A 72,089-nucleotide genomic window follows, 5' to 3' on the forward strand; every position below is an offset into this window, starting at 1 on the left:
TATTGTTACTAAAAGTCAAGCCACTTGTGTGAAGTTCGGAGGCCACTTCCTCCCAAAGGTTTGTGGACCTCATACTAGCAACCCTATTCAACATCAACATCAAAAGCCCGCTAGAGTACTGCCCTTCAATCACACTGGGCAGTTGCCTTTTAATAATGTTGGGTACCAACAGTCAATCTATCATTGTTAAGTCTACGTCATGAGGGCATTTGTCTAGGTCATGAGGGCATACAGGCCTGGTGGTTGCCACCACTAGAAACCTTATTGTATTCGGTACCACCTTCTCTAACAGGGTTCCATCCTCCTGCATTTAACCTAAGTGCATGTACATCAAGTCCATCTCCATGACAGCAACTATGGAACAAATATATGTTGAGCAATACTTGTCCTGCGTCGCAAACTGCAGTGTCGTTGTTTGGGGATCAGTGTCCTTCATGTGTATTTTACTAATTCCTTCATTCCGAGGTTGGTAGTTTACACTACCCTTACTGTGCACATTTCGGGGTAAAGGGTTGGGTTATAACAACAATTACTGTATGGACCTTGCTCCTGAAACTATGGCTTTACACAATTATGGAAACATCGACTTGGAGGGGCTGGGTCTATGGGATGTGTTCAGGTCTCCTGTTCTGATGGATAGACCAGTAGGGACACGTTGTGCCAGAGTCTCACTTATTGGTCTGGTTTTGGCTTGCTTACCCTTACTCAGTAAGTGGACGTGTGGATTTGGTTAAGTGGCGGCAAGGTCAACTTATCTCCAGTGTGAGACTGCAGTCTCTAAAACTTATGGTAGATATGGCTGTACAGCCTTTATTTAACCACAACATCCTTTGTACTTGGGTTGAGACACGAGTCCCTTCCAGATGGGTATTGGTATTTCGGAACCTGTTGCGGGACCTGTCTGGTTTAAGCAATATAGATTCTTGGGCTGGAGGCCTAGGAAAGGGACTCCGGGTCTTGGATCATTTACTTTAGATCCTCGTTTAGATATGTGTCAGCAGAGGCAAAGCCCAGTCCAGCAATAGACGCAGAAACTGTCCATCTGTTTGAAGTCTTCCCAGCTTCCTGGGTATCCCAGGTTTATCGTTGTGAAAGATGCAGAAGCTATGTCCATCCGTCCGCCAAGTTTCTCAGATTTGTATGTTTTGCTAGGTATCTTTACTGTGTTTTAGAAGTTTAGGTCAGAATGAGTATCCCATAGTACACATTAGTATGGGTATTCCAGCACGGTAATAATTTGGTACATTTCACCGTGCAACCCAAGAGTTTATGAACTAATGCAGTATGTGTAACACCTGGCATACATTAGTGTCAGTATTATGGTCCCTGCTCTGGGTATCCCAAGGCCTTAATAATTTGGTATTTTTTTCCAGGCATCCCAGAAGTTTATGACCTTGGGTCAGGGTATCCCATGACCTTAAGTTTTGTTATTATAAGATATGTATGGAATAACTGCTTCAGTATAGTAATTAACCATCCACTGGGGAATCTCGTCTGTTTTAAGAAGGAAGTACTTGTGGTCTGCTTCGCATTAGATGTATAATCGTTATTGGCAAAACCTCCATATTAATTATCCTGCAGGGTATCCCTGTTATGTCTGATTCTGCAAGGAATCCAGTTGTGGCCTCCCAAGCCCTTATGACCCACTTTATAGAACAGGACTGGGGGAGTGTAGTGAGAATGCTGTTAATGGTTACCAAGGTCACTGTCAGAGGTCACAGGAGAAACAGCAAATCAGCGAGGAGGATCGACATCACATAGCTAGGAGGATCAATCGTTTACGAAGAGTATCTCCTCTCGACCAGACTCTATTGAATGCAGTTGTATTTATCATCAACAACCGAAATCTAAGGCCATCTGCCTTTTAGCGTTAGAAACCTTTTCCGCCCCTAATAAGAGTGTCGACCCTGGTATAGTGAATACCATTTTCACTTCAAGCTCAATGTCACACTTAGTCGTCAGAGGTCATACCTTAGGACTAATATTGCTTCGCATTGCGGAGTCTATGTTATTTAATTATACTAATGATAATTATGATATGCAGTCATACTGGTACATTCAAAGAGCTATATATTCTTAATATACATTTAAATAACATTTCTAATGAATTATAAAATCTATATACATTTATTTGATAATGTTGTTCATGTCTGGTGATGTTTAGTTATAGTCCAATGTATAAATTTTTTAAAATCCTAACCATATAGGTAATACCAAAATTTTAAATATTTTTTCTTTAACACATATTTAGGAAAGGTAACGTATCATATGTGACGTACTGAATAAGTTAACTCTAGGGACAGTTTTATTATATATAAATTTAATTACTGAACTGTGTATTGACCATTATCAGTATTTTACAACTTAAAAAAAAATCATCACTGTTGATATATTTCTATGTTCTAGTAATTTCAAAAAGAGTAACGTAAGTTACGGATAATACATAACATCTGTTCACCTAAAATGATATGAGCATATGATAATTTCAATTTTAAATACATAAACATATCTAAGTGTCTTGTTTATTACGATTAATTATACAACAGGCATGTTTATAATATTAAATTAACATAAATGGTGAATTAAATGAAAATTTGCATGGTAACGTATTTTAAATCTCCGTAACTCGTTAAAGCCCCAACGGAAACTTGCAAACTTTTGTCTGTGAATGCCAACTACCATAAGGTTTAAGAAAATCACAGTGTTGAAAATTCCCCCTGGGGGGGGGGGGGGGGGAGCAGGGTCAATTGTCAGCTCAAGGTCTAAAAAGAATTTTGTAACGCACCCAGAGTAATATAATAAACTTTTTTGTATAAGAGTGTTCATTGATCATATTTATGACCGCCAACAATAAATGTGATTTTATTTTTTTTTTTGAAAATGTCCACTTGGATTTTTATCTCTTAACTGATCTCAAACTCAAACAAAATTAAAGTACAACACAAAACTGAGTTAAATATATCATTTAGTTATTTTATAAAAAAGTCAGGTTTTCCGCTTGGAAAAAAAAACAGCACGCCGAAATATGGGAAAAAAAGTCCGATTGGAGTTTTAAAAAATCCGATTTAATATCCGATTGGACACCATATATCCAATCGAATTTTGGGAGGAAAACGATATTTTTGTACATAAATAATTTTAAAACATTACAAAAAGTCTCAATCCCTGGTGCTTAAACTACCATCCACACAAAAACAGAAATTCATAAGTCACTTAGAAATGGTAGTAAAGATATCCTGGTGGCTGTTTATTACTATTTTTTGTATACTTTTAGTGTTGCATTGTTCATAGTATTTTATTAAATTACGCTAGCCTAGAAGAGTCTGTGTAATGCGTCGGGGAAGTGATTGATGTTCCATTTTGAATAACGGTAAACCAATATATCACATGTTTGAGACTTTTGCTATATTACAGTTCAATAAAGTTGAAGATTTTACTATGCAAACGGCTGTCATTCGATTAAACTTGATACAGGGACATGTTGAACGTCCAAATATTAAAAGACGCCCTGTGCAAGTTTAATGTTATTAAACTACCTCCCGACTAGGTATTTCCTATAAATTTCTACAATTAAAATTCAAGTGTGGTCTCCGAACAATTTTTATTATCCTCAATTTATTTTTTTAGACAATTATATTTTTGCAGTTTACAAGTACATGTAATATGGTATACTTTAGATACATGCCAACACAATATTTGACTTTTTCAAATCTATGCTCCCGAGTGATATATCTGAGGTGCAGTCTAGAATAAAGTAAACATAAAAACGTCGGGGACTAGTGGTTCTGAAAAGATTACCTTACTATGTATCTATTCTGAAATTTACCTACATAATTTATATAAATTTAATAAATAATTAATTAATTAAACCATTAAACCATCGGGGCCTTAATTAAACGAGGACTACTGCACATTCAATTCATGTATTGTTAAACTACACATAATACTGGAATGACGATAACATCTCCTCAATCTGGTGTACTTTAAAACTTGGATGGTGCATGGTTATAAAAGAACATTTAATACACAATCTAACCAGGAGTTAGAAAACCATGTTGTTGTTGTTCTGTGCATGATACAACCTTCAGATAATTCTGATTGGCTGCACGTTTAGTCAATCGTGAAACGTGAATTGTGAACTGGTCGAGCCATGAGCGAGCTTAAACGCGTACACGGGGGAATGAAGAAGCAGGCGCCACTGTATGATGCAAAGTGGAGGCACTTGTTTTGACATACAAAACAATTTTATAATTAAAATTGAATAAGAAATATTTGTATAGATGTTATGCATCTCAAAGAAATTATTCTTGTTTTGTTTTATTATTTGATAAATCGGTAGAATGTCACAAACTAAACGAGTATATGAGGCATGTGTGTATTTGTATATGTATGCATGCCATAAAAGAGAAAATAAAAAAACAATCAAAAGAAATAATTCATGTGCTGTTTGCATATTTAAGGAGATTTAAACATATTTTGTTACATTTGGCATTTTTGAATACTTAAAAATGCAATAAATTAATACAAACCTGATAACATTTTATTTGCTATTTTCGACACGTTGATAGACGTGTACAAAAAAGCAAAACTTATTAAAACTCTATGAAACTATTTCATTTAAACGGTACTTGTGGTGATTAGTTCGCATAATTTCATACTACTTCTAATATATATATTAATCAAATTATTAAATATATAAAATATTAAAGGCATCTTAATTCATATATATTCATATATATATATGAATATATATGAATTAAGATGCCTTTAATATTTTATATATTTAATAATTTGATTAATTTGATAATCCAAACAATTACCCAAAGAATTTAACTAGACAGTTGGCGAAAGCCCCGAGAAAAATGTCCGTAGGCATTTTTTAGTACAATATGGTATCATACATGTACATCAAAATGTTTGTTTGGGTATATGAAATTCAACTAGGTTTGATACCAGCCTCAGATATTCCCAATTTCAAATTTTCGTGAGTCCCCAAAAGGGATGCGTGTGATAAGAAATAATAATGAAAATAAAATGTTGTTTAAATTACAGGTTAAGGTAAATCTGACTTAAATATATATTAGAGTGGAAAAATTCAATTATATAATATAATTTGACGTATAAATGTAACTTTCAAGTGAAGTTAAAGACTAAGAGGCCCTAAATTGGGGTTATCCGTCAGACGGAATTTACATGATGATGTGACGTTTCCAATATGTAAAAATTTGCGGTACATTGATATTAACATGTAATTAAGAAATGTTTATCCTCTATAGTATCCAGTGCATATAAAAAAGCTAAGGCATATTACATTTTCTTTGAAATTTCATATATAATTCAAGAGGCCCCAAAAGGATTTACACTCAAAATGAACAATTTTAACCGGACATGCTGCATATCATTTTTGCCATCAACGTAACATGCAGTTGTGTGGATATAATGACGCAGTCTTAAAACATTATCTGTACTAAAACTTATCGTGTAAAGTAATTTTACTTTTTTTATTATTGCAGCATCACTTTCAATTGAGGTCTGAGAACACTAAAATCGAGACTTTCGCTAAACACTTTGATACATATAGAATGAGTAACTCTGAGAATTTCAAGAAATTGTAGAGCCAATATATTACATATACATGTTACTTCACTGCATTTCATTTCCTTATTTACATTTAATTGTTTCTACAATAAGAGTGCGTAAAATACCGGTTTATTGGTACTAACTTTTGAGGCACATATAGTCCAATTGCCCAAATATGGAATACTGAACCGATATATACACTCAAAAAAGTAAACACGCAATATCACTTTCTGGCAAATATTTCATTCTTTTCTGCAAAACATTGTGTGTAAATATTTGTACATTGACATACACATGTAAATTGCCAAACTTTTCAAAATTCTAGTGCATTTGAAAAATAGTGAGAGCTATTCTGTTCACTCAGGTGTTGGTGTCACCTTTGTTGACATCCTCACCTTAGATGAGTTTTGCATGTAAGTTCATATCTTAGCAACCAATATGTATGTTGGATTAAACCTTTACGTAAGGCTTTTGTGTCATCTAACTTTTTGAAATAAAATTTATCATGACTGAGTTTAATACAAAATATGGTTCGTTTTCAACCTATAATATATGGTAAGTTTAGCATGTCCCTAACAAACAAGGTGTATTTCAGAAACTACATGCATTTGATTAAATTTTCACATAATGCTTCCGGTCATCAAACCTCGGAAAGTAACCAATATATGGTTTCGTATGTCTAGCCCAGTCATGGACCTTGTTAAACTTAGAACTTGTTGAACAGTCGAGCGCAAGGCTTTTGGGCAGCTATTGTTATTAAAATTGTTATCGGACTTTATCCATTGCCAGAACAGGCATTTTTCAAAAATATTTTGTTGATGCAGTGGTATGCCATAAGACCAACTGACATTCAGTTGTTTTGAAATGGTGGAGTCACTAGATGTAATAATACTACTACAATATAAAAAACCTTGTGTGACATTACACGTTAATGTTTGTTATCGCGTCTACATCACAGAAGTGTTTTGCAAGGTAAATACTTCAAACTTATCCAACTTATTAAACTTAAACTCTTGTTCAATTTATTAATCATTTAAGAGTATCAAGACTTTTACGGATATTTGGTATGTAATTCCTTACTGATGATTGAAATTTTGTATATCGAAATGTAATTAATATGAGTTCTAAGGTGGTAGTGAAATTAATTACAACACAGATGCCATATGCTTATGTAACACACGTCATGCTTAGTCTGTCCTAAAGAATGGATGTTGCATTTTTACATTTTCAGAGTATTTTCAAAGCACAAGCGAGACAAAAAAAATCGCACGGACAAATATTCATTAAGAAAAACTACGTTCGAAGAAAGAACCTCCCCTTCAAACAAAAAACCCATATCAGTGATTGTATGGATGTGTACACGATTAACTTTTAACATATATGAACAAAGTAAAATATATAGAGAACGAGAAAGATACGGACACACAAAAGAACAAAGTGGAGCACAGATGTGGAACTGTCAGTTGCAAAAACACAACTCGGAAATTAAACCAGTAAAAGTGAATTAAACCTTTCTCCTAATCCTTCCAACTTTTCAGAGTTGCACAACAGTGTAAATAAAAGACGTAATGGCAAAGAATGTACAATACGAGATGTTTCTATAAATTTAGATACAAAGTAAGCCTAGCAACTATTAAGGCATGCACTCAGTTCTTTTAACGTGAACAAAATAGGCTTCTAGAGCATAATAAGCCTAGACTAGAACTGAAAAAAAAAATGACCATTAACATTTTTTTTTTGATGTTGAGCTTAAACTACATGGAGGTTGGAATCTAGACCTGACCATCACTAACGTGTGGCTTTTCATGCAGTCATTTGTATATAAAAATGCTTACCCTCGGGTACCCTTACAAGTATATCTATCGTTAGTAACGAACAACAAAATGTACATACTTAATCTATTATCAAAATTGTAAACAAACAGATTTCACAGGTCCTGGACATTCTTGTTCCTATAGCATGAATAGAGGGGAGTATATGAGGACAAGGAGAGCCGATATCTACATACTACAAGGCACAAAATTACACAAAATACTAGTGATTACATTATTTTTGAAAATATTAGAATTTTCTAGCCCCATTGTGGCTACTTCATAAACACTACCTACCAAAAACGTAGCTGGTTGGGAAAATAGGTGCTACATTTTCACATGAACATCGGTTGTCCTTTTCAGGTAATGAAATACTTACAATAATAAAATGTAGCTATCAGTTGTGCAGTTTCATTGTGACATTTACTGAAGTGGACACACATCAGTACTGGTGTCATGTTGTACACGAAATGCTGATCTCCAGATTGAGCAGCGAAAACCTAAATACTTGACAACTGCTCCGCCGATACCAAATTGGTTTAAAATGTCTTTGACTTGTCTCTCTGGCTAGCTGAATCAAGTGATCTGATTGTTGTTCGGGGTATATTCCAATGTTACAAGAGACCAGATGAATAAAGAAACATGTATAGGTGACATTGCCAATGAATATAATTGTAGGCTTGCAACTAGTATATCAAGAGGGCACACATTTAAGAATAATCTAAGAACAAATATTAAATTGCTGTGAAGAAAATATTGTGGTAAAATTTATGGTTTGCTAAACCCGTTTTTATGGGGATGTGGTTTACAAAATTCGTAAGATATTGGGTCATAGTAATTTTCCAAATGTATTTGGTAAAATTATAAAACGTTTTATTAAAAGAGGTTACGACCCAACTGTTTTGAGACATACCGCATGTTTAGTGTTCAACCCGTTTACAGTTGGACACTACGCTTCCCTCTTTGATTGTGTCTGACGGAAGAGGGGGAGGACTCTATGATAAGCAGTTTATAAATCCTACCAGGACTGAACTGTTTTGATATTTGTCTTCTGGCCTGTTTCGTCAGGCCCTTAAGGGTGTTTCTCTTGTTGCTCTGTCTTCTGAAAAGGCATTGAGTACATACGTTTTTGGTTCTTAAGGTTTGCTTTTTATATATTTATACACGAGCATTTTTGTGTTTTACATGCCATGCCTTTTTGTTTCCATTACGTGTGTAAGAGATTCACCTGGAGGGGATTACTTTTATTTACACTGTCCCGTGTCTTTGGAACATGGTGGGGGTAAGAGTGAGGTTGGGTGCGCACCATAAACCGGTTTAAGCTCCCCAGTGGTGTTTTTGCCACTGACCGTTCCAAGGCGGTGCCCCACTGTGTTCCTTTGTTTGTTCGTTTTGTCCTGATGTGTTGGCTTTGTGTGTGTGTGTGTTCCTTTGTTTGTTCGTTTTGTCCTAATGTGTTGGCTGTGTGTGTGTGTGTGTGTGTGTGTGTGTGTGTGTGTGTGTGGTGCACGCGTCTGCGTGCTGTGGGTTTCGTTTTGAGGAGGCTGCGTTTTTGGTGCGTGGCATTCCCTGTTTGATATTTGTCTTTGTTTTTTTGCAACATATGAAAGAAGAGGGCAATTTACCAATTTATTTTAACAAACTTTAAAATTTGCTTATCAATTATTCTACAATAACATAAACCCATAGTGGTGCCTTTTTTATTATTTTGTGTATTAGAATGCCTGTTGCACACCTGAACCTTAAATACTCAACCTTACTATCGTAGAGATGTCACAAATAGAGTAAAAGCAATATACTTCTAAAATTTGCGATACCTATCAAAAAATTCAAAATATATTAAAAACCCTGCAATGGACCTCAAATTCTAAAATAATTAGTGTGATGAACATATTTATTCATATTACAATGAATCTAATCTAAAACAGATACCCACTTCATCAAATAATGATAGAAATGAATATTTTCTTTAATTTCCCTTAAAATAGAGAAAAAAACTAATTGTCCCCTTTTGGGACCTCACAAAAAATAAAAATGGATTTTTGAGCCTAGTATCCACCCTGGTTGAATAGAAGAAAGAATATCGAACGTTTTAAGGTATGATACAGTATTGTACTAAAAATGCCTACGGATCTCTTAACCATGCCTCTTTTCCAAGTTAGCCAACTGTCTAAACCAACAAAGAGAAAATAAAGTATAATATTTCTAGAAACGAGAGAAAGGCTATCGAGGGATTAGCAAATGATCCTTACATTACTATTAAAGTGGCTGATAAAGGTGGATCGGTAGTTATCATGGACTCCTCATATTATAAACAGATGATTGAATCACAACTAAACGACTCTACATATTATGAATAATTGACCACAGACCCAACAAGAGTGCCAGAATGTCACAATATACGCCCGTCACAGCAAATTTCTTTACATTAGCACCTGTATTTGCAAATGGAATTTTAATTTTGTGGTTGTTTACTATGTTTTATTTAGTAATTATTGTAATTCTTTTGTTTTTCTAAGTCTTCCAAAAAATCCTTACCAGGTAATACCTTAAAATACACCTAAAATTTGAAAGTTACATCTATGTTTTACCACAGAAAAGTGCTCTTGGTTTTTCCCTACGGTCAATTATAAAAAAAATACAATGTAAGTTATTTATAGTAATATCTAAGGGAAGTTAACCTTAAAAAAAAAAGAAAAAAAAAAACAAAAACAAATGTAAGTCCCATAAAAATACTAACCAGATAATGATAGGTCAAAATACACCTCAGAATTGAATGTAACATGCATGTTGTACTACAGAAAAGTGGTCTCGATTTTTCCCTACGACTAGTAATGAAAAGGTTACAATATAAGCTATTTATAGTAACAACAAAGGGAAGTAATTCTAAAGAAGGGACCTGCGCATGACACTCCGTCTCATGATGGTGTACAATCGTGCCAAGTTACATCAAAAACCCTCCATGCATGAAGAGGAAATGCTCCGGATAAAGTCATTTTTGTATCTGACATTTGGCCTCTAAGTGTGACCTTGACCTTAGACCAAGTGACCTGGTTCTTGCGCATGACACTCCGTCTCTTGATGGTGAACACTTGTGCCAAGATATATCAAAATCCCTCCATGCATGAAGAAGATATGCTCCGGACAAAACTTTCATTCTAATATCCTTTGACCTCTAACTGTGACCTTGGCTAGAGGGCGTGGACGGTAGCATGTATTTCCACTACCGTCCATGAACAGGCTCAATCAAACCGAGCCTGCAACATTTTCGTTTTTGCTGTGGAGTTTCCACTTTTTCTATTTATCTTCGACCTAGGGACCTGATTCTTGCGCATGACACTCCGTCTCATGATGGTGAACAATTGTGCCAAGCTAAATCAAAATCCTTCCATGCATGAAGACGATATGCTCCGGACAAAACCATTCTTGAATTTGATCTTTAACCTCTAAGTATGACCTTGACCTTAGACCTAGGGACCTGGTTCCTGCGCATAACACTCAGTCTCATAATGGTGAACAATTGTGCCAAGTTTCATTAAAATCCCTCCATGCATGAAAAAGATATGCTCCGGACAATGTCTGTGGACGCCGCCCGCCCGCCCATCCGCCCGCCAGGGACGTTCCCATAATACGTCCCGTTTTTCAAACGGGAGTATAAAATGTGAAGACTGCTTAAGTTATATCAAATTAATAGATAGTTTTAAAAATTGCTAAAAGAGTACGACTACCTTAAAAGCACTGAGTGAAACAACGGAATTCCAATGTCTACCAAAAGTTTATAAAAGCCAGGAGATAAATAAATCATGATCTTTGCAAAATTCAGATGTGGTGACAATAAAGAATGTCAAAGATTTAAAAAAATACGCCCAATAATTGCTAGAACGAGTTACAAACTCACTGATTAAGAAAAATGTTAGACATTTTACTACGTTCATTGACGAAATACGTATAAAGCAATATTAGAGACAGAACGGATTTTCTTAACACACTACCACAAAAAAAAATAATAACTAATCAGCTATTTATTTTAACAACATTAGATGTTGAATCATTTTATTTAAATATTTCCCACGCCTGGGAATAAAAGTAGTAGAAAGTTGGATAAATACACATTCTGAAACAATTCCGTCAAGATTTACGAAAACATTTTTACTTTTAGCAACAAAATTTATTTTGAAAAATAACATTTTCCATTATAATGAGAAATTCTATAGGCAAATTAAAAGCATCGCCATGGGCACATTAGCTATTGGTTATTTAGAAGAACTATATAAGGAAGTAGAAGAAAAATATGGCACTGAATTTAAAGAGTAATTTATACATAACTGGAAAAGGTTTTTAGATGACATGTTTATTTTATGGCAGGAATTACACAGTTTCAATATAATACTAGATAAACTCCACGAAGACTTAAAGTTCATCATGCAAATCAGTAAAGATGAAGTGCCTTTTCTAGATATTTTGGTCAAACTGAAAGAAACAGATGTTGAAACAGATATATATTATAAACCAACAGACAGTAAACAATATTTATTGTCCAACTCGCGTCATCCTAAACATACAAAACAGAATATTCCAGTTTTTCTTGCAAGACGCTTATTTAGAATTATGTCAAAGAAAGACACTTTACATTTACGATTAATGGAACTGAACGAATTCCTGGCATTTTCAAAGATATTCTCTGAAAGTAATTGTAAATGGAATACAAAGAGCATTATTAATTGATCAAGAAGAATTGAAAGAGACCAAAGAAAAAGAAAATGAAAAAATAATACTTTATGTATCAACACACACTCCGAAAAAATAATGGATTTTTTTAACATAATAAAAGAAAATCTACCAATATTATATGCCGATGCTAAAATGAAAGAAATCATTTCACAAAATAAAACCATTAAAAGCAAGAGACAACCGGCCAACTTGAAGAAACTACTGACAAGAGCATCATTTACAAAATCAAGAAGGAATCCAGAAGTAAAGCAGTGTGGAAAAAATGTGGACTGTGTAAATATTTCTGATAGAAGGGAATAAGTACCATTTCAGAAATGGTCGACAATTCAATATTAAGTATTCCGGTTCATTTGAAATACAAAATGTCATATATGCAATGAAATGTTCCGGATGTTCAAAAGACAAATATTGGAGAAACATCTAATTTACGAAATCGAGTAACATTTCATAATCAGCAATATAAGGAATCCGGAAAACGCTCTTCTACCAGTCACACGTCACATTGCAGAATGATCAAAGATTTAGTTTTTTTTTTTTTTTAAATAATGCCAATTTATAAATTACAAGAAACAGACAGACTTAAAAGAAGGAGAAAAGAAATTTTATTAATTCATACTTTTTTTCCAGAATTAAATGCAAAAAACACAACAGTTTAATAAATACATACTGACGTCCCTTAAAAAACTTCTAACGTTCCTTATTGCAATAAAATGACGTCGTTACCAAGCGACGTTACTTACGTCAACAATACAGTATTATTACTGAAGATCCCGTAAACGGGGTGAAACCGGTTGCGTTACATTTTTATACTACTTAATTGGATTAGGATTATTAAATAGGTAACTTATAAAATGACTTCACAAGCTCGCTTAGATATTCTTGAATTTTAATAAAAAGTCACAAACTACTTTTGTCGCGAATGGCTCATAAATGTGTTTTAAATCATGAGCACACTAATGAGCCATTCGTGGTTAAACTAATTTGTGACTTTTAGGTTCTCCACTTTTTCTATTCTAATGTTGGTCTAGAGGTTTGCAAATGCCCAATTTAGGTGGAACTAAACAAAAGGCCTTGTATCTTACGGATTTATTGCTTTATGAGTCAATATATACATGAAATTGGAAACTTGAATTTTTGATAATTTAAACGTTAAAATACTTTATGTTTTCCCCAATAGATATAAATGGAAACACTTTAAGCATTTCTCTTATTCCCTGTTCAATCGATATTGTATGCTGATAACCTAATTCAAAGATCTTTCCATATGAAACCTCATAATCCCTTTTATCATTATCAGATTCTGAATAGACAGGTGTAACGAGACAGTCTGGTAATATATCCTGTATAATTTCCACAACTTGTAATTTCGTCATGTTTAGTTTCTCATCGCCGATGTTATAAGCTTGCCTAGACATAATCTTAGCATTTTCAAGTGCAAAAATAAATGCCAGAGCAGCATCTTTGACATGAAGAAATGTCCTCCTGAAGCCGCCTTCATATAATTTGATATTTTTGCAATTTAATGCTTTAAACGTCAGATCATTAATTAAAAGATCCAGTCTCATTCTTGGTGATAAGCCAAACAGTGTTGCAAATCTAAGAATGATGCCTCCTACAGAACGAACAATCTTTTCTCCTTCTACTTTACTTTTCCCATACAATGACAGTGGTTGAAGGCGTGTGTCTTCTGTGCAAATACCATCAACAGCACCGTAACAAGATCCTGTACTAGCGAATATCAGGAGTTGATTAGTTGATTTCGAATCCGCGATATTTTTTGTTCCAGATATATTTGTTGCTAATGCAGACTCTGGGTTAGAATCACAAGCAGGATACCCAACTATTGCTGCAAGATGAATTATTGCGTCCTGACCAATCATCACTTCAGCAACAAGTTTTCGATCGATCACGTCACCCTGTACTATTCTTAGGTTAGTGTCATTTGCGACGTGCATTAATGAATTGACTCCCCAACATAATGTATCCAAAACCGTTACCTCGTGCCCTTTTTCTAATAGCATAGGTACTAATGTTGAACCGATATATCCTGCGCCGCCAGTCACAAGTATTTTCATTCTATTCTTCCTTTTTTAAGCAATATCAATTAATTGATTCGTGTATTTTCAATACGAATTCATTACCAGTTAAACTCGTCATATGCTTGGAATAAACATATCTGTTTACATATATATATCGCCTTTGACTTTGTATCAAAGATAAATATTTAAAAAAAACATCTGTTATGGTTTCGCTTAATTACCAGTGTACTCAGGTGAAAAAAGTAAATGTATGGAATCCGCTTATATAAGAAGTTCTGTATCCTTTTCCTATTTAATGTAAATATATGTACATACAGGTTTCTATGTTTGATAAATTTTAACTAACAGAGTAATATGGACGCATCTAACACAAAATATACCTACGAAATATCATAGATTAAGAACCCAAAACTGAAAAATGTAATGACAACGTTTACGTCAGGCAGTTTATATACCAGTCACAAATATCGACTTCAAACCTGATAACTCATAGCAATCCTTTGTATGCCACAAATAATAATCGACTGAAACATACTCATACTTTTATGCTTATTGCACAATATTGCTGCACGGTATGACAATTTCAATGTCCATTTACCTATCTTACGACATAATTACATTTTTCATGTACGATAAATAAAGAAAAGAAAAAGAAACAGGTGATTGTAAACTTACTGGTAATGTTTACCAGTGGTTTATGCAAAGCTATTATACGGGCATCCGCGTTAACCAATATGCCTATTTTAACGAATAATTATGAGAATGATTTAGTTTTGGCATAGCAAAGAACAATCTAGTTGTCGTATTGAGCATCCGCTTTGATTTTCTTGAGTTTTATAATGGCATATGTCAGAAGATCTTTTGGAGCATAAAACGTGCCCAAGCAAAACATAATGATGACTTTGTTTGACCCAAGTCTGTTCATGAGCTGTTGTGAAAATCTCAACACCCTTAGAGTCCATTGTAACGGCTAAAGCGGAATTCTTTTATAAAGGTACATTGAATGGATTCCATGATTCAGAAGAAACAGGACGTATAACAACACTTAGTCCAGGTAAGGGGAGATTGCCGTTAGAATTCTTCTTAGGACGGTGCTAGGGACCTTGAGAGGTATTGCACATTTCATTACCTCTCATGGACTTCGAGTTCGTTATTAGTTCGCATGCATTTTGTTCTTCCAAATGATTATCTTACAGATCTAGTTAATAATTTTACTTATGCATGGTATAAATATTAATTGTGTCGGTAAAAATGGTGGGCGAGCTTTAACGGTGTTACTATTTTTAGACTTATATTAAATGTCATAATAGTTCAACTCAGCACATTTACGCCCATGAACAGGATCGACGTCATCCCCTTTAAGGGAAGCATATCATTGTATAAATCCTGAGAAGCTTTAACACCTGAAGGCTAACTGTTCTTGTTCGTAGATCGCTTGTTTGTAAAAAAGGAACAGTACTAGACCCACGATATATTAATAAAATAAAGCTCTGATATGAAACACGTCTTCCTGAAATGAAGTTGAAATTTTTTACATTGTTCACTCACGTGAGCAACAAATTATCACATTTTATCAAATATAAAAAATGGAAAATATCAACGACCCGTAAACCGACCAATGCGATCATGAACAGTATGAATTTATTTCCACTTTTGGCGATCCACTGACCAGACACTAATTTTGATAAAAAAAAGAAATGCTATTATTTTAAGATAAAAACAAGTAAATAAAATATTTATCTTTCTTTATCCGTATTCTTCTGACGACGAATACATAAGTTGATCTGTTTGTCTAAGGCAGCTACGCATGCAATGAAAGCCAGCTTATTAAAACTAGAATTTCGTCTTATGCGAATACTTGATAATTCAGATAGATATACTAGCCCTGCATTTTCAGTTATTTATACAATGAAATAAAATAACCTGTGTCATCGATACATATTTATGGGACATACTGTGTCATTATTTCTTGTCCACTTGTTACCTCAACTAGTTATACATATTGCGCATGCACACTGATTTCCTAATTCCTTGTTTTGTAAGGCAGGGCAACGTTGATTCAACGTTAAAAATTGGTTGGATTTTTATTTTGATTTTAAAAGTTGATTCAACATTGTTTCAACATGGATTTAACATTGAATCCGGGTTGAAGTCAACCGAGTATTATTTAATTTAGGTTGAAAAATTATTGGTGTTTGTTAGATCCTGTATTGTCAATGGTTGATATCTATAGACTTGAAAGTTGGTCAAGGACTTGAGTAACTACTAAACTGGGATTGGCTAGACGTTGAAATAACGTTGGTAAATTTTTGAGGACTTATTCATTTCATATTTTCAAGATTTGAAAAAAATAAACTGCATCAAGTCCAAATTTATGTCCAGTCATCCTCATTTGAGATCATAATCGTGTGCAGCATTTTTCTGAAAGTATAAAGTAATCTGGCTAATTATTGATAAATCAGTACAACTAAAATTCAAGTCTTATGAAATTTTCATTATTTGAAATGGCATTTATAGTTCACTTTGTACGTTGAATTTTCTAGTAGGTTTACTAAATACTCTTCCATAGCCATTATACATAGAAACAATAAATGAGTGTTATATTCAGAAATGCATCTCAGAATAATATCTAGTGTACTTACTAGTATAAGAAAGCACGAACAGTCTTTCATTTTCCGTCTCACCAACCATTAAATATGTGCACAGCAATACCAACAGAACTGTGCGATAATTTTCTTTGCAAAAGGAATAATAATGTATAGGATTAGGACATCAAGGGATAAATGACCAATAGGCACAAAGGGAGCAATCCCTTAAAAGGTTGCACACCAATCCTGTTTATAAAGAGCTTATAGTAGATGCATGGTCCAAAAACCACGACTTGATTTTACTAAATGAGTATAGAGACCGGTAGAAAAGAGAAATTATCTGTAATCATTTTTTCGGTGTTTGTCAATTTATTTAGAATTTTTCGCGCACCTTATCAAGTTGGATTGTGTCTAAGTTCTAATTTACCTTTTATTTACTGGTGCTATTTTGAACTTAAAAATTCAATACTATCTGAGGCTCATTTTCTTTTGAAAATAGATGAAAGTGTTATAGAGTAACTACCGTAATTAAGTCGAAATAAATGCCTGTTATTATGAATTTTATTAACAACTGTAAAAATAGCTAGAATTACACACTTAATTAAGATATGTAAACTATGTATCATGCCACATGTACAGGCGCAACAATAAATAACATGTATTCTAATGTCATACTGGCAATCTAAGTGTACGAGTTAGGCAAGTCAGTATTGATCTTGAAACAATTTTCAAAGTACATCTTTTTATCTTAACCTTGCAAGAAGGTTGTAACTTGACCAATATTCAACGTGGATTCAAAGTCAGGTAGCGACCAAACAGCAACAGAGACTCTCCTATTATTGCTGAAGGTTGAAATAAAATTGATCAACGTCACGACCAAGTTTCAACGTTGATGCAACGTTGTGTGCCTGCTGGGACAGGCGATGTTTCATCATATAACTTATATGAAGAAATGGATGTGCACTCTGAGAGGCAATCAAGGTTTCAATGTTTTAAAAGACAGAGGTGCTAAAAAATTCATTACAAACAAAATTAATGTTAATTGATAGTGTCAAAACTTTAAAAGTTCTTATACTAGAATCTGTATATCCTATTAGGAATTTTATTCACCCTTAAACCACATAAACCCCAACTTTCCCATATATTCCAATATACCTCTATGCTCTCGGGACTTTATGTAATAACCCCAAAGGTCAAATGGGCCTCCTTGTTATCTCCCTTTTGTTTACTGCAATATGTATGACATCATCATAACTAATTATGACATCATATTTCACAGAAAATGATGTCACTGGAGTATAGGCTGCATTTAGAACAGTTTCGAAGTAAAAATGTTCATTCAAAACAACAGAATAAATGAGTGCGAAACTGTTCTTTTATGAAAAGGTAAAATGTAATTAAATGATAAAGTGTAACAAGATGCAGTCTGATGCTTTTTTTTATATGAAAAATTAGATAATAATAAAGTAATGTTTTTTATTCACATAGAACTTTTTCCTTGGAATAGTTTCTTTTTTTGCTGACTTGGAAACTGTTCTATGTGCAGGCATTCACTTGGAACAGTTTCGAGGGGAAATTAGTTTGCTTTCCCAGTTAGAACAAAGGGACTCATTTTGACTAAAAAAGAAATATATACAGATATGAGTCTTATATTTTTCTAATATATGTATTGGGAGAAGTTGTACATATTTATGTAAAAAAAGTGATTTAGTGAAAAATGTCTCTTGGAACAGTTTCGCGTTGAGCCCACGAGTTGCCAAGTCAACAAACAACCAACGCAATTATCACGAGCAGAGGTGATACATGCCTCAATCTAAGAATTACTTCTTTAAAGAATTAACAAACTTTTCTATTTGTACCAGTACGTGTACCAACTTTATCCACTTGCGGAATGGAAGAGTTACTTGCTTATAATAAGCGAAATCTACTGGTTTTACTGTTTGCATTAGCGCAAGCTATCTAAATTTGCATAATATATTACTTGCTATTATGCTCTTATTTTATATCAAAGTTTTGAAGACTTGAAAACAATTACTAGTTGCAAGTGACTTCCTTAATTTACACTAACGTTTAGCCAGTATGTTTGTTTAATTATTAATCCTGTTATTAGCCAATCGCGACAAAATATTCTGAAATATCTTTATAAAACAATGCAGCATTGCGGTGTTTCTTTTTTTATAAGTTAAGATATTTTACACAATGTCACCATTTTACTGTGAAATCATTTAATTTCGTGGGCATGAACTTTCGTGATTTTGACCAAAACATCTATTTCGCGAGGATATGAATTCATGGATTTCATCTTTTGAAGATAAAATAAATGGATATTTTATTTGTTCGTTTGGACTTAATTTTGTGGATTGACGCAACCACGAAGTCCACGAAAACGTAGTCATCCACGAATAATGACTTCACAGTAAACTATTAGGACAGATCATACTTAAAGAAATATCAAATAATCATTAGACCTTCGATATATATATATGTGTCGTGGAATGTTATTTTGGGGCTTATTGACGTTGACATCGTTATCGAGAAAATGCGAGATTTATTTACGTCTGTTTTTGGCAAGCGATTCGACGTGTAAACTTAGAAAAATTTATTTGTAAACGTTCAAAGAATGATTTGTTAATACTTTGAAATAATGTGAGACGTACTACAATCTTCAACGATTCATATTTCGTGGTATGCAACCGGTGACAATTGAATTTTCACAAGATATTGATTATGCTTCTATTTATATTAGTTTTGACGATTCACTGACGGTTTCAGGTATTTAATGTTGATGGTGGATGTGTACGTAACACCTTTGAGTTGTGTAAGTATCAATTTCTTACTTATATATGAGAAAATACGCATTTTGTTCTAAAGGATTGAACCCGGAAGTAATGAGACTTTGGAACTGAGGAAGGATTTAGCAAAGGTGTGTTGATGGCAACCAAGTTATGACCGCCATATAAACCATACATTTGAATCCTTAACCTTCTAAATTGAGCCAGTTTGAACTGTCACAGTCTAGTACTATACCATATGAGTATTCTGACCAAGACCCAGATTTTATTGATGAACTTCACTTAGTTGATGTTTTATACCCAGAAAGCCCAAATGATGAAAGTGTTGATTATGAATAACCGTTGTCCTTTTTGAATTACCAAGACAGTGATAATGCTTCAGATGATGGAGATGATGATGATTTATATGATGCATATTATAATGATGTAGATAATGAAACTGAAAATGATCTTGTGCAGCAAGAAAAGAGACCTACTAGAGTATGATAGAGTTTTGAAATTTCGGAATGATTCGTGTGGTTGTATGGAATTTTATAATGGTACTGCTTGCTCCAAAGTTGTCAGTTTTGCTGAACTAATTGAATACCGTCAGAGTTGTATGGAAATGACTACAGAAGAAAAAGATCTGGTAGTGAAGTCCTTTCTATTTTCTCACCGGCATACAGGTGCAAATATAAAGAAAGAAATTAAAAGTGCGAGAAAGAACCACCCAATAATATTACTTTACGGGTTTGGGAGTGTGTCGCTCATTATTTTGTTTTGCTCACTATATTTAAAAAAACACTCTAGGAAGAATATCAAAATCTCTAGATGAAGCAGGTATTGTTCCTCGTGTACACGGGGATAAAAATAAACCTTCTCCAATTAGTTTGACGTTTGAAGAAAGAAATCAAATAAAAAAGTTCATAACGGAATATGCAACAGAAAATGCTTTACCGTTACCTGGTCGCTTGCCAAATGTGCCCCAGAAGACAGTACTTCTTTTGCCATCAGACCGAAAGGTTGTTGATATACGCAACCTTTATAATGTAAATGCGATTAAACGTAGGTGCCGTTCAGTCTGTTTAAAGACATTTGGAAATACATGGGATGATTTATGCCCACACATAACTATTTCAAAGCTTGCTGCTGATTTGTGCCATCAGGGCCAAAAATACAGTTTTACTCTCAGACTGAGGCGGAAAAACAGGATACTGTGCAAAGATATGGTGAGCACAACCAAAGGGCACAAGGTCAGAGAACCCACTACAGACAACGGACAGAAGAGAGCAAACGGTTATACGTAAATTCAAATCAAATTGAAGGTGTGATGTATTTTTGACTGAAATTTTTATTTTCAATTCTTTGAATATTAATGTAAAATATGTATTGTCTCTTCCTTTGTTAAATTTCTAAAATGGTCTGCTCCATCTTTTAATTCGGACAATACTATTTATAGTTCTTAGGGGTTTTCATGGAAACATTACTGACTGAATAGCGAACAGTGCAGATCATGATCAGACTGCACATATTTGCAGGCTGATCTTGATCTGCACTGGTCGCAAAAGCAGACACAAACACTGCTAGTATGCTAAGAGTTTAAGGCATCATTGAAGCATGAATACTGTTAGATTTTATATAAAGGAATCTTTTAATCTAGTATCTGATCCTTCTGCACATACACCAAACACATGACACTTCCTTGGGGTACGGGAAATAAATTGGTCCAACATGTTGCGAATAATGCGGATAACGCACCTGCTGTGCAAAATCCCAGGAATAATGGTTTTCAACATCCAGAGTGCATGGTGGACTGCCTGAAACATGAAAAATTTCTTTAAATTTATAAGCCGATATCATAATACTGTGTATATTCAGTGGTTAAAAACTGAATTTGGTGATGGCTTCATGTTGCTTGTAGAGTAAGATTAGACAGTTTATCTTTCAATAAGCCACTACCCACTGGGGGCATCTTGGTGTGGGTAGAGCGTCAGATTCCTACCCTCTGTGGAATTTGACCGCGACCTTAACAATCCCTTCTTTAGACACAAGTACATGCTCAGAACTCCAGGACTTAGGCATTGAGAGTAGTTAATATAAATTGTAAGAAATTTACTCTACAACCGATGTAAAATGAGTAAGTTTAAACTTAACTTTAATCCCACATGTTTGGCAAGAACGAGAACTACAATATATTTAACCTAAATGACTATGTATTTTTTTGTCAATAAACTTCCTGTTTCTTCAAAATTATGGCAATATCATTAGTATGGATGTAAAAAAAAGATCCTCTTACACTTAAAAAACAGATTTGCAGCACAGATTGGTGCACACGTTTGTAATCTTAGCTAGACCAAGAGTTAGACCACTGTGGTAAAAGTGAGCTTGAGTTTAACTGGTTTATGAGACAGGATCTGTGCAGTCTGATCATGATCTGCACTGTTCGCTATTGGGTCAGTAAATTATCAATGAATACAAAAAATGTACCTGTATGAACTATAAAGGTAATATCCAAATTGAAAGATGGAGTAGTCCATTTTAGAAACTTAGCAGGGTAAGAGTTAAGAATTCTTATTCTCATATTTTGTACTCTGACTGTTTAACCTACACCAACATACCTGAAAGTGCTGTGCTGTGAGATTTAAAGAAAACTCTTAGAAAGTTCTGTGAGATTTCTTCCAGCAAGCAGTGATGTACTTTCAATGTTGTGAAAGTATATGTCGAAATTTGCGGTCAGTGTAGATCAAGATGAGCCTGCACATCCATGCAGTCTGGTCTGCACAGTGTTTACTATTAAGTTATTAATAGTTTTATGAACTCGCCTATAAACTATAAACAACATTGTCCAAATTGAAAGACATTTTAGAAATTTGGCATTTTAATGGTGAAATACATTATGAACATGTATTACGTAAAAATTATATTTTTGCCTTTTTGTATTTCTTGCAGACAGACATTGTATTTAATTGATGAAAGTCTGTGCACTGGGAAAGGAGCTGAAAGTGTGGTGTCTATATCTCATCATTATTTGCAGTTCTATGGCTTAGGAGAGAAATATGCACAGGTTGTATAATACTATAACAATACATGTTATACCTCAATATATTTTATTTTGGGCTTGAATCTGAATATTATAAAGAAGCGACACCTGTTGGCAAAGAGCACAATATAGAGAGAACAAATGATGCAAACATCTGTAGGTTAAATATGGTTTATGGCATGGTTTCAAAATCACCAGCAGTATAATTGTAAAAATGCAAACATTAAATGTTTAAGTGCTTAATCTTTTTTTGAATAATGATAAAACACACAGATTCACTGACTCAACACTAATTATATTCTATCATAAGTACAAAAGAAAAATTAAACATACTTTTAATCCTTTGTAAAAATATATCCACTTATAAAAGTTTTATAGTAAGTAAAACATATGACACATTTAAAAAAATGAGTATCTTTACTATTGTTTTAGATTTGATTTATTTTGGTAATTGTTATTTTTTTATTTTTATTAGATACATTTCGATAATGTAGCTGGGCAGAACAAAAATAACTGTGTCATTTGGTATGCAGTATGGCGCACTTTAAATAATAGGTAAGATTTCTTAAGCTAAATTAAACAATTTTCTAGTTGTTTTTTATGTGTCCACGATTTATAACAAATAACTAAATGTATCGCATGCATGTAACATGCATTTTTAATATGTCTTCAAAAAAAAAAAAAAAAAAAAGAATAAAAGAAAGTTGTTTGCTGCATATTTTGCCAGATTTATTTTACAAGTTTCAATTTGAAGATGACTTGGTACCAGTTGATAATCATTATTTTTAGGTTCTCTGGACAGATCTATGATATAAATACTACTGTAACAGTACTTTTATGCACAGTGTGATCTCATTTTAGGCTGAAACAGTTTCTCATGTTGCATTTTAGTAAAAGATTCATCAAATTCATAGAACAATTCATAGAACATATGTATTTCAAGCTGAAAAAGTTGGATGAATACATGTAGTTCACTCATACTTACTACGTTTTGATAAGTTATATCTTTCTGTGATTAGTAAAAGCTATTATTTTAGCCACGTCATGAGAAAACCAAAATTGTGCCTACGCGACTGGTAGGAAATTGCATGATTATATCTGACAGTCATCTGAAGACAAATATTATATGAGCTGCATCATGAGGAAACCAACACTTGGATTTACGACCAGTATGGATGCAGATACATAGGCTTATCTCAGTTCATACTGGTCACAAAATCGTCTTGATGGTTTTACTTGAAAATGCTGATAAAAGTTTTGTTAGTTGAATATTATCAAGACATTTTAAATTTCAGGACTACATGAGAATGTTGCAATGAGTATGTTGTTGGCAGGACATACGAAATTCACCCCAGATTGGCACTTCAGTGTATGGAAAGTGAAGTGGAGAGATTCTGTAGCAGAAACAATGACGCAAGAGGCAGACACTGTGAGACAGTCATCAAGAGGAGGTCACAGTGTTTCACATATAGTTGACGATCCTAACAAACCGGTTGTTTTTACAGCTGGAAGCCATTTCTTGAACACTATTTTAAACCTGTTAAACAGTTGCCTAAATACCATCATTTCTTTGTCAGTCAGTTGAACCGGGTGTTGTATGTTGCAAAGAGTATTTTGATTCTGAAGAAGTTAAGGTAAATATACGGAATAAAGTGCCCGAGAAAAATGCTATGTCTGTAGTAAAAGCTTTTTCCAGTCTGAATGAGTCCCGTCAGTGGTATTTGTATTAGTCTAGTCCAGATTTCAATAAATGTGAGAGGTACAGGCATTTTGTTAGTATTTGGTCCCATATACTTTTTCAGTATAATTTGGGTATTCTGAATTCAAAAATATATGTTGGCTATCTGACAAATAATTTTGTACAGGTCAAAATGGTGAAAAAAAATGGCCGCCAAATTAAGATACCGGGGTAGTTCTAATATAAATATGTAATAGTATCGCAATTATTTAATAATATGTGGGTTTCCTTTTCAAACTAATGTTTAACATAGTAACAGATTAAATAAACAACACTTTTTTAAAGATAGATAGCTTTTAATCTAGATGTGTGCTCCGTTAAGAGAAGAAAATAAACATTAAAAAAACACTCTAACTTGACTATTTCGCCAAATAGATGATTGAAATATTTGAACCTAAAGGCGTGCTTTCAAAGTCCCATTTCATACGTTACGTTACCGCCTCGAGTTCATACAGCTGGTAATGTTTTTATCTCATTTACATATATCTGTGCATAACATCCCAGTCTTCTTACATTTACATCTGAGGGTCCTACATCCAGATGTACATTTGCAAGCAATGAACTCCATACAAGCTTGAGGAATTGGATCAGGGGTAATACGAACTGGCTAAAGTGTGGCATCTGCCACCTTCAACCCCATGTCGGTAGGTGCAGGCAGGTCTGGATTAGGAATAGTTAATTGGTTCCATACCAGAGCTTTATAATGAGCTCTTCTAATGTAAAATGAGCTGGCATCACTGGTTGGGGGCATGTGTTCAGGACTTCTAGACCTGCCAAACTTAACATTTCGAGCACTGTCAGTACTTACAGTATCTTGGCCATACATTTTGCAAATAAAATATGCACATTTTTCCATTACTTTATCAGACAGTTGTCCATATCCAAGACCTTCTATCAGTTTTGCATCGGCTGTAAAAACTTTAAATGCAGATTGTTTAGAGATGGTGTTGTGTCACAGCCAGAGAGTGCATGAAAGGCAAGTAAATTTCTACGCAACTCTTCAGTTATTGATGATTTATCTAACACTGTGTTGACTTGAGTGTATTTTTGTTGTTTTGCTGTACCAGCCATCATTCATACTGTTGCATTTATTTCCTGCACGTGGTATAGTAAGAGCAAAAAAAAATACAAAACAAAAACGTCAGAATCTCTGGCAGAACATCAACAGTGTTACAATTTGATCGTTTACTGCAGTGAACAGCATGGAGAATGATTCTTGTGTCAGCTTCCTCATGTTTAGCCTTTAATTCATCCCAATTATGTTCACTAACATTGCTTTTAACAGTTTCTTCTTCCTGAAAGCCAACGCCAAGAGCCAACGTCTTTTCTATAGGGGCTTGCATGATCAGTTTTTCTGATAAAAACCTAGCCAGGTAAATTTTATTTGCAGGAAGCGCTAAAAAGGTACACCAGGCGTTTGGTAATGGTACATCCCTACTTTCAGTTACTCTACTCACTGTTTGATATGTCACTGAGCGTTGTTTCCTGGTGTTTGATTTTAGTGAGTGATGCCTATACCAGTCAAACACTACATCCATTCTTTCTAAATCTTTGTTTAAAATTGCAGCAACAGACAAATCAGCATACTGACCAAATATTGTTTCTCCTTCTATTTTCAGACGTTGTGCTAACGCTTGGCCATCGACAATAAATGCAGACTTTTCTTGTATGTTTATTTGGTCACTCATCACAATATCCTTGACAAGTTCATCAAACAGTATGGATGTTTTGCCTGTTTTGAGGATACCATAGGTTTCGGAAATAGAAACTGGAACTGGCAACAGTTCATGTTTTAGTACTTTCTCCACATTAACATCCCTGCCTGCTTTATATGCAGTCACTAAACGATGTAGTGTATTTTGATATATTCTTAATATTTTGCCCTTTTCAATTGCTGACTTTGATGTTTTGTCATTGATGACAATGAAGCAAATGTAGGTGGATGGATTATTCTTTTTAATTGTATCACGTAGCTGAACTTTTGATACACTCTCACTGTTTTCTAACTGTAGTCTCTCTCTTACAAAATTATCAAGTTGTTCCTGGCTCATTGCAGGGCAGACAATAGAGACTTTTTATGGTGTCAGTGACAATGTCTTTAGTTACTACATTCAGCAAACTTTCACCTTGCAGATGTGTATCAGCCACATTATATCTTTGTAACATATTTAGAACCGATTCTTCAGCTTTTTGATTCACAGATTGCTTGCTCCTTGATGTTTCCTTGTGCACAAGTATGTCTTCGTCATTGGCTTTGTACTTATACTTGGTTAGAAGTCTTATTTGAGACCTCAGGTTGTATGATAAAGACCGTCTAGTCAAAGCTGTGGAGACTGTTCAGCACGACTTTCATGTCGTGTTATTGGTACTGTTTAGTTTCGCAGCTTGAATATTTCGGCCTGGGTGGTTCCAATACTTCTGCTTTCATAGCTTTGGGTATTGTATAATCACCCCCTGGATACGGTGCATTTTTTTAATTTTGTCTTTTGACCGTTCCTGTGATATGCAGGCGCAATAACCTCAGATCCATTTTCTAAATTCCAGTTTGTTTAGTTCTGCCCATTGTTTTCTCGTTTAGGGCAAACCTATTGTTTTAACCGGGAACCATATGCCGCTTGTCATGGAATTACACGCTTGTGTATCAGTGAAGGTTCCATGTGAACCGCCGTATGAACACATCTGCGGATGTCTCTAAAAATTCTTTTGTACTTGTAGCATGTGTAAATTTTGAGTTCTGCTCAACCCGGGCTAGAGGGCATGGGCGGTAGCATGCATTTCCACTACCGTCCATGAACAGGCTGAATCAAACCGAGCCTGCAACATCTTCATTTTTGTCGTGTTGAGCGACCTGTGGAGTTTCCACCTTTTCTAATTTCTTGCTATTCAAATTTTTCCTCCATCTTTCTTCCCAGTTGAATTCAGCCATTCTTCTGATTGAATTTGGAGTTTGAACTCTTTATCACAAAGTTGCCTTTTCTGAACTCTTGCAAGACTTTTTGAGGCAGCTGATGCGCATCGGCCAGATAGACAGTTACCCAACGTGCATAATTTGTATGATCATACCTATCAAATAAAGGCAGCATGTATAAATCCCAAAGACCATCCATTATAACTCAAGTGAACACTAGAAGCACTGAAACATTGAAGTTCCAAAAAATCCTGCAAAATGTCCTGATTCCATGAAGTATTCTTGACACTAACACTTTAACGATAATGAAAGAGTGTGTTTTCTGTAATGATTAATGTACATTGATTAACAGGTAAAGCACTCCAAAGTTTTTAGATAAGGACTTTAGCAAAAACATGATCAGACTCAGGGCTGTTATATTATGATCTTCTCAGATCGTTCAGCACGACTTTTATGTCGTGTTATTGGTACTGTTTAGTTTCTCAACATGACCATTTCGGCCTGGGTGGTTCCAATACTCCCGCTTTCATAGCCTTGGGTATTGTTTAATCACCCCTTGGATATGTGCCTGCTTTTTTAATTTTGTCTTTTGACAGTTCCTGTGATACGCAGGCTCCATAACCTCAGATCCCCTTCCTAAATTCCAGTTTGTTTAGTTCTGTCCATTGTTTTCTCGTTTGGGGCAAACCCTTTACTTTATCTGGGGACCAAACGCCGCTCTTCATGGACTTACACGCCTCAACACGTGTATCATTGAAGGTTCCATGTTCACCGCCGTTTGAATACATCTGCGGATGTCTCTAAATTGCTTTTGTACTTTTAGCATGTGTACATGTTGAGTTCTGCTCAACCCGGGGCTAGTGGGCGTGGACGGTAGCATGCATTTCCACTACCGTCCATGAACAGGCTCAATCAAACCGAGCCTGCAACATTTTGTTTTTGTCGTGTTGAGCGACCTGTGAAGTTTCCACTTTTCTGTATTTTATCAGATTGTTATTGTAATAGAGACCTGGATTGTTTAAACTAATTAAGTTCATATTAACATTAATCTTAATCCCAGTCACACTTAATTTGCACCAATTATTATATCATGCTTAGGTATTAAAATGTTGATTATTCAATAAAAGGATCTTACCAGGATAAGATATGTCATACATGATATTCTGTTCATTATAGACAATGTCTTGTTAATTAAGTTTTAATTTCCCTATTGCTTTTGTCTTAGATGATTTTTTTAAAGACTGCATGCCATTTCATCAAAAATGTCATTTTTTGACATTAACATTCCAGCAGAAGTTTTCAGTCTTACAATTTTTAAATCATTTTTGTATTCTATGCCCCCATTTTTGACCCTTTCAGAGACATTTGCCAGATGGCCAACATATATTTTTGGCTTCAGCATACCCAAAATATGTTAAAAATATTTTGGACCAAATACTAACAAAATGCTTGTAATTAAGTTAAATAAGCTTTTATCTGCAAAATCGGACTTGACTATATGAACTAATTGGTCAGTTCTTTAGATGTGATCTTGCAAAAGATGCTGTTTGTCCAAAACCGTTTGTTCCAAAACTAGAAGTTAAACTTGATGTAGATTGTGATGCAAAAGTGGGTGGTAAGAGAAGGAGTAATTTATTGACATGAGACTTTAATTTGCAAGAGAAAAAAATCCTTTGCCATGAGCTGGATTCGAACCCGTGATCTTTAGTTTCTCAGCGGATACTTTACCATATCACCATAAATGCTAGCTGATACTAAGGCAGGGGAGTAGAAATGTTGTATTATACCTCAACTACACTTTAAGATTTATATGCGCTACATGTAATTGTGTAGAATAAAAATACTGGTAAATAAAAGTTCAGCTTTTTAACATGTGCATGTTAAATGATACAGTCTGTTAGATATTTGAACATGTAGGTTGTAACAGGGCTTTAGCTCACCTGAGCACGAAGCTATTGTGATCTTCTTTTGTCCGTTGTCAGTCTGTTGTCTGTCGTCTGACGTCTGTTCACATCTAGGTTCTGAACACTCTAGAGGCCACAGTTTAAGTTCAATCTTCATGAAACTTAGTCAGAATGTTTGCCTTTATAAAATCTCGGTCAAGGATTATGTGGGGTCAAAAACTAGGTCACTAGGTCACTTTAGAGGTCACATTTAAAGTCCAATCAACTTGAAAATTGCATAGAATATTTATCTTTATGATTTGTAAGTCAAGATCGAATCTGGGTCATCTGAGGCCAATAAGTAGGTCACAAGCTTAAATCATAGAAAATACTTGCGAACACACTAGATTCTACAGTTAAGGTCCAAAAAAGTTGAAAATTGCTCAGAATATTTATCTTGATGATTTCTAGGTCAAGTCTGAATCTGGATCATCTTGGGTCAAAAACTAGGTCATAGGCTTAAATCATAGACAATTCTTGTAAACATTCTTCATGAAACTTGGTCAGAATGTTTGTCTTTATAAAATCTCGGTCAAGGGTTATGTAGGGTCAAAAACTAGGTCACTAGTTCAAATTAAAGGAAAACCTTGTGATCACTCTAGAGGTCACATTTAAAGTCGACTCAAATTGAAAATTGCTCAGAATATTTATCTTGATGATTCCTAGGCCATATTTGAACCTGGGTCATCAGGGGTCAAAAAATAGGTCACAAGCTTAAATCATAGAAAGTCCTTGTGGACACACTTAAGCATACATCAACTTGAAAATTGCTCAGAATACTTATTCTGATGATTTCTAGGTCAAGTTTAAATCTGGGTCATCTGATGTCAAAAAGTAGGTCACAAGCTTAGATCATAGAAGATCCTTGTGAACACACTAGAGTCTACATTGAAAGTCCAATTATGTTGAAAATTGCTAAGAATATGTGTCTTGACGGTTTCTAGGTCAAGTTTGAATCTGGATTTCCTACGGTCAAAAATTAGGTCACAAGCTTAAATCATAAAAAAATCCTTGTGAACAAACTAGATTCTACAGTTAAAGTTTTAATTACTGTACTTGAAATATTTTGATCTTAGAAACTAGTCTAATTTGAACAGAAATTTTCAAGATTATTTTTTGTAGACATTGTTTCAAATTTCAATGCATTTGTTAATTTCTCATTCACAATGTTAGTCTGGAAAATTAAAAAGAAATACAGAAATACTCTCTACTTTCTAGGTAACAAGAACCAGTCATAAATGGGATTTGAAGTATCTGTGAAATTCCGTTTGCAAATGTAATTTTACGCAATGTACTTTGTTTAAGAAGTTATTGTGTTTTCAAAATACCTTTTTATTTTAAATTGAAATTTTCCAGTCTGTTTTCTAAGACATTGTTTTTTGATGCAGATTATTTTGACATTTTTTATCAACATTCAACGGTAGACATATATAACAAGAAACAGAGAAAAAATATTCTCTGGTTGCTAGGCAACAGGAAATATTAGTGAAGTTATTGCAACTTTTTATTAATAGTTGTTTGCTTCAACCATACATGTATATTTTACAATTTTAGCATGTCGACATGCTAGCAATTTCTGTCAGTAATTCAAATTGTAAGTAAAATTTTGAACATGAACCGTCCTGTCAGATATCTGTATATCTTCAAAAGTATTCAATAATTTGACCTGAACTTTTCAAGACTGTTTGCTTATAACTTGTATTGACTTTTTATTTTGATCTTTAAATGAATGCAAATGTTTTAGTCTAATTTCATGTCTAAAAACTTAAAAAACATGGAAATTGTAAAATATTCCATTGTTGCTAAGCAACAGAAATATTGAGGTCACTGTTTTGTAACTATATTTGTGCTTTAATATCATAGCTTTATTTCATACAAACATGTTTGCAAAGAATGCACCTTGTTAAGAGCTTGTAAAACACTGAAGATTAATCTTACTAAGTGCAGTAAATTTTGTAAAAAGAACCTGTTTGCTGATGAAATAGTTTGCCCATTGTCTATGTATTAAAATCATTATTTCTTCAAAACTACTTTATATATTGCCCTGAAAATTTCAAGACCGTTTAAATAGAGAATGCAATTTCTCTTCTTGAAAACAATTTCATATGTGACATAATTTCACTTAAATTATTGCAATGTATATCTTAAAAAGTAAGAAAAATGAATCACCTGGTTGCTAGGGAACAGAACTGAAAACATTTGTCTACTGTACTCCTCTTTTTGTCTCAAAATGTTGTTTTGACATGAAATAAAGAAATTGAACACAGTAATTTGCATTATTCTGTATAATTTTCCTATTTACAAGAGAGTATTTAATGTACTTACCTGAAGGCAAGACAAATGCCTCCAAATCAGTGCAGACTGGCACATATCTAAAAATGGTCATTAACATAAAATTTGATGTAACTTCACCATTTTCTGAGATCCTAAAATTTTTCAGGAATTTCTTAAGAGATGTCATAAAATTCAAAAAAAAAGAAAAGCCAAAAAACACTTTTTGGTCCATAAGCCCCATTTTTACATTCCATGACACAATTATATGCTTAGTTAATTTGTCGTCTTAAAAGCTGATAAGCAATAGAAAGGGAGCTCATTGGCTAAGTAGTTTATGTCGCTGACTTCATATCACCTGCCCCTTGCCTATGTGGGTCCGAGCCTCACTCGAACCGTTGAAGTGTTCATGTGAGAAAGCCATCCAGCTGGCTTTCGAAAGGTCGGAGGTTCTACCCAGGTTCCCGCTCGTGATGAAGTAATGTATGGAGGGGTCTGAAAAGTCGCCATTTGACCTATAATTGTGTCGGTGCGAAGTTAAACCCAACAAAAAAGCAATAAAAAACTTATTTATGGTAATTAGATGACTACCATATTAAGTACCAATAAGTAAAAAGGTAAACAAGCAAAAAATGTAAATATTGAAAATAATACCAAGAAACATGTTATCATGTTACATTTTTAGCTTCCTTTATTGAAAAAATATGTTTCATAATAATTTTTGAAGCGAAAATAGCTTCTATTTTAAGACCTATTATGCTGACAACATTTATATCAATACAGTGGTTAGTTGCTGAAAAATATTGAATCAGTTCACCACAAATGAATTTAACTAGACAAATGATGGGAGTAAGTTAATTTGTACCCCAAACTCTTTACTACATGGGAACTGGGGACAACTAGTTTATACTAATTTATTTTAGCTCCATTGTGATGAAAAGGGGTGGCGAATATTCTGATCCCAGGAACCAAATCTTGATGATAAAGATTTGCACATACACAAAAAAAATGCGTAGATGCCAATTTTACAATCTGTTTAATATTTTATCATGTGAACATACAATATATAAGTTTTATTCATTACCAGTGGATGTAACTCAGTAGCATGTTGCTTTTATTCTGATAGGTTGGTTAAATCATCAGATGAAAATGTGCTATTTTGAATGCTTAAATATTACTTACAAAATGTTTGAAGTTTTCGTTAAAAATAACCATTCAGCCAAGGAACAAGGCTAATTGATCAATATGGTTTAAGTCATTTCTTCCTCATTTAATATTTCCTGTAACCACGATATTGTGTTTGGTAGACAGCAGATGAATGAATAATTTGCTTTGCATGTTTCGTTTTGTCAGATATTAAAAGATGAGATGATTTCTACAGTTTTTCTAATTTCTTTTAAATCCGTTGTAGTTATCTCTAATGATATTTTGTAGAAACATAAATTTGCTAAAACATAACTAATATTGTAAAAATTATCTGTAAACTTGCAAGGAGAAAAGAAAACGATCCTTCTTAGGTGAGCAAATTAGGCCCATTTGGTATTACCATTCATGATTCAGTGCATCATACATATATTCAAGATCAAATAGTCATGGCCAGGTAAGCCGCCTAGGGTCACTTTGGTCATCTTGCTGCTTTTTCTTTGTGTAGCTGAAGTATACCATTGCCAAACTGCCTAATAACTTACAGGCATTTATTTCAAACCTTTCGTGTTTGCCAATTTGTAAGGTCCTCACACAGACATCTTTTTTGTTTTGTAGCGAAAAAAGAAATAACATGAAAAAGAATCTATCATTTATTGAAGGTGCTGATGGAAATATCTGGCTCACAGGTAACTGTTCCGCGGTAACTTGACAGAGCCTCATTACTGCTTAAGGACATATCATGGTTGAGATATTTCAGCATTATTGTAATACACAGTTGGTTTTAAAATTGTGTTTCCAACATATGCGCTTTTAAGATAAATCTTCAATATCTATGTGAAAATAAAGGATGTGTTTTTTTCTAAAGGCAAACCTGCAAATGGCCCTAATTATTGACATATGATTGAAACAATAGAAACTGTTATGGGATTTGAATAGACAAAACGACAGTAAGTAAACTACGAAAGACCGGTAGTGACTTCACACTTCAAACTTCACACTTCACATTTCATACTTCACACTTCAAACTTCACACTTCGAAGTCCAGACTTCAAACTTCAGACTTCAGACTTCAGACTTCACACTTCAAACTTCATACTTCACACTTCATACTTAACACTTAACACTTAAACTTAAACTTCAGACTTCAAACTTCAGACTTCCCACTTCATACTTCATTCTTCAGACTTCACACTTCACTGCACGCTTCGCACTTGACGTCATCTACTTATTTTTTATGGCCAAAGATATGTACAGTTCAATTACTAGGTCTTACGTGTTTACACGTTTCCAAACAAAAATTTCTCTACTTACAAAATGACCTTTCTACTTTTTGATAATGTTTTGTTTTAGCTTGAGCTCACGTTTTCCTTATACAAGACACACTAAAATATGGCACCCTGAATTGAGCTTACAAAACGCAATATTTATGTTTACAAACATGATGTTTACAAAAACGAACTGTATGCCATTTCTTATTTGAGTTTTAAGTATTATTGATTGTGTACATTCTGAATGTTCTAGGAAAATAAACGACTTTTCGAGTTTAGATTATATCACTTGTTGATATTCGAAAAATAAGGGGAAATTCACTGTCTGTCGTCCGTCCGTTCAAAATTTTCTTGAGAAAAACGATTGGGATAATTTTTTTAAACAATCTCACGGGAATGATACATGGGTGACGCACAAACAAATTGCTAAAACAATTTCATTCAATGTAGAAATGTGGTTGCAATAGTAAACGAAAGGAAAAATATGTGTAAAAATCTTCATGTGTAAAACAGAAAGGCATAGAAATTAGATATATGGTGTGTGGCATTACCTAGCGGTCTTCTAGTATTAAAGGTATTCAAGTTATGCCACTGGATTCAAAATTATCCCATCCGAGGGACAGTACTTTTAAACGGACTTATAAAGGAAAACATTTTTAATATCTTCTTCTCGTACAGTATATTTATTCTCTACGATATACATTCAAATTACGCCCCTGGTTTAAGAAGTAACTCAGCCATAATAATTATTCTACTTCATTATGTTCAATCTCGGTAATCCCAGGTTGTTTTAAAAATAGAAAAAAACGCCCGAAAAAGACTTCACACTTCAAACTTCAGACTTCACACTTCACATTTCAAACTTCAGACTTCACACTTCAAACTTCAGACTTCACACTTCAAATTTCAGACTTCACACTTCATACTTCACACTTCAAACTTCACACTTCAGTCTTCAAACTTCAGACTTCACACTTCAAACTTCACACTTCAAACTTCACATTTCACACTTCACATTTCACACTTCAGACTTTCCTATTATTTGTATGTGTATTAAGAATTATATATATGAAGTGTGAAGTGTGAAGTTTGGACTGTGAAGTATGAAGTTCGAAGTCACCACCGGTCTTTCGTAGTAAACAGTATGTTCTTTCATTGTTTCAATTTTTCAGTTGTTAGCTACACTTAAGGAAAACTTTTTTTAAAGAAATCAATCTGGAAGATAGAAATAAGAGAACAAATGTTATTAGGTCATAAGTCAATATATACCTGTCAAATTTTGTCATTAGTTTTCGCGATCGGTCAAAATGTTTATATCTCCATTCTAAATATGCATTGTTTTCGTAAGTATTTTGGTAGGACTTTGTAACTTTCAAAACATATAACATTGTGCTTGGAATTGCCTTGTTGAGCTCACTGAATTCATGTAAGAATTTCTAGTTTTTAAGTTTACTGTCGGTAATAAAGGTACCAAAACTCGATCACAAGATACGAAAATAGTTCCTTTTTTTGATGAATAAAGAAAAGCATTAGGTTCAATCATAAGGTAATGATGTTTAGAAAGAACTGATCATTCTTTGTTGTTTTGTCATTCACTGTAAATTTAAAATGTGATATCACCTTAGACAGGTACACTCGAGTCAGATATTTCCATCCGCACCTTCAACAAAATACTCTTATTACATCATTACAAGATGATCTTGTGGCAACAAAAACTGTCTAACATCAACAATTTCTTATAAATGAATGTCATCAATAGCAAAACAGATTTGAAGCTAAGAACATCTGAGCAAATCGTATTGTAAGCTGTTGCAAGAGATATCTGTTTGTTCATTTGAAATCCATGTGACCGACTTGCAGACAAATTTCAATGTTTGAAGCATATTAGCAATGTCATTCAGACTGTTCAAATACCGTCAACATGGTGCGAAAAAGTATGTTACAACTTTACGTGTTGATCACCCGTGCTAGAGGAAAGAAACTGAGAATAGTGATGACTATTTTATTAAATACTTTCTCTTCTGTCTTTTAGACTGCAGGCAGACTCAAACATGCATAAGAAAGAAAATTGTAAGTATTGTCTCGAGTTATTATAAATATTATGGAGTTATTTACATTATAATCATATTTGTAAACAATCGCCTTAGAACAGTTCGATTACTAGGTCGTACGTGTTTACACGTTTTCAAACCAAATTTTCTCTACTTGCAAAACGACCTTTCTACTTTTTGATTATGTTTTGTTTTAGCATGAGCTCACATTTTCCTTATACAAGACAAATTAAAATATGGAACCCTGGGTTAAAGTAACAAAACGAAATCTTTAAAGTTAACATACAGGATGTTTACGAAAACAAACTGTACAGATAATTGTGTAAAAGTATGGACATTTTTTGCAGTCTAAATCATTATTTGTCGCAACTTGACCTCTAATAGGTGGTGCCAAATTTTCAAATATATGTCATATGAATGTTACATTAAAAATCTGCATGCCGGAAACTGCTGCGCTGATTTCAAAATCTTTTTAAAATGTTCCTGTAATGGCACCCTCCCACCATTGCAATGTGCTGTGACAACACAGCTCGTCTTTGATACAATTGCTGTTTTAAGTGCTGGTCAACTGACATACTTGCTTGTTGCTAGTTAGTAGGTAGATGAGAATCTTAAAGTACATTTTTACAAAGAGAAAAATTTTCCATACATCTTTTTTTCCATCGCTAATTATTTCCTGTTATTAAGGACGCTCGCTACAGTTTCGTTTTTTTTTTCTCAATAATAGATTTTGATGAAATGTTTTGTATTAAAATATCATGTTATGATGTATTGAAAAACGGAATAAAAATACTAGGTCACCAGCTTTGTTTCAATTTAATTTGCCCCTAGATATGGTGCTATTTTCAACACTTTTCAAAATTTCTATAATCCTAAAATATATTTCAGTAAAGTACAATAAACAGCATAAATTTGATATCTAAGCATTTTTATAACGGAAAACAATATATCTATTTGAAACATGCTCAGATAAATCAAATGAAAATTATTTTGTAAAGAAAGGAATACTTGCTCAGCAGTCCAAAGGGCTATTTTTGCATATTTTTGTCAATTTAAAGTTGGTACTTCTGATATTTTATCGAGTTTCACGTAATAGAATTTAATCAAACTCTGCACATACTTTTGGTTATGTCTACCTAATCTAAAACAAAAAGAAAATTAATAGGTCGCCATATTAGGTTTCGCCTAAATCAAATTACAACGAGGTGGGATGTGGCGGGAAGTTATACAACGCAGGCTGGTACGAAACACTCTTTCAGTATTTGAGCAAATGACTTAAAGATATATCAAATTATCAAACGGCAGAATTCTTATTAAGCGGATTTTAAGGTGTTTCTGGAGCATTTTGATGCCATAGAATGATGAAAGTTTCCGCATTTCTCCGAACAAAACCTATAGTTTACGAATACGGATGTACGGTATGGGTACGGTATGGGATCAGAAACAGCTGTGACTCAATGCAGAGTTGGAGCGCCGGTATAAATTACAGACTCCAGTATATGTCGGATTAAAGCAATTTGAACTAAAAGTACTTTAAATGTATATATTTTGTAACCATGGTGATATTTACCCTAACCTCTAGTCAGTATATTATACATATTACACATTAAATGCATGGGAACATTTAATAATTTGCGAATTTTTGCCGTACGCGACATTAGATAATCACTTCCGGGCATACACATAAAACCGCTCCAACTCTGCAATCACATACATCGATTAGAAACACAACCAAATTGGCACGGTGTGGGGGTAAATATCGACCCGTCCGGAAAAACTGTAGCGAGCGCCTTTAAGTATTATTATTATACCAGATTTGTTGAGCGCCCTTTTCATATGGAATATACGTTCAAAGGCGCTTTACAATTAAACATGTGACACATATGAGAAAATGATGCGTTGCACATAAATATTTTCTGATGAAAGATAGTGATGCTGAACACGAACTTTTTTTATTAGTTTGATATGACATTTTGTTGCTACTAACTACAATTATTATTTCGAAAAAGTTTGATTGGAAATTTCCAGTTTTCAGTGAAATGTCTACACAAACTCAAAACTAGTGCGCAGTATTTGGGAACATCATTTTTTTGTTAGAAGTGACAATTTGATCTTAATAAGTAACAAAGGGGAGTTTGGTGACATGTAATGTGAATGAAACAGTTCTCAAGTCTGACCAGTGTCTATAAATAAAGTACTGAATGTGTTTAAAATAGAAAAAGTAGAAACTTCACAGGTCGCTCAACACGACAAAAACGAAAATGTTGCAGGCTCGGTTTGATTGAGCCTGTTCATGGACGGTAGTGGAAATGCATGCTACCGTCCACGCCCTCTAGCCCCGGGTTGAGCAGAACTCGACATTTACACATTCTAGAGGTACAAAAAGCAATTTAGAGACATCCGCAGATGTATTCAAACGACGGTGAACATGGAATCTTCAATGATACACGGGTTGTGGCGTGTAATTCCATGAAAAGCGGCGTTTGGTCCCCAGATAAAGTAATGGGTTTGCCCCAAACGTAAGCCATAATTACATTCATTTTTCGAAAACTCAACTTTTCAATGCGCTACGACTTGCAAAGAATATATGCACGGGCTATTCGTGGCATAACACGACATTCACTGGAATTTAGGTGGTGATTTGCTCTTTTTGTTATATAAATGTTTGTTTGAGATGCCTCATCACAACGATAGTTGTTTTGCAATTTTTTTTTAATAATAGACGATCTTTGACTGGAATATGGGAAGCTAAATTTACAGCAAGTCAGGAAAAAAGACACAGTAGAAAAGCACCATACAAAGGATGTGGCTACCTTTTGCAGTAAGGCAACACGATATAGGTAAGCTTGCTTGCATCTTGCAAAGAATTGTAATAGAGTCCCAATGTTGTCTTTCAGAGGTAAAAGAAAAAAAACATGGAATTTGATATAACAGAGCAAATAGGTCACATTGTATAGATCTATATAATAAAGCATAAATAATAACATTGTGTTAATTTATTTATTAAATAATTTTGTAGTATTTTTAGCCTATCAGTAAGCAGTTTATTCTTTTTCCGCTGTTTCTCCATGCCTTGAGATCAGACGTTTAAGTTCTTAGATTTTAACAAAAATTATGATGCAAACAAATTGTTTGAATATTTTAGGTACAGCATCAACAACGAAGAAAGAAAGATTTAAGGCGGCAAATACCAAAAGAACTTTACTCTGCGTATTTACTTTAATGTGAACTTTGGCGTAGTTGTGATTCCAAAATTGGTATACTGATCATTCAGAGCAAAATAACAAGCATATTTAACCGGAAATGTGTGCGTCTATAGGTACTATTAAGGACTTGGGCCAATACAGAGAAAAACATATACACTTTAGTACATGACGTCAATTAACCGAGTAAAACGGTAAAAAATCCATAATTCTGGATCATAATCCTCGAGCCCCTTTTCAGACTTGAAAACCATATATGTCCAGCCAAATTAAGGAAATATATATAAACAAATATAAACTCTGTGTGTAGATCCTCCTCTTGACGCATAGAATTCAACAAAGCAAAATAATAGCTGACTCGCTTTGTTTGAATCTGTTCATGAGAAGTAATGGGACGTGGCTACTGCGCGAAACCCTTTACGCCCCCTAGCACCGATTTAAGTGGAACTCTGTTACAAAAATATTGAATGGACTCCTTAAACAACACAATTCAAATACGAGGAGACTTTTTACGACCGCCACGTGGCACTAAAAGATAGCTGTTAAGATAGTTGATAAAATCTGTAAGAAGATCGTCTGGAAGCATTGAATGCAACCAAGCAAAATAGTAGCAGACTCGGTTGGACTGAAATTGTTCATGAGACGTAACGTGCGGCACTCCTCACCCCCTCCCCCTCCCAGCACCAGCTTAAGCGGAATTCTATTACAGAGATATTGAAAGGACTAGAAAATAGCTATGACAGAGTTATTTATAGGACTATAAAATAGAGCAACACTGAATCAATGTACACTGTTGTATAAAGTCATAAGTATACTGTTTCTTATGAACATTATAAAAATTATACAGATTATGACACTTGAAACACAATCCTGTATGCATTTAAAATATAAAATAAAAAGAAGAAAACCATTCTAATTTGTTTTCTCATATTTAAAATGATGTTAGAGTTACATAGTGTCAATCAAACTGTTATTAGTAACAAATTCAGACAAAATGTGACTGGTAAAATAACATAGAAAATACTATGTTAATAATGAAATGAAAGATATCATCAGTATCACATTCATACAATAATCTGTTCCCTCTTTATAAACACATTTTTTTCTATATATATATTTTGTTTTTGCCTGTTACCATTTTTTTTTGTTGTAAATGTGTGTTGTCTGCAAATAAAACAGTTTGCGACAGTACAGTTTTATTTTTACATTGTAGGATATGATATCATGATTTTTTTTCTAGTCATTGCTTTTCATACATGCTCTATTGTAATAAAACTTACACAACAATTTACCTTCGATTTTATTGTTATTGATAGTATTTTACAAAACAATAACTCACATCCTCACATATTAAGTATTGAAAGTGACATGTCTTATGTTCTATTTCGTCACATAAACATAAATCTAATCCGGTTGAGAAGGAGGTAAATGATGTCTTTACTGTTAGGTAAAGTGAAACAGATACACACTAAAAGTAAGATATTGCAAGTTTGTAATGAATCAAATTGTCGTTTCCAAAGCACAAGACTACAAATTATTACAGTTCCTTGCTTCATGTTTGTAGCATTTTGTTTTCATTTTTCATGCCTTTTTCAATCTTACACCTAAAGTCCCCTTTTGGACAGATTTCCTGTTGAAGCTTGGATCTTCTTTACTTCTTCAAAATTAAATGTGTGTGTCCTAAATGAAAAAAAGAGTTATAGAAATGTAAACCAGAATTCTAACATGACTCGGTTTGACTTCCACTTAAACAAAGAAGGAAATCAAGCTCTGTATATTCAGCGATGAACAACGGTTGACATGCGGACCGGCAAGAGAGCATTATGACGTCAATTATAACGTCAAATTGCCGCATGACGTCCGATATATTACTCCTCGGGTAAATGAAGTCCAGCATAATATTTATTAAAATAGAAGATCAATGAGCACGTCAGAATGAAAACAATCAAGGCTTTCTTGTGATTTATAGTCTAATTTACCACGCTTCATCGTTCAGATGCTTCAGTACTTAACCACTCGGGCTTACGCCCTCGTGATTCAATTCCTACGCATCTGAACTCTGAACCGTTGTAAATCAGACGATAAACCACTCGACGGCCTTGATTATTTGTTAAATAACATATTTTTGACTGGTTTTTCAAGTAAAAGTATTTAGATTATTATCTTTATTGTTATGATGATTATGTAAAAGAACAAGTGGAAAATGATGATAATAACGGTATAGATAATAATAATTATCATAATTGTTATAGTTGTATACATTAGCGTTATAATAAGTACTGAAACTTGTTTTAAAACAGATTTGTCGGTGTATACTGCATACACTTGACATGACTCAATATGTGCATCCAATTGTACAGGTATAGCTTTCAGCTTACTTTGTTTCGACATGTACTGCTTGATTTTGAAATACTCCTACTCAAATGGCGCGTGGCGTCCTGTATGTTCAGACAGTTAATTTGTATGTCAACGTTCCTTTAAAATATACAAGCAGCAAATGAATATAAATTCATAATTATCAATTGAATTATTGATAAAGCAATCGTGTTAAGCATCATTTTTTTAATCAGAAAATATTTAGTGTGAGGCACCATTTTATCATTTTCATATTTGAAGACATAACATCAAAATATTGATAAACGACATTTTCCATTCAAACGTGCTGAAAAATTATTAATTTCAGTCTAGTTTCTGGTTTAGATGATTTGAAATGGGCATGAATTCAAGCTAACTGATCTTTGACCTCAAAATGTTACCTTAACCTTGGACTCAGTGAAAAGGTCTATCGCTCAACACGACCTTTTGATGAGTTAGATAGCTGTTGCTATTTTTATGAAATCTTCTAAGCGGTTTAGAAGACATGTAGTGTACAAGAATCTGACATTTGACCAACAAGTGTGACCTTGACCTTGGACCTTTAAACCTCGATTGTGCTTTCTGTATATCATTTTGCTGAGGTAAATTATTCATGTGAGGCTTATGACAATCTTCAAGACTGTTTATAAAATATAGATTTGACAGTACGTAAACCTATTTGACCTCCAAAATGTTACCATGACCTTAAACCTAGTGACCTGACGTAGTCCTGACAAGTTTAACACTCAATACAGTTTTATAAAAATAATTCTCAGCAAACAGGAATATACTGAGCAGATATTTTGGATGGACGGACAAACTGAAGAACTAATGAACAGGTAGACCGACATGTATGGCTCAAATAAAGCTCTCATATACCTTGTGTCTGGGCGTATAGTGATCTTGACACTGAAAATCAATGTTTGATACTTATGTTTGCTCAAGTTTCCCATAGAATCACATCATGTTAGCACAAAGCAAATTCATATAAGACAGCTGACAATTGGTTAATGACAATATTTTTCAACAACCATACCTTGCCCCATAGCTCCAGATTTCCCTTTTTTCTCTTCTTCTTGTGATAAATCTAGAAAAGAAAAATCGTTTAATGCCAACATATCCATCATTTTTTTTCTGGACATGTAAATGGATACAAAGCATTAAATTTCATGACTTATACCTACCATGTGCCAATAAATCAGGAGGAAAACTGTACGCAATGGAACGACTGTTATGTATGGCATGTCAAACGTTGCTAAATAATATGTATGTTATTATTATTGTATGTTTGTTATTGTTATTCAATGTATTGTCATTCATATTCTAAAAGTCGTTATTGTTATTCTATATTTCGTTATTCTCATTGTATCTTTTGTATTGTTATTCAATGTCGTGTCATTCAGATTCTAAGTCTTACAATTGTTATTCTTTATGTCGTTATTCTTATTGTATGTTCGATATTTTTATCATTGCTTATGGTAAACGTCATTATTGTTATCCTATATTTCGTTATTCTTATTGCATCTTTGATATTGTTATTCAATGTCGTGTCATTCATATTTTAAGTATTACCATTGTTATTGTATATGTCGTTATTCTTATTGTATGTTCGATATTCTTACGGTATAAGTCATCATTGTTGTTCAATATCTGACGATTCTATTTACAAAACGTGTCATTCTTATTCTATGTTATGTGATTGTATTTGTATAGCGTCGCTGTGCTATTTATATCGCGGGAAATCGCACGTACAATAAGAATATCAAGCTTACAAAAACAATAATGAATATACAACAACAATAACGTCTTTTACAAAATGAATATCGAACATACAATAAGAATAACGACATATATAATGAAATTTGAGATAGGGACCTGTGTCCTCTGTCTATTCCCTGCTTAACTATTCGAATTGGTGTCCAAGAAGCAGGAGTATAACCCCATAATACTAAAGTGTTTCAATCGAGTATGTGCATTAGTTTTGGAGTAACTTGCATGAAAAACTTTAACCAAAAGTTCCTAAGTTAAAAATAAGACATAATTTTGCAAAACACAAGTCGGAATTATTAAACCTAGTTGTAAATACCCAAAATACACATATGAAGTTTGAAATCAATATCTGCATTCGTTTTGGAGATTACCATGCAAATGTTTAACTAGAATTGTTCAAGACCAAAAGGGGGCATAATTTGCCCAAAATACATGTCAGAATAATGGGACTTGATCCTGTGGGGTTGTTTATTGACATAGAAAATGAAACTAGATTTATGTCCATAGGTCCAATCCCCCTACCCCCACTCCAGTTACTGGTTTTATGTCTAAAGGTGAAACATTTTTAAGATGTTTGCAGCACAAAATTTTAAGGATTTTATGTGAAGTTTTTACTTAGTAAAGAACCATAACTCTGGCCTTGCTGGATAAAATCCCAAAGAGAACATCCTGTGCAAAACATCACTGGCAATAAAACAATCCTCTAATGTTTTATAACTCTCAATACATGCTGACATAAATGCGGCACAAACTTTTATTTGTTGACTAAGTCAAGCGCTATAACTCTGGTCATGCAAAGTAAAATAATCAGGTGCACAATTCCACATGCTGGATAATATTCCTAAATGGTTCCACAAGTGTAGGTTATTTTTTTGTAATATATATACAACACCAGCACTTTATGTGTACATTTTACTAAGTCAAGGGCAAGAACTCTAACCTGGCTGAGTTAAATCCCAAACAGAATACAAGATGCGCAACTTCACATGCTATATAACACTCCCCTAATGTCTAATGACTCAAAGTCAAACACTTTTTGAGATACATGTTACACACAGTTTAATCCCATTTATGCATATTTTTGACAATCAAGGGCCATAACTCTGGTCTAGGTGTTAAAATCCGGAACAAAAATTCCAGGTGTACAATTTCACATGCTAAATGATATTCGTATGATGTTTCATGACATGTCATATACTTTTGAGATATGTGCGACACAAATATAATGCCATTTTATGCATACTTTTTTGATAAGTCGAGGGCCATAACTCTGGTGTGACAGATTTAAAATCCCTTACAAAACACCAGATGTTCAACTTCACATGCTGAATGATATTCCTGTAATATTTCATAAAACTGGGTTAAATACTTTTCGAGATACATGCGACACAATCTTAGACCCTTTTTATGCATATTTTTGACAAATTCAAGGGTCGTAACTTTGATCTGACTGTGAAAGATCCAAATTAAAACCCCTGGTGCCACCTTCCTATGCTGAATAACAATCCTCTAAGGTCTGATGACTCTGGGTCAAATGCCTTTTCAGATATGAAAGACACAAATTCAGACGAACAGATGGACGGACGTTCCTACATGTGGATATTTATGTGGCTTCTCTTTTGTTCTCTCTATTGTTCCTTTAGTAACGTAAATAATAGCCGTATAAATGCTTACGGAATGAATGACATCAAACAAAAAGTACAGTTACCTATTTTTCCTACAACCAACTAAGTATGCACATGTAAGCTCGGACGAACAAAGGTGTGACGCTGACGTGAATGTCAGGGTGAGTAGATCAGCTCAGACTAACATGTCTCCCTTAACTTTTCAAACTAGACTTGGCAGTGGTAACTCCTGAGAAGTTTGGGGGAACTCCAACCATTAGTATAAGAGAAGTGGCACAGATCAAAGAATTTGACAAATTAAGGGTCATGACTACACTGAAAATCATTTAGTCAGAAATTGACCATAATATCATAATATGAATTACTATGCTTGACACTAATCAATTGTGAGGTTTGGTGAAATTCAGCCTAATTGTATGCAGCAAGTAGTGTAAACAGTGCAAAATATAACAAATCAAGCGCCATAAGTCTCCTTAAAATCACTGAAGCAGAACATGAGGATAATGTGCATACTACGACTTTCCATTGATCATTCCTTAAAATCTGCCCTCTTATATGAGAGAAACATCATGATATTTGATAAATCAAGAGCAATAACTATATTCTGAAAAACACCAAATTGGAAATGCTGACGATAAGCACGTAATTATCATTTTTGTGAAGTTTGTTGTAATTCTGACAGGGCCTCTGACCGCCATGTGTGAACTCGACAAATATAAAAAACAAGACTCTTTCACTCATATCAAAATTATTGTCCACATAAACTAGAACTCACACATGAACATACTTTTGATGACTATGTCAGGCTCACCGCAAACAGGCTCAACAAAAAAAGGGTAATAATTCTAACAAAATGCAAAAGAGATTTATAGTTCTTGTCGGGAATCGATAACATATTTATAGCGCATTAATGTAGCGTGACGTACCGCCCTTACGTTGACGTCACTTCCGATGGAACGTTGTTTTGTAGTTACACATAACGTTTTAGTAAAGGTCGAATACGGAAACCACAACGCAGTTTGTTTCTTCACTGTACATCCCCACAGTTCTTGGCATACATACTTATCTCTTGATTATAAACAGGTGTGCAATTTTTCAAAGCTTATAATTATATAGCTCAATCAGTTTTCCTTTCAGACAACCAGCCGGAAAAGGTAAGTTTGCAGACTTCCCTCCCTTGTAATTACTGAGTGGCAGAAAATGTCACTGAGCGCATTTCACCCCTGCAAAAATGATAGAAGACCTTAATTGAAAATTCTTTTTTTGACGTCATGAGCCGAAACGCTTACCATACAGTGTTCAACTGAAAAATCCTTACTAGCTCTACTGTATAAAGTCTGGAGTGTTTTTTTTTTTTTTGTCTTTTTTTTCAAATATATTTTTAATGACTGCCATTTACTAGCCAGTCAAACTTAGAAATCTTACCCATACTTCTTTCCTTTAAAAGAGAAGACAAACAGGAAACTGCTGATATTATCTCAATAGTGTTGAAGTCGGATTTCACCTTTCCCTTTTGTAATACCTTTTTTCCCGTCATATATACACAATAGGTCATTTTTTTGTATGTCAATCTTTGTGATGACATACAACAATTATTTCACATATTGTTTCGTTGAAATTTATAGTTATCAGGAATTGTATATGGTTGTCACAATACTCCAGCAGTGTTATGTAATATATTACAATATACTGAGTTAAGTATACTAGGGTGTTAAAACATGGTCAAGAGGCCCAAATGGGCCTTAGCCAATCTAGACATTTTGTCCTTACTTTTGACAAAATTTGGTAAAATTCCATCAAGAAATGCAAAATGCATTTACATTTATTTCGCTAATTTTAGCACTGGTGGCCCTAAAACTTGTCAAGTGGAATCATTAAAACAAATTTGAGAGGACCTCACAGACTAAGTTTTGTGATGAACAAGCAGAACCATTTGAACGATGGTGAAATGGGTTCATGCAAGGATGTTACACAACAGGTTTTATAAGATCCATCAAGCTGATTCAAGCATTTCATGAGAAGAGTCGTTTATCATTAGTTTATTTTTCTATTCTAAGTCCAACAGACACCCTAAAGAGGCCAAACTTAACCGTAAGAACTAGACAGATGAATGGCCATACAAGGATGCTAAAGAACAAGTTTAAAAAAGATCAATCAGGTGGATCATAAGAAGAAGTTGTTTAAAGAATTTTCTATTTTTGGCCTTGAAAGCCCCTAAAAGGGACCAAGTGGAACCATTTAAACAAATTTGAGGGACACTACATACCAGCTTTGGTGAAGATCCATCAATGATGAGAAGAAGTCATTTAAAAGTTGTTTTGTTTTATTTCTGGCTCTAACATGCCACTAAAAAGGGCTAAGAAGAATATTTGAATAAAGTTGGGAGAAGATATATACAACGATGTTACAGACTGAGACTATTTTTGGCATTTCGGGGCTGCAAGTAACGCAATACTGAGAAACAATATCAAAAAGTAAAGGGCCCTGATGGCCTTGATGGCCGCTCACCTGAGATACATTGTTTGTTTCAACAGTTTTGGAAGATATTTTTAAAATTAATTTGAAATAGTATATTTGTACAATCTTCGTAAAGGTCATGAAGTTTCTGACAATGATTTAAAATTGGGCCTGTTTCTTTCTGACAAGAAGATTTCTAAAGAGTCCGATATACACATATAGGAAAGAAGTGGCCACAGCCCTTGGCGGCAATGATTTTTAATGAACCAAAATGATTTGAACAGTCACTACTGGATGTATATACCATGAAACATGGTTTGGTTAAAAACCCTGTAAAATATCCATTAAAATAGGAAAAACCGTTAATTAACCCCATTTATTCTTGCATCACTTTGTTTAACAGGTTTCACAATATTAATGGGTTACATGTTAAAATACCATTAAAACACCCATTTTTGACCATGAATCATGCGGTAAAAATTTAGTTTGGTAGCTGAAAAAAGTTAATGGCTATGAAGAAATAGTGAAATTCTGTATATTTTGAATTTAACAGGATTCTTCATGGCCCTTAAATTTGATCTAATGCCCATTACATGTTCAGGTTCTGTACGATTTCATTAATTAGAGTAAACTTAATGGCCCTTAACAGCAATTTGATGCCCATTTAATCCTATATTCTGTAAAATGTGATTTGTATATTTTCAGAAGCACAAAAATAGACTTTTTTTTTTTTGGCTTGCACTCGTCCCCTTGAATTCTTATAATTCCAGTCACATATTGTTCTAAAATGGACTTTAATCACAACAAATACATACTACGCACACATCGTCTATTATATATCATGATGTACTTCCCCTTGATGCAGTTACGCCATTTATTTCAAATGTTTGCCAAATTGTGTTCCTACAAAAAAATTGGATGGATTTTAATGAAAGTCGGATGAAAACATTATTAATTTATTTGATAACATCAATCTTCATTATTTTGGTAAGGGTAACGTATTGATGCATGCTCCTTTGCTGTTTTTTGTTTTTTCTCTCCAAATAATCAGCATTTGTATAAGAAAGTGGGTGGGGTAAGGAATTTACATTATAAAATGTACTCAAGACAGTTTACATTTTCAAATTTTTCAATCCTTAAGTAGAAACTAAGGTTTATAAAGAAGTGAACTGTACACATGATTGTGAAGATTTACAGTCTGATTTAAATTCATTTGGGGCATGGGCAGACCAATGGCTTCTTCGTTTCAATGAATCAAGGAGTGTTGTACGCTTGATTGGGGGAGATTCTTGTGATGCAATCCCTCAAACATTTGCTCTTAGCTGTTTAAGTGCATGCACCTGAGCACAAAGTTCTGAAGGAGAGCTAAATTGTGATCGCCCATTGTGCGCTGACATTGTCATCAACAGTTGCTTTTTGAAAACGCCTAATGTCTGTACCAATAAAAACTTGGTCAGAATGTTTGTCAATATAAAAATGTTAAATAGTTAAAACTACCCACATGGTCACTTGATCTATTAAACCGGTACCTATACACCTTTCTCAGTATAACACAATACAATACAATATCCATTTATTTTCTCATTTCATATGAACATAAGACAGAATGAGGTTACAGTATGAAAAATGTTTGTATGAGGCTGTTACATGTGTTTACATTACAAAATAATGAGAGAAAAAAGAAGAATAAAATATTCTTCTAGCATTTTACAAAAGAGTACATATGTATAAATACTATTACATGTGTAGTAATACGTAGTTTAAATCAATACGGCAAATATCAATATGCAGTTGATTATCATAATATGTCTAATTCTGATGGCAAATTTTCATGGCTCTTAATTTGATATACCATTAAAATATTACGAACTCATTAAAATTAATCTGACATATTTAATGATACCATTAATCAATTTTTAATAATTAATGGCCATTAACAGGGTATTAAAAGTTAATGGCCCCATTAGTATTTACTTATTAATGTGGAATTAAGGAGTACTTTTTAATGGCACATTAATTCCATGCCAATTAAAATTTTTCATGGAGTTTTAAGGAACCAATTAATTATTTCAATAGTTTTTTAAGCAGCTTTTCTTGACAATCAAAGTCATTTTAACTAGGTATATTTTACCAGGGTTTTAATATAACATTTACATGGCTTTTTAATATATGGCATTAAAACTATGGTCATAAAAGTCATAAAATAAAGCAAAGGCTTAACCTTATAGCAAGTACTTTAACTTTTAAATTATAGAAAAACAATTAACCAGAATGCTAAAGGGCAACAATATCAAGCCTGTTATTTGTTGACACAACCCCTCGAGACACTCCACCTCACTGAGGCAAATAATCATACCAAATAAAAAAATGCTTTACGCATTGCAAAGCTACAGTCCGGAAACGCCTTAAAATGACATTTGACCCCTAATTCTGACCTTGACCTTTGAGATAGGGATCTTTGGTTTGCGCAAGACTCTCTGTCTCATGGAGGTGAACATTCATGCCATATAAAAAGTATTGCTCCATACTTATCAAAATAATGGCATGGACAAGCTCTAAATGACCTTTGACCCCTAACTCTGACATTGACCTTTGGGATAGGAACCTGGGTTTTGCACGAAACACACTCATTGACGTAAACATTCATACCAAATATAAACAGGATTCCTCAATGCATGTTAAAGTCATGGCCCGGATTTGACCTCCAAGTGTGATCTTGATCTTTGAGATAGGAACCTGGGGTTCACCCAGGAGACTTCGTCTCGTTGAGTGTAACATTTATGCCAAATATAAACAAGATTGCTCTATGCATGTCCAAGTTATGTTTCGGACAAACAAATCCGTACAGACGCACTAACGCACTCACGCACCTACATCAAATAGCAATTTGGACTATGTCTTCGCTTCTGCAAGCAGGCACGACAATAAACATTTTTTTTTTTTGGTTTAACGTCGCACCGACACAATTATAGGTCATATGGCGATTTTCCAGCTTTGAAGACCCCAGGTGCCCCTTCGTGCATTATTTCATCACGAGCGCGTACCTAAGTAGAACCACCGACCTTCCGCAAGCCAGCTGGATGGCTTCCTCTCATGAAGAATTCGACGCCCCGAGTGAGGCTAAACAGCTTTTAAATATGTGGGTAAACATAAGGCATTTAGCGCATTGTTTAGTCGTACACCATTTGTTCACCCAAGTTTATCACGGTGTTCATAATAGAACAAGCATTTGCAAATAAATATCTAAAGATCTCTCACCTACATGCTTTATTTTCCTGTGTTGTCAAAAACTGATCCTCGTAAAATACATAGTCTGTCAAAATCTTAGGAAAATGTGACTTCTGATGGCATTTTTTAATACTCTGATTTTAGTATAGAAGTGTTCATTAGGATCAAACATGAGATTTAAAAGGGGCTGTCGCCTTCTAGGGTTCCTCATTACAGTATAATGGGGTCAAAGGTCAAACGAGTGCATTTACAAATAAAATATGGCGCTGTGCACTCGTTTTTTTTTTCATATAATCATCTATATTGGTTTAAATTTAAATATTGTGTCTCAACGCCCTTTAGTATTTTGTAAATCAAACTGATGATTATATATATGCTAATCATGCGGATCAAGTATATTATAAAGAAAAAATAAACAACATTACATGAGTAACATTATATTTGCCTACCGGTTTCGTTTATACTCATCAGGGCAAATAATACAAGATGGCGTCATGTTGTATTATTTGCCCTGATGAGTATAAACGAAACCGGTAGGCAAATATAATGTTACTCATGTAATGTTGTTTATTCTCCCTCTCTCTCTCTCTATATATATATATATATATATATGGGAAAAATGGCATACGATGGCAAAGTGTGTTATACTTGACATGTTTGCTGAAATATTTTGGAACTGTCGTATCTAAGTTTTTTAAAAGTATTTTCAAGGTCACAGACATGTCAAGGTCAAACCTGAACGTTTGAAAATGACTTCTTAGGTATTAAAGATAGCAATATGGTTCGTATATTAAGGCTATACTCAACAACTTTTCTAACGTCAGACCTGTTTTTTTCCTATATCGCCAAATTTGACAGATCTGAATGAATGTTTTACACATTGTTAAATGATTATTGTATTATAATAAAACATAACAACGATCATAACCTGATTTAAATTCATTTAACCATAAGGGTAACAGTAAGGTAGTCCTTAAATTAAAAGTCACATAATTAGTAAATTCCAAATCACAGCAGTACACTTTGATCCTATGAATTTGATGAAATTCAAATTATTATATTCTGAATGTTCAACTATGTTTAGTTGAAATTGAACATCCGTCAATATTTTCAATATGAACATGTTAATTTTATATCAGGTTTGTAACGTCATCAATGACACAACATTAATGACAAAATTGTTTAATCCCGCAGATGGCAGTACTTGCCGCATAGAGACCAGCACCAAGTTGCATTCATTCTGTGACTTTTTATTTTTGGTTTACCTAATTTGACTCTTGGCTCAACGGATGCATGTACAGTTGATATCGCTGTTATGTTTATTTAATTGAACTGGTCATTAAACAATGTGTCCAAATTTCATTCAAATCTGTCAAAATTTTGCGTAGATAAAAGCAAAAGTCAGGTGTGGAGTTAGAAAAATTGTTGAGTAAATTATTATAAAATGATACCGCAAATGCGTTTCTTGCACTTCAGGCAGCAAACAAATTTGAATTTAAGCTTTGAACTGACTATAAAAAGACTATGTACATATTATACACCTTTTGAGAAATGTGAGCGAAAGAGAAAATATGGTAGGTTTTAAGAAAGAAGACGACAACGGAAAAATGAATTACATATAAATATATAAATGATTTCACGTAAACCGTTAAAATCACTTGACTGTCATGTATACAACCAAGAATTTTTGCTCAATAAGGACAGCTCAGCTCTAAGGATCGCGAGTTCGATCCCTGGGAGAATGTAAGTTCTCCATAATGATTTTGTAATATACATTGTCAGGAGTAATTTCGTCCTCCACTTCTGAATCATATGGGGAAGTTGGCAGTTACTTGCTGGGAAAAGGCTAGTAATTGTAGAGAATCCAGAAACACTGATTAGGTTAATTGACCGCCATTACATGACTGAAATACTGTTGAAAGTAACATTTACATATATATGGAATGCTTCTCCAGCTCCTAAAGAAATGACTTTAATACTAGTGATGATTCAATATATGATATATATTTATGTTAATTTATCCACGCGGTGATGCTTGAATAGGACCATTTTAGAGGAATAACTGAAATATTGGTCACATTATAGGTGTACACAATACATATACGGTAATAAACAAAACAGAACAGATCTGTAGGATTTCAACAAGTTAATTTTTATACTATTTCTTTGACTTGCTGTAATTTTTTTTTTTTTTTTTTTTCTATCGGTCAGATATTTATTATCATATTTTATGTTTTTGTAATTAAGTAGCACATTTCAAGAAGTATCACCGAGGCTATTAATGCGATATTTGTATAATTTTATATTGAAAATTCAGCACGCTATTTCTGTTTCGATCCTTACTAGTTTTGGCTTTGCTTCTACATTCTCACTTCCTGTTCAAAACAAAAGTTGAAAACGAATCAGATCGTAACAATTTACACATCTGACACTTGGTTTCAGACAGGATGTCCTTGATTACATTGTGAAAACAAAGCTAGTATTTTGACACTGAATCATTAGTCATTCAGGTGTTTTACAAATAAAAATGTAAAAATAAAGATATAAAACATCAGAAAGGTTGCTTTAGAATTTTTTATAATAGTAACATTAAGACATATTTAGTGAAATATTGAAGTTATACCTTCCGATATTTTCATGATTACTGGCAGATGATGGTTCAGCTAATCAAAATGATTAAATGTGGTGGTTCGATAGTAACTAAAAGATGTGCAATGCGTAAAAATAACTTCCTGCAGGAAGTGAAGAGCACGAAGAAGAGATTTGAAATTCAAAACGATGGATTTATTATAAACAAATACTGCCGACTGAATGTCAGGCTAAGACGTCTATTGCTTGTGAAGTGGGACTATTATGGGGTTTATTCATTTTTATCAGGGTAAGAAGCTATTTTTATCAAAGGGTAGTTCAATCTAGCATTCCGTACTGAATTTAAATGACAATATATTTATTTTTACACATTTAAGGCTACATTTGTTTTATTTTATAACAGCAGTACATTTCTTCGTGATACATTGGTATACGTTTGCTCTACCCAGTTCTATCACCAACCAATGACTCGGAAATCTAAAGGTGTTGTAACAGGAAAGCAAACATGCTTTACCCCTAAATTCATAGTCATAAAGATCATACTAATAACATTCGATATTTCAAATTCACTGACAATTATTAAGCCTTTTTGAAGTCATGACATCTATAGAACCAATATAAACAAATAGTTACAAAATTGTAGATATTGAAAACACTTGAAGAGCGGTTACCAGTTCATATAATAGCCTAATGTTAATATGCAAAGAAATAATTCAATGCTAATGGAATGAAAAGAAAAAACAACCAAAAAAAAAAAAAAAAAAACAACATTTGCGGTTATTTAATATCTATATTTAAACTTTGATATCACTTAATTTTTGTACATAGGTAGTATTTCTAAACGCCCACACTTTCCTGAAATTACTACAGCACATGCTTAAAACACTGGAATAGAGTTTTAACTGTCAGCATAGAGCAATGCAGATAATGCTTGAGAGAATTTGCATATTTTATACTATCTCACAAACAGACTTAATCAAACCGAGCTTGCTATTTTTACGTCCTTGAGTTCTATGCTTCCGAAGGAATCTTTAGATCTGCCAACAGTTAGTACAGTCAAACTATGTTCGCTAGAACTCGACGGGACAAGCAAGATATCAGTAGTACAAGCCAACGTGAAGTATACATTATATAGACCTGACGATGAGTTCGAGCCAAGAGTAGTAAGCGAATAATCCGAATTCGAGCAAACGATAGTCTTTATAAAATACCTGCCATAGATTTGTTCTACCTGTACTGTTCATACAGACAATCATACAGGCAATCCACTAGCCTTTTTGGAAATTTTTAGCCTGAAAACGGAAGTTTAAGAAACATGAGAAAGATAGCTTTCATAAATGAACAAAATATCAGAGCGTACGAAAAGTTAAGCTCATTCTATAGAAACAACTTTAGTCGTTTTGAATTTTGCCAGTCTCAAATGCAAAAACTCAACACGAAGTAATTCATTTTACTTTTCAAATTCATAATTATCACTGAAAAATTACAAGTTTATATCAAAAAATGTAGCCAAAATCTGACGTTTATAACAAACTGCACTTATTTACCTTTGACCTTGTGCTGTGACCTTACTATGACCCTAAGAAGGCGACAGCCGCCCTGAAACTTTTCCAATTTTTATATAGTTAACAATGAACATGGCTGTCGGGCATTAACAAAAAATGCCATCAAAGGCAATTTCTAGGCCTCTTTTTGGGATATATAGAATTAGCATGAGCTGTTGTCTTCCCAATTTACTGCTATCACATACCGTTCTAGCCGTCCGGTCATCGGGCGCCTACCCTGTATGTTAAGGTTTTTTCTAGCCGTCCTGTAATCAATTTATTTAGAAAAGTGTAATAAATTAATTAAATTTATTATGTTTTGTTTGCAAAACGTATCAATATTTACACAAATACTATGCTTAATTCATACCATATATCTAAAAGCAAAGTGGTGTGATAATGGCGTAGAAATATTTGATGACATATTTGATGACATTGGTTTCCTTAATTTTTGTGATCATGTTTAGGGCAAACCATAAACATATGCTAAAAACATATTTTTTTCTCATTACTTTCTCTTTACCAACTATTCTGACGCGACACTTTAATTTTACATTATCTTTGAAATTTCTGTGTCAAATATTTCTCGGGACAACAACACAATGCTTTTAAACAATAAACGTAATTTAATACCTGCATTTTTAACACACATATTGATTATATGAAGGTTAGCAACTTATTATCAAAATTAAATGATCATATTTTAACAGACAAATCCGTTTAAATCCTTTTAAATGAATTGATAACCGTTTGGGTATAAAAACCTAGCGGATAGGCTAGGCTTGTATTTAACTGGTATAAATAGTAGTGTCAATTAAACGTATAATTTTTTCGTTCACTTTCAGGAAAGATATTAAATTATTAAACTTACTTCTTCGTTTAATTCATTGATAAAAATTGTCACAAGTCAGTTTTTACTTGTTGTCAGTTACCTGATTATAGGGTTTGAATTGAACTTAAATATTATTTTAAATATCTTTGGCAAAACAAAAATGATCAATTTAATTAATTAATTCGACTACTCCTAAACAAAATGATTATCCCACTGCTAAAATGTGCCTAGAGGACAGGTTACTGGTTAGCTAGAATGCTGGCTAGGCGTCCGGTTACCAAATAGCTAGACACTTTCTTCGAAATGCAGGACTTGGAATGGAAGATTTGTATGAATGACATAAATCTGTCTTATCATTTTGCCTTTAAATCATACATGTAACTAAGGCAAAATTTACAAATTAAAAGTTCACTTGCCATCAATGAATAAACAAAAGACAAACTGCATTCAATACATGTGAAACTATTGTCCTAAATACAAAACCTGACATAGCTCATATCACTTTTATCCGTTCATTTTAATTGATATTTTACATTTTTATTTTCCATGTTATGTCGGGTCTTAACAATTAACTGCATTTACGTATAGCATAAAAAATCGGCTTCAGATGTCAACTGTGATCTTTCGCTTTATGGACAATATCAGTCAAAAGAGACTGAAACTTTCACATCGAGGGTGAAGAAAAATAATAAATGTGCTTTATGGCAGCAATTAAAAAAATACTTTTTCTTATTTGCTATCAATTATTCGATTAATAAATCCAGTTTGCAGCCTGATTAAAATTTGATCAATGGCTCGATAATAACCAATGGTGTTCTGGATGTAAACATGAATTGCATATCAGAATCATTTTTGAATGAAATTAATCTTTTTTCCATCCCATAGAGAGAGATTGCAAATGTCAATAATCTTTCTTCTTTTAGAAACGGATTTAACATTCGCAAGGATACGAATCGAAAATATATAATCATAATTAAAAAAAATAAAAATATCAATGAATATATTTGGTGGGAAATAACTTTTCGCCTACAGCCGATCAAATTTAATTTGTACTTTTAATTTCAAAACAAGATGGTGGCTCAACAAATGTATACATTCTTTGTTAAAAATGAAGCTACATTTCCTGGACAATAAGGGATTGTAAATCATTTTAACCTTGCAGAATTGCAGTAGAGGTATTTCTTTTCATCTAGGTACATATTGATAGTAAAATAATAAAATGTCAGTATATTGAATGTTGAACGCCAAATGACTTCTTTATTCGCGTCTTATTATTTGGACTAATGAAACCAAAGCCAAAGAACATTTGATTTTTGGTTTGTCAGTGTTGAATTTATTCCGCTGCAGAGAAAAGTCACTTCATTCCGCAAAAAAAAACTTATTTACCTTCTACTTGCAAAGTTTTGCGATTGCACTGAATTCAAACACAGAAACTGTAAAATCTACTAACATTATATGACGGCGAGAATTCGAGTCCAATTTCAGAAATGTACAACGCACTTCTTCAAGCCTTTGACCTGATCGTTGCATGAACATACATTCATGTCGATCGCAATCACAAGCTTGATTAACACATGATTAATAACGATTTAATGTACTGTAGACTTTAATTTAAGATTTTACTGAAAAGGGTTTTATTTTAAAAATGGAATTCAGTATATTTGAACAAAAACTAGTGCACGAGTGAATTTCTACCTTTGAAATGCGCATACGCGCAACTACATTATGAGTAAAGTGTATTAACGTCTTAAATACTATCAAAATATGTGTGAAAATATCATACGCACACCGCAAATCAATAAACCGAAAACGTTCAATTTCTAGGGTAAAGAAGGTCGAAATATAGCGTTTTTTTTTTTTTATTTATTTCACATAGATTCTTATAGTGGGTTGTCAAAGTGTAGTTGGTTGTAGGTGTGTTATCAATAACATGTACTGGGTTTCATGCCCAAATACGCCCAAACAACACTACCACACACACTCGCACACACACACACACACGCGCGCGCTTTGTTATAGATAAAGCTTAACATACAGACATGTCAGGCAACACAACACAGTGGGGCACCGCTCATGGTAAAAAAAAAACCTATATGTTATGTCCATTTTATATATTTTATCTTAAAGGCCTAGATTTTGGCAGTGGGCCAAGGGATTTATGTCTTCACCAGCACAGTTGGGGGCTAATGACCATCACAGTATGGTTCCAATAAACAAGGGTCGTTGTTTATTGGAGAGTCAGTCTACCTTTCAAGTGTATCAATTAGTGAGAAGGGGAAACAAAGTAATTTATTTTAAATTAATGAATAATTAATAACATTTAAAGTTATACTAGGTTTTTTTTGGCATTTCTATGTAAAGAAAAATATTGTTGATCAAACACAATAATAAAACAATCAGAAACTTATTTTCACAATAATAAGATAATGAGGAACTTTCTTAAAGAAATATGCAAGTTTTTATTTTTTTCAAATTCTGTCTAGAGAATTGTGATATTTCAGAAAAATGTGACTTTCACTCATCTAAAGCTGGCAGAATACTGTAGATAACATTCGTCTAAAATTGAAAACAGTATGTGCATTTCAAAGTTACAAAGCAAAGCATGAAAAAAGTCACTTTTGGCAACAAACTGAAAATGAAAATTGAGTATAGATGGAACACAATAATTTTATATTAATTTTTTGTCAGCACAAAGAACTCGACGTGAAGTTTTCACTATACTTGTGTTTTATTATCGTTATTATTTTCAATATTATTACTGTATCCTTTATCATCCTATATGTAATATAATAATAGTAATAATAATAATTATTATGATAATAATAATAATAGTTATTATGATAATAATAATAATTATTATTATTATGATTATTTTTATTAATATTATTATTATTATTATTATAACATTAAAGTAATAGTTATTATAATCTATATAATATCAAAATAATTATTATCATTCCACATTCACTGAAGAAAAAATAATTTCTTTCAACTCCACTGCACACATCTTCATGGTCTAGTTGGGGTCCCTGCTGTGCTAATTGCCCTCTAATCAGTTACTGTTAAATAGTCGCTGATAAGCAGCAGATAAGATGGGAGTTGTATATTGGATTGGGGGTGGGGACACTTATATAGTAGTGAATCTAGGCCTTTAAAGTCTAACCAAACTGTATTTTCTTTGATCATAGTTTTCTTTCATTGCAAGTAAAACCATTTATTTATATTAAATTTATTTGTTTTTGAGAGTTATATACATATTTGCATGCATTTTAAACCTTTTGATGGTTATTAGTTTTTAATGGGTTTGCTTATAAAGTTTTATTTCGCTGCGTCTTTTAGATTTAACTATGAGTTCCAGGTTCATGTACTGTATTGCGGTTCTAGTTATTCTGTTTTTTTTTTCTTTGTCCATGACAGATCTAACTTCTGCTGAAACTAAAAGCGAATTACCTATATATGAGGGATATTGGTTTAATAAACTACACTTAGATCTATAGATATTTAATGATTATGACACAACAGAAAACCATAACAACTTCGATATGATTGTATTTTGTTTACTTATAACTCATGTGACCGGCACACTCCGAAACATTTGTTTACTCAAAAACCGGCGAGGTTTTGTTCTTGTCGCATACGTGTCCGACGTATCCTGGGTTTGATTAAACGAAATTGCCTTATTAATTTGGATTTTTACGAGCATAATATGAACATTTACGCAGATTCAAACAATGTACGTAGCAAGTAGTAATCGGCTAAATTAAATTGTATTTAAGACGAACTCATCAAGGTTTCTGTCATCTAGTTCGAAACACAGTGCATTTATTTGTTACAGTAGTGAATTGTAATTCAAACAAAAGTGATTACAAAAAATCAAGTTGTCTGTAAAATATAAACGTATACATAACTTATTTAATAGCGTTAGTCTTGCAGCGACATTGGATCAAAAAGGAACTCAGCTATTTGTTAATTTTCAGGATAAGGAAAACTTTTTGTTTCTTTTTACGAGTTGTTGATTTTTGTTTTAATTTGTTGATATTGTAATGTCTGTCTTTAAGCATGCATCTTTAATAAGACTCTAAACAAAAAGAAAAATGGTTTTGTTGTTCCATCTTCAGTTTAAAAATATGTTAAATTCGAATATGTATCAAAGTTTTAAAAATAAAATTGTTCTAAAATATCGTAGTTGTAACTGATTATTTTATACATTTATAATATTTAATTGATATATTTGTACATAATTATGTTGTATACAAGTTTGTTTTGTTTATTTGCAAAGGTGCCACCATTTTTTTCAGATAATGTCATACATTGTATACTTGTTTGTATTAATTTAAAGCCGCAATTGAAAAGTGTAAAGGTAAAGTTTAGAAAATCGGCTCCTATGTTATTAGATACAGATGTCAAGTTAGACCAAAAAACATGACGATGTTATTCACGCTCAATCTATTATTAGAATATTTTTAATGAAGCAACAAAGTGTTCACGTTTGTTTGTGTTAACAGTGTTTGTTTACACTTTAATGACCTGTGGCAGAGGTTGTTGATATATATATTGGATATTGATATATATTTAAATATTGGTAGACAACGTGTGATTGACATTAGTATATCCATATTTAAAATAATTCTAATCATAACACTTATGCACAATGATTACTAAAACTATTCGCATATGTATTTGACAATATCTGGCGTGTAATTGGGAGAATATAAATCTATTTCCGGAATTTTATAGTGGCTTTAGCAATATCACACTTTAGAGCTTTTGATATGTTTAATTCTTTTTTTAAATTGTATATTATTTTGTCCAAAAAACGGAATAGCTGATGTAAAATAACGGGCTCTAATAATAAAAGAAAATTCTGGATCATATTTGGACTGTTGCAGGCAAGAATCGGACACAGACATTATGAAAAACATCTGAATGCTTTTAGTAGCTTAACAAAGTTGAAACGAGTCACCATTCGTCAACCAACAGTCACATTCAAAGTAAGAGGAGATTTTGGAACAGAGAGTGAAACCACACTCAGCAGGTGATTATGCTGGTAAGTCTTGGTAAGTCGAATGGTTTAATAAATGACAAGATTGTTTGAAACTTTAATGACATTGCTTTCATAAAATATGTTATCAGAAATGTAGCGAAATCAGGAAATACAAACTCAAAGGGGAAAACGATTTTATATACACAGATTAGTAGTCGTTTTTATTGATATAACCATATTTTATTGCTCATATATACATGCAAGTAGATACATAGAATTACATCATTACAAAAGCAAATGGGTTGGGCAACAAGTTCTAACACATTTGCTTTTCGTTTTTATCATGCATGTTTATACATTCATGAATTATACTCAAATTCTGCTAAACACATGCAGTCAACTCATAACAGAGTCTACACTTTCTATAACAATCAATTTTTGTAATGACAAATATGCCTTTGTTGGTAGGTTGTCTTATTCACATTTATAAATATATTAAAATGTTGAAATAGGAATCAAAACAAGTGGTAGAACCCTTCAGACAGGTTCTCGTTGTTTAGAGGTGTTTTAGCAGAGGTCTGATTATATCAATTCATTCAATACAATCACGGCTAAATAGTATCAATTTGTTAAATGTATTGTAAACAATCCTATACAAGTGATAAAATGATCGTATCTTAATGGAAGAAAGCAGATTTCATTCAGGTATTTCTTAACCTAAATATATAGGTTTAGAGACAAATACGAAAACAACCAACCGAAATGGCCACGCAACGTTCAAACAACGCTACCATCTCATGTCTGAAAAGGTCCTGTAGCAATGTATACATTTGCGTGGGTGTGGAAAACTTTTTAAATGTATATATTAATTACCTCCATGTCGTCTCAGTCAAAGTACTAGAAGACGTTTACCACCATCACGTTTAAATAGGAAAGATTTAGTATATTATGAAAATATGTACGCATATCATATTTAGCCAGTGCTTTAGCAACTGGCTATAGCTTTAAATCAGCTACCAAGTTTCAATCTCGCGTCGTTTGAGTTTTCCTTCTATTTCTATGTGACCGCATTACACAAATATTAATGGACGTGTAAAAGAATAGTCCAATATTTATCTTTTATAATCTTTGTATTGTGTGAGCAACCGGGGACTACTGTTTTAAACAACACAAAAAAGCAGCAATAGATGCCAGAATAATTATGAACTTTATATTCACATTCGAAATGTTCGTAATCATTCCGCTCTAGGGTTAGGATTATGGTTTAGGGTTAGGGCTGAAATTGGCCCCACCCTGGGGCAAACTTAGTTTTACATAGAGGTGTATAGGGAAAAACCTTTAAATATAGTCTTGAATCACAATGCACAGAGCTTAGATATTTGGCATGTAGCATTGTCTAGTTGACCTCTACCAACATTGCTCAGACCATGGCCAGTCTATGCACAATGAAATGTTGCTTCTTCATGTGTATCAGTTGTAATATCACTCAATAAGCACTGGCTATCAGTCCCTCAATTATATTCATGGTATTGTTATGTAATTTAAAATTTTTGGCTCCTTTCATGCAATGAGAATTTTATATCGAAGGTAATTGTTGAACATTCAGGATGACATGGTATGCAGTGAAATGCGTTTGTAGCTGGAAAAATCTTAAAAACATCGTAATAAAGACTTTGAATCTAGCAACGAGCCGGCGATTTCATGTGATAATTAAGATAATTGGACGCCGAGTGTTCAGTTCATTCACTAATTAAAGCTGTTCAATATCCTCTGAACGCCAATCAGATATTGGTTCCGTTATCAAATATTGAATGTGTCTATACCTTAACAGACATTTATTTCTGTTTTGTAATACTTTTCGAAAATATTGTTTATTTATCTTTAATGACATCAAAAGTCAGTCTAAATTCAAGCAAGTTATGCTTTAAGTTTTGTCTTTGATTCTTCTCAAATGACAAACTATGTTAAAGATGTTAGGTAGGTAGACATTCATTAAAAGGGAAATGTTCTAAAACTGCTGAAATAACTATGTGAAAATGAATACTATTGATTGTGTAGATTTTATATAAAGTTGCTTTACATGGAAACTGGAAAGAATATTCTGCAATATATTATGCACGTACAAATGCATGATTTTTAATATGGTGGAAAAAGGATTTTTTCATAGTATACTGGTATTGTACAAACTTGCGTTTAGGGAGATTTTCTCCTGCAGTTACCAATATTTGTTTTACATCGATTGATGGCAGCTATAATATGTTCTAGTTGATCATTATGCTGAGCAAACCCTCTACTGTTCTTATCATCACAGGAACTGGAAACGTTACTCTGACGTCATTAAACAATAACGTCACCCAATGTAAGCAGTCGATTTCTCTATAATATCGGCTGTCTGACGCTTTTAAATGAAAATGTTTATTTATGCATTTGTTTGTAACTGTTATATAATAACGTATAAATATTTATATATTTTTCTTTTTCAGTCATTTTCTGAGGTCCGGTAGAATGAAGCTCAATTTTTAAACTAATTCTGTGAAGGCATTTGTCCAACTGCAATTGTTTGTTATGGTCCTGCTGTATTGTCTTCAGAGTGGTAAGATGAAATATCTGGTAATGTTCTTAAGACCTGTAACCACATTTTATATGTCGTATGAAGTAAAAATTCTTAGAGTTTTACCATTTATCTTTTCCATTACATGACGTTTGCTTGCTTTGTTGATTTTTTGTCACATTTCCATATTTTCATGGCGGCGGAAGCCCCTAAAACGCCCCACCTTATCCAAATATGATTTTAAGCCTCAAGCGGGCACCTGGGTAGAACAACCGACCTTCCAAAAACAAGCTGGTTTGAAGGATTTCTAAACACTACTACTCCAACCAACAGCTGTGAGGGCTGGTGATTCGAAGCCACCAAACTTTACAAATCAGCAAAAGGACCTTCCTATTGCAGTCATCAAAGCAATGCATTGAGGAAATCCTTAATAACAATATACAACTTTCTAAATGATCGTAATTATTCTGAATGTATATTACAAAATTAATTCGAGGGCCATATATAAAATAGTCTGAAGTGAATTGTGTACAATTCATTTGCACTAGAGAAACATTTCACTAAGAACCAAAGACTTGGATTACAGTACGCAACTTTTCGATGGCCATATACTAGTAGATTAGTTAGGTATATTATTTACTTTTACTGGAAGACAATTATCACAATAAATAAACGAAAGAGCCTCAAACATAAGGCTCAGAATTCATCTTACAGAAAAAAAACAACATATTTTGCACAAATTACTTGCTTTTAAAAACTGTATAATCATTGCAATACCGTGTATGTTTAGGTATGCGTTGTGATATTGTTACGTTAATGTATTCGGTAATGAAGTACATGATTTAGCTCGGCTAGCAGTATGTGTCCCATTATGCAAACTCGCACATAACAAGTTTTCTTTTATGCGATTTGATGTTACCAAAGTGTTCCAACTTACCACTATCATTTTATGTACACTACTTTGATCGAAACATTAAATGTCATCCATTTGTGACCAGCATTGTGAATGCAAATTTCCGTTCTGTATTTCTACCTGAAAGCCAATTTAAAGAATTGAACTTTCAAGACATTTTAACATATTCATTCTGATTTTATGGTAGGGAAATACAGTACAACAAAGCACGATGTCAGAGAAACACAAGCATACAGAGGCAAATTACAGGAGTTGAGGAAAGTTAACATACACAAATACTGTAGATCAGCTGTTGTCCCGAAACCATCAGCAACCGGGTCCGTAACATTGGTTCAAAATTCCAAATTTAACGTCAGTTATTTTGGTATTCCCAAAATAGCATCTACTTTCATTAAACAAATGTTTTTCGTTTTAAAATATGGTCCAACTTATGCAAAAGAAAACTTTAGCATACCTCGTAATGAGGTACATAAACATTTCAAAGGACAAAGGAAAGACTTTGTATTTAATAATACTTTAGACGAAACGGTTACTATTGTCCCGGTACGAAATCCCTACTCCAGATTATTTTCGGTATTTATTGATAAAGTGTTTTTGCCAAACTCTATTAAACTGGTTTCACATATACTTGCGAGCAAGCAAAATAACATCACATACAATTCTGCGAACTATACGCTTACTAATCGGGAAGATTACAACGGCCTCTCGGTCACTTTTCTTGACTTCCTAAATTATGTTATAGACCCCCACCAAAAGAAAAAGGTTTTAATTAACCATTATGGACCATGCTTTCCGAGACTGAAATATTTGATATGTAATTCTAATCATTATATTGTAGCAAAACAGGAAACATTTGAAAAAGACATAAAATACGTTTTGCAATTGGCGGGTGTAAATCAAACAGAACATGAAACATGCAATATTATAATAAAGTCACTTCATGAGTCTCGTGTTGAAGATAGCATCCCAGGAATAATCAAAGTTACGTTTGCCCATGCTGAAAGAGATGCTAAATTGTGGACTGGGAATATTGTAGCTGAAAGGCTATGGCATTCATTTCAAATCCAGGGATATATTGATGAACAATATCCCTATCCCAAAACGTATTTCAATTTTGAATTGACATACTCGAATGTAAGTTTCGTTTTAAACGTTTTCCTAAATGTAATGAAAAGAAACAAGTTGTCTCGGGCAAGAAGTTGGAAACAACGACAGGAAGCACTACTGAGTGCTTATAAAGGGTTACCTAAAGATGTTATACAGAAAGTAAACGATATGTATAATAGTGATTTTAAAGCTTTCGGGTACAGTAAAACATTATTTTAAAAGACAAATGTAACCATCGAAATCAAAGTCCTAGATTAAGAATAGTGTCCAGTGCTTCAACTTAGATCGGCTTAACGATATTCAGAAAAAAAAATATCATGAAGAAAGAAAATATCTAAATCAGATATCAACAAAATGCAGACATTATTATCATAACGAGCAGAAAGAAACTTAAACTGTGTTCCTTTATTTGTTCGTTTTGTCCTCGTGTTTTTGCTTTGTATGCGCACGCGCGTGCGTGTGTGTTGGTAATGTGCGCGTCTGCATGCTGTGGGTTTCGTTTTGGGGAGGCTGCGTTTTTGAAACATGACATTCCCTGTTTGATATTTTTCCTTGTTTTTTAAATTTCTTTTCGCAAAATTATACAAACACTATCAAAGTGGATATTTTTATTTTGTAGTTGTTATGCAGATTCAAACACGTGCAAAATGCCATTCGCGCCAGGAAAACTTGAATGCCGCCCTAAGCGGGACGTACGTTGTTTGTGATCTACCTAAAATCAGAATGAGAGTCTCCTTAAATGCATAATTGACACTATTAGCTAACGACAGTACCACTCTTACTGGTTGTGCCCGCCCGCTCAGTTTACTAGGTAGAGCACGGATCAACAGATCGCGAGATTGAGAGTTCGACCCAGATCAAGACATATGTTCTACGTGACGATTGTGTCAGAAATCAGTTGTCCTACCCCTCTGATTCATCTGGGGAAGTTGGCATTATTTGTGGAGAACAGATTTCTACTGGTACAGAATCCAATCCATGTAAACAGTTTGAAATGTTAAGTTTCAATTGACAAACCCGGAGGTAGTGTTTCTGTGTCAGGAATACGCCATAACAGATGGCGTGAAATCACATTCGTCAAGTCGGCCAGATTTATTCTTATTACACTAATAAAGAGAACAGAAATGTATCCCCTATCTTCCGTAATAACTAACAATGATTCCGTGGTAAAACCTCTTTCCTATTGCCTATAGTGTCGAGGGCTGACTGGAAACAAAACCAACTGCTTAGTGTTTACAGTTCAATTTCATGAATCAATATTGCTCTAAGGATATACCAAGGCGTCCTTTACTTACCGCTTCTCCGCATCTGGTAATTTAGATAACTCTGTCGGTCTTAATCACAGGAGTGAGAATCGCTAATGGGGCATCCGTCGTTGCGTGTTGTTAGACGTTCAGGAATGACTAAGTTAGACGTTCTGGAATGACTAAGTTAGACGTTCTGGAATGACTTATCCTTCTGTTTTGAGTCAGACGTTCAGGAATGACTAACTCGCCTGTCTAAGTTAGACGTTCTGGAATGACTAACCCGCCTGTCTGAGTTAGACGTTCAGGAATGACTAACCCGCCTGTCTGAATTAGACAATCTGGAATGACTAATTCTTCTGTTTGAGTTAGACGTTCTGGGATGACTAACCCACCTGTCTGGGTTAGACGTTCCAAAATGACTAACACGCATGATCTGAATTGACTAACCAGACTGTTTGGGATAGACAGTCTCAAACGAATAACCTCCGGTTCTGGATCAGATATATTCTTGAAAGGCTAATGTAAGGAACTGTGTTAGACATTCCTGAACAGCTAATTTTCAATAGGAGGTATATTTCAATACTTGGTTGGCGTATGGGGATTGCTTTAGTTTTGGATTTTTTTTAATAATTGGGTTTAAGGTAGTTCTGCACGTTTGGATCGAATTTTTTTCTACAATGTAGAATTTAATTAAACTCTGATTTTTCAAAACTTCAGAATATACCTTGAAAATTCAGCAAATAAAAAAGATAGGGTCGTGTGCTTGATTTTTTGCTAGACTGATTTGAAAAATTTGGACCTCACGCAATATTTCATAATGGGAGTCTATGGGAAAATCATAACTTTCATAACATTTTCGCGAATAGAAAGTTTTCTACAATGTAGATTTTGATGAAACTTCTCACAGTTGTAAATAAACATATGGCCTATAATTTTGTGAAATAAAATGTATAGGTCTATGTGCTTATTTTTGAAATATCTGACCAAGATTAAAATGAACCGGACATTTCACGCTAATTTTAAGACATTTTTTGAATTTTTTAACGTGTCATATGTTTTAATATCATATTATGACTTTAGAAATATAGCAACAGTGCCATTGTAATAAGTTTATTCACAGGTTTCGATTAAATCATAAAATTATTTTCATTTCCGTACGCCGAATCCAGGCTTTATTCTACGTTTTCTGGATAAATGACGTTACGCCATCACTTCCGGTTTATCAAACGTGCAGAACTACCTTAACATAATACCGAGCTATTTTTTTTCCCAGATCACAGCCCTGGGTCCCTTCCCCGACTTGTAACAAAACCATGTTGTGAGTTATCGCTACAGGTACTTAGGCAGGGATGTCGGAAGAAACCAATTTACATCTAATAAATACAGTCTTCTGTGGTATGGTTTATTCAGACTCGGAAAACCTAAGTACAATAAATTTTATCAAGATTTTTATTCCATATTTTTTATCATGCTTAACTGTAAGCCACGTAAATAAGTAGTGTTACCGATGAGGAGGTATTAGTTTTTTTTTGGAATTATAATGTCACCTCAGCGCCAAATGTGGGCCCATTGAAGTAAAGAAGTACAAACATGCATACAGTTTTTGCGCCGAGATGACGATTTTTCCCTTAATATATCTAATGGTGGTGGGCGGATAGCTCAGTGGTTTGCACACTGGCCTTCCAATCTCACTATTATTTGGTGCTATAACAAATCTACTTTTTGTACAATAAAGGTTGCATGGAACATTATGGTCAACATGACAGATTTGGTCAATATATTCTTCACCGGTTACCCACAATATTATCTCGTCAAATGGAAAAACCTCTATAGTGACCATATACAACATATTCCCTCGCATAGAAAGTGTAAAGCAGTTTTAACATTGTATTACCTTTTACTGCATTTATAATGAAAAACAGTTGTATATGGTTAAATATTACACTGATACTGTCACAAAATTGTTGCTGCATCAGGTTTGTCTTCTTAACATTTTATCCTCATTAAGTCCTCGTTCATTCACAAATAGATAAATATCACATTTAGTTTTAACTGAGTGTAATCTGTTCCTCTGAACCACTGGAAATACTAAATGATCACAGATACTTCCATCATCAAACAACTTCTTGTGACTTTGCTTTCAAATTTCTTGCCACACCTGTATTATAAAAAGAGGAAAATAGAATGAGTGATGTTAGTTAAGATATTTCTTATACCAAGTACTAGTAAAATCATTCTCAAATGGTGTTGCAAAGTTAATGCAAAGGATGAAAACAAGGTAAATTTCAGGTATTGTTCATGTAACAATGTTAACTAAAAAATGTAAACCTGGCAGTTACACCAATTAAAAGACTTAAAAAAGAGGGCCAGGGTCGCTCACCTGAGAAACATATCATAACAGTGTAAACATGTTTAACTTAGTGATTTCATGGAAACAAATATTCTGACCAATTTTCATTAGAATTGGACCAAAATTGTGGTCTCTCAAGTGTAAACAAGTATTTTCTTCAATTTGACCTAGTGACCTAGTTTTAGAGCCAAGATGACCTACATCCGAATTTGACCTTAACTTCATCAAGGCTATCATTCTGACCAAATTTCATAAAGATCAAATGAAAAATACAGTCTCTATTGCATACACAAGGCTTTTCTTTGATTTGACCGGGTGACCTAGTTTTTTTACCCTAGATGACCAATATTCAAATTTCAATTAGATTTTATATAGACAAACATTCTGATTAAATTTCATGAAGATCCGTTATAAAATGCAGCCTCTATTGGTTATAACACACTAAATAGTTTTTGTTCTTTATTCTATATAAAATTGACCTATTTCCAATGGCCGCAGCACACACCAGGACCCATTTTAAATGTCTGTAACCTACATTTTCTTGAAGAATATTGTTAGTGCTAAAGAAAAATCAAACGAAAAGTGGGGGTCATGTTTGGTGCAAGAAAAATAATTTCAGTCAAACACACAAACTGCAAAATCAGCTAAAAAATGAGACCCCAAATTATACTAGTGGTGTATGATTTAAATTTCCATGAAAAATTTTGTCATGTTGTTATTTCATTATGAAAATGCTACCTACATGTCAATCATAGATCTGTCATGTGATTTTAGCAAAAAAATTGCAATGAAAATAAGGAAAATAGCTCTACAGAGCAAAACAACTGAGGAGTATTTGTGTCCGCCATTATGCAACTACCATTTTTTTTCTCGCCATTTTTCTATTTAGTGTCTGTATGCCTATAAGAAAAACTTTTTTCTCTGACACTGTGCCAGTTTCATTTGAAATGTATAAGAAACCTAAATGCATGAAAAAAATACAAGTTTTAGCTTGATATCAACAGTTTCTAAGGTTTTATGGCATTTTCACTACCACAAGCAAAGCATCAGATTTTGTCAAAAATAGCTGCCGCAACATAATTTTGAAGCAGTTACCCTAAATGCAGCCTTGTTTTGCCCTGTTTTGACTGTTTCTACTCTGATATGCATACAAATTACACATTTAAACTGTTAAATATGTTCACTTTTACCTCTGATGGCTAGAAATTAGCAATCAGTAGGCTATGAATATGCAGTTTTTGAAAAAAAATACACTCAAAACAGTGAAAGTGTGATATTTTAGGGGTTTATCCTCATTTTCAACAAAATTGCAATAAATGTGTCATTTTCTATCAAATTCTAATCAAAGTAGCCCATATCCACCATCATCTGGCCAGATTTCAATTTTTATCAATGTCATCTTATAGGTTATAACAGACTAAATAGTTTTTGTTCTTTATTCTATATAAAACTGACCTATTTCTAATGGCCGCAGCACACACCAGGACCCATTTTAAATGTCTGTAACCTACATTTTCTTGAAGAATATTGTTAGTGCTAAAGAAAAACCAAAAGAAAAGTGGGGGTCATGTTTGATGCAAGAAAAATAATTTCAGTCAAACACACAAACTGCAACATCAGCTAAAAAATGAGACCCCAAATTATACTAGTGGTGTATGATCTAAGTTTCCATGAAAAATTTTGTCATGTTGTTATTTCATTATGAAAATGCTACCTACATGTCAATCATAGTTCTGTCATGTGATTTTAGCAAATAAATTGCAAAGAAAATAAGGAAAATAGCTCTACAGAGCAAAAAAACTAAGGACTATTTGTGTCCGCCATTATGCGACTACCATTTCTTTTCACGCCATTTTTCTATTTAGTGTCTGTATGCCTATTGCATACACAAGGTTTTTCTTTGATTTGACATAGTGACCTAGTTTTTGACCCTGGATGACCCATATTCGAACTTGACTTAGATTTTATCAAGGCAATCATTCTGACCAAAACTCATGAAGATCAATTGAAAAATACAGCCTCTATCGCATACACAAGGTTTGTCTTTGATTTGACATAGTCACCTAGTTTTTTACCTCAGATAACTTATTTTCAAACTTGGCCTAGATTTTATCAAGGTTATCATTCTGACAAAATTTCATGTAGATTAGTTGAAAAATACAGCCTCCATCGCATACACAAGTTTTTCTTTGATTTGACCTGGTGACCTACTTTTTGACCTCAGATAACCCATTTTCGAAATAAACCTAGATTTTATTAAGGTAATCATTCTGACCAAAATTCATGCAGTTCAATTGAAAAATACAGCCTCTATCGCAAAACACAAGGTTTTTCTTTTATTTGACATAGTGACCTAGTTTTTGACCCAAGATAACCCTTTTCTGAACCACTGGAAATACTAAATGATCACAGATACTTCCATCATCAAACAACTTCTTGTGACTTTCACGAGATCGTAGCCCAAGTGAATTATTCTCGCGACGTATGAGTGATTATGAGTGTATCAATTTTAGTAAAACACGATTTTGCTATATACTGTTTCGAGTGTAATATGCCCTTAATCTAAGTCAGTAGATAAAATGTAATAGGTGCCTCAAGGGTGTTAACAAGCTTTTCCTTTGATTTGTCCTGATGACCTAGTTTTTGATCCGACATGGCCCAGTTTCAATGCTGACCTAGAGATTATCAAGATAATCATTCTGTTCAAGTTTGTATCAAATCAAAGCATAAATGTAACCTCTATATGGCTGAAAGGGCCAGAAATGAAAATTTTGCCTCTTTCAGGGACAGTAACTCTAGAACCCATGACATTATCTAGCTGGTTTTCGAAAGGAACCGAGGTATTGTCTTAACTTGTGTGTAAGTGTGGTTAAAATCAAATATAAAATGTCACTTCTATCATGTTCACAAGGTAAACATTAACAAATTTTGGCTCTTTCAGGGGTCAATCAGGGGCTGTAACTCTGGAAACTATGATTAGATCCGACAGATTCATCATGGAATCCAAGATTTATTGTTATTGAAGATAATTTACAAGTTTGTATCAAATCAAACCATAAATGAAGATGGCTGCAAAAGCCAAAATAGCAAATTTTGGCTCTTTAAGGGACACTATAAATATGGAACCCATGATGGGATCTGGCCAGTTTTCAAAAAGAACCAAGATATTACGCCAACACAAGTTGCGTGCAAGTTTGATTAAGTCAATTGCAAAATGTTGTCTCTATCGTGTTCACAAGCCAAAAAGCAAATTTTGGCCCTTTAAGGAGCCATGATGGGGTCTGACCAGTTTTCAAAAGGAACCGAGATATTATGCAAACAAAAGTTTTGTTCAAGTTTAAAATCGATTGTAAAATGTGTTCACAAGAAAATGACGGGCAATCACAAAAGGTCAACTATGTCACAGGTGAGTTATAAAAATGGAGATCTAATAAAAAGAAGAAAATTGA

At 33.6% G+C, this 72,089-nt stretch overlaps 2 protein-coding genes and 1 long non-coding RNA gene across 4 annotated transcripts in view; 1 reads left to right on the forward strand and 2 right to left on the reverse strand.

Annotated features, from left to right (window-relative positions):
• Positions 1-8,145: 8,145 nt before the first annotated feature.
• On the reverse strand, positions 8,146-14,615 carry LOC123548275 (GDP-D-glycero-alpha-D-manno-heptose dehydrogenase-like). The gene has a single exon (XM_045335414.2). The coding sequence runs from the start codon at positions 14,195-14,197 to the stop codon at positions 13,265-13,267; it is 933 nt and encodes a 310-aa protein (XP_045191349.1). The 5' UTR covers positions 14,198-14,615; the 3' UTR covers positions 8,146-13,264.
• Positions 14,616-53,280: 38,665 nt separating this feature from the next.
• On the forward strand, positions 53,281-65,289 carry LOC123548276 (carbohydrate sulfotransferase 12-like). 2 transcript variants are annotated; one of them, XM_053534617.1, is made up of 4 exons: positions 53,281-53,401; positions 60,378-60,535; positions 62,956-63,065; positions 64,124-65,289. In XM_053534617.1, the coding sequence occupies exons 3-4, from the start codon at positions 63,038-63,040 to the stop codon at positions 65,260-65,262; spliced, it is 1,167 nt and encodes a 388-aa protein (XP_053390592.1). In that variant the 5' UTR covers positions 53,281-53,401; positions 60,378-60,535; positions 62,956-63,037; the 3' UTR covers positions 65,263-65,289. The 2 variants fall into 2 exon arrangements, with proteins under 2 accessions (XP_053390592.1, XP_045191350.2); XM_045335415.2 differs by lacking the exon at positions 53,281-53,401 and adding an exon at positions 59,099-59,221.
• Positions 65,290-67,723: 2,434 nt separating this feature from the next.
• The window catches only part of LOC128553464 (uncharacterized), a 5,181-nt gene continuing 815 nt past the window's right edge, over positions 67,724-72,089 (reverse strand). Inside the window, exon 2 of the long non-coding RNA XR_008369350.1 lies at positions 67,724-68,448. This is a non-coding gene — a long non-coding RNA (uncharacterized LOC128553464). The remainder of the gene's footprint in view (positions 68,449-72,089) is intronic.

The sequence above is a fragment of the Mercenaria mercenaria genome, unplaced genomic scaffold (assembly GCF_021730395.1).
Source record: "Mercenaria mercenaria strain notata unplaced genomic scaffold, MADL_Memer_1 contig_3854, whole genome shotgun sequence".
NCBI lineage: Eukaryota > Metazoa > Mollusca > Bivalvia > Venerida > Veneridae > Mercenaria > Mercenaria mercenaria.

Coding starts and splice junctions, on each gene's coding strand:
- LOC123548275 (XM_045335414.2), bottom strand. CDS start 14,197: ATGAAAATACTTGTGACTGGCGGCGCAGGATATATCGGTTCAACATTA.
- LOC123548276 (XM_053534617.1), top strand. CDS start 63,038: ATGGTCCTGCTGTATTGTCTTCAGAGTG. Junction 63,066..64,123: donor GCTGTATTGTCTTCAGAGTG/GTAAGATGAAAT, acceptor ATTTTATGGTAG/GGAAATACAGTACAACAAAG.